The sequence below is a fragment of the Rattus norvegicus genome, chromosome 2 (assembly GCF_021556685.1).
Source record: "Rattus norvegicus strain SHRSP/BbbUtx chromosome 2, alternate assembly SHRSP_T2T, whole genome shotgun sequence".
NCBI lineage: Eukaryota > Metazoa > Chordata > Mammalia > Rodentia > Muridae > Rattus > Rattus norvegicus.
Genome location: NC_141535.1, coordinates 214,779,222 through 214,851,310, shown reverse-complemented (window position 1 = coordinate 214,851,310; position 72,089 = coordinate 214,779,222). Strand labels below are relative to the sequence as shown.

The window sequence follows — 72,089 nt, the reverse complement described above, 5'->3', positions numbered from 1 at the left end:
AGAGCCTTCTTTCCCATTGATGCTAGATGAGGCAATCCTCTGTTACATATGCAGCTGGAGCGGTGGATCCCACCATGTGTACTTTTTGGTTGATAATTTAGTCCCTGGGAGTTCTGGGGTGTCTTGTTGGTTGGTTTTTTTTTGTTTGTTTGTTTGTTTTTTTGTTTGTTGGTTGGGTTTTTTTTTGTTTGTTTGTTTGTTCTTCCTATGGGCTTGCAAACACCTTCAGCTCTTTCAGTCCTCCCCCTAACTCATCCATTGGGGTCCCCATACTTAGTCTAATGGCTAGCTGTGAGCATCCATATTTGTATTGGTCAGGCTATGGCAGAGCCTCTCAGGGGACAGCTATGTCAGGCTCCCATCAGCAAGCACTCCTTGGCACCAGCAATAGTGTCTGGATTTGGTGTCTGCAGATGGGATGGATCTTCAGGTGGGGCAGTCTCTGGATGGCCTTTTCTTCAGTCTTTGTCCCTCTCTTTGTTCCTTCATTTCCTTTAGAAAGGAACAATTCTGGATTAATATTTTTGAGATGGGTGGGTGGCCCATCCCTTCACTGGAGCCTGTGCCTAACCACTGGATATGTTCTCTACTGGTTCTATCTCCCCTTTGTTGGGTATTTTGGCTAGTGCCATCTCCATTGGGTCCTGGCAGCCTCTTGCTTTCCTGGCATCTGGAACTTTCTAGCTGCTACCCCCAGTCCCTCGTGCCCTACTGCTACACACCTCTGTTCAAATTCCTGACCCTCTGTACTTCTCCCCAGTCTCCTCTCACACCTTATCCTGCCCTCTCCTTTTTATCTCCCCCTCCTCTCTTTTCCAGGTTCTGTCCTCTTTCTACCTTCCATGATTATTTTGTTCCCCCTTCTAACTAGGACTGAAGCATCCACACTTTTGTACTCCTTCTCAAGAGAGCTTGATATGGTCTGTGAGTTGTATCATGGGTATTCTGAGGTTTTTTTTCCCCTAATATCCATTTATCAGCGAGTGCATACCATGTGTGTTTTTTTGTTATTGGGTTCCTTCACTCAGGATGATATTTTCTAGTTCCATCCATTTGCCTAAGAATTTCATAAAGTCATTGTTTTTTGATAGCTGGATAGTACTCCACTGTGTAGATGTACCACATTTATTAAATCCATTCCTCTGTTGAAGGACATCTGGGTTCTTTAAAGGTTCTGACTATTATAAATAAGGCTGCTATGAACACAGTGGAGCATATGTCCTTGTTATACATTGGAGCATCTTTTGGGTATATGCCCAGGACTGGTATAACTGGATCCTCAGGTAGTGCAATGTCCAATGTTCAATTTTGTGAGTATCCACAACACTGATTTTCAGAGTGGTTGTACCAGCTTGCAATCCCACCAGCAGTGGAGGAGTATTTAATGAATTTGTATGAAGCTGAAATGGAGAGGAAAAAAAATTTCATTATAAAGTAGGATTTGATATTCTTTACTTCTGCAACAATAATAAACCAGTAGAGTACAACAGGGACTTTTCCATGAACATTAACAATAAATTTATGTTATGAAGCATTTCTTAGTCAAAGATAAATGTTTACAATACAAAGAAGCTGTGAGGTAGTTGCTGGGGATAGTTGCAATGACATTTATGGACATAAAGTATTTTTATCACCTGAACAATTATAGTTGTATTATTTATATCTTCATATAGTTTTTCCATTTTATTCTATTTCATAAATACATATTCGTAAGATCTAATTGATACATAGTTCTAAGAAAACTCGTTTGCTGCTCATTATAAAGTCCTAATGAGGACAATTTGTAGTGTCAGCAACAACAACAACAACAACAACAACAACAACAACGAAAAATATATTTTCAGATGTCTTCAGGAAGCATAGGGCAAAGAAGCTGAAGTAGAATTTATATAAAATAACTACTTAGCCTTAAGCAGCATATTAAATTAAGTATATATATATATATATATATATATCAAAGAATGCTATTTCCAATGAGTTAAGCTATATTTATCCTTGTCATCACCTTTAAATCTTGCTTTAATACCCTTGGTTTCCACTGCTCATCCAGGCAGTGACGAGTACAGAGCAATCAGGAAATCTAGAGGCTACAGTTTACTTCATGTTAACACTATTCCTATAAAAATGCTATGAGTATTTTTTCTCTACTTTAACTCCTCAGATGTCATATGTTCTTAGATTTGAGAAGAGAAACCCAAGTCCTGGAACGTTAAAGTACAGCATTAGAAAAAAAATGCTTTATCAAAGTCCTTTGTTTTATGGTGTGTCAGAGGTCACCTCTGACATGACATGTAAACTGAGGCAGGGCCTAGAGTAAGTGATTGGTCACTTAGCTGATTTTTCTCCCAGGAAACAAAACTTGATTATGTGAGGACAGTGAAACACACACACACACACACACACACACACACACACACACACGCACACACACACACACGGTAGATGGAGCAAGCATTACAAGTTCCAACAAATTAACTTTTTCCTCTTATAGTTTATATATCCCAACAAAATCATTTAAGCAGTATAGAAATCGCAGTGTATTAATATTCTATTTTTCTTCTAGCGAATAATTATAAAATACCCAGTATATTTCACAATACCTTTACATGAATAAGCATTTTATGTAGTATAGATGAAAAAACAATTTATTCCCAAGAACTACATACATTCATTACTCAGCAACTTGTTATAGATTAACCAAATGTAAGCAAGCAAGGTAATTTTCCCAACCTGTTTCCTTTTACTGGTTGGCTGCAGTTTTAGGTTACAAAGAAAGAATAAGTTATACTATTATTTATTTTTTAAAATAGTCTTATCAAATCTAGAAAGAATCATATATCTAAACTTTTATATAAACAGTCATTTCTAGTTTAAATCCTTAGGGTGGACATTTACTCATTAGCAATTGCTTTAGTAAATCATGTCAGTAAGCTGAGGGTAAAAATGGGTACAAGAACTTAATCACCACCTTGATTACCAGTTCAGCTTTAGCAAGAGGGGCACATCAGCTAGCGTTAGCTAGGCTGCAGCTGTTCCTGTTCCCTAACCTTAAAAAACATCTCTTGTTCAATAATCAAAAGTGTGCCTTTCTGAATTGTTCCCCAAGGTTTCCTACACCATAGCCACTAACCAAAACATCTTAACCTAACATTACTAACAGTCTACATTTACAAATTCTAATGTTGTTGGTTATTGACAATCTACATCTCTAAGTTCTTTCCAAGGGTGGTGGTTGAATCAGTAATCCGTTCCAGTAGCAATGCTTGAATAAGATCAAACATTATTATTATAAGTGTCAATGACATTGCCCAGTGAAGGGCTGAAAACCCCCTTAGAGTTTTCATACAGCTCATAGATTAGGAGGCAGATGATGCATGCCCTCAAGGGCAACAAACAGGGAGATGCTCTGTAACAGCACGAAGTCCTCAAGATACATAGATGGTCCTTGGGGGCTCTGCCTCGCCAAGGCTCACACACCATGTTTGTGCTAACCCGTGGGCTGCATTCCATAAGTTCTCCATCCTTTTGTGGTTCCTTCAGCATTGACCTCAACAATGATACTTGTGCATTGGCATTCAAATAAAACAAAGAATTTGAGTAACAAACTACAAATGATCCACATTTGTAGCCCAATAGATAGATTTATGACTGTCTATTATACAAATAACATGGGAATAGCGTTTTTGTTAGGTTAGCCAAGATCTTTAATTCAGATCATAAATTCTAGACCCGGACTCGAGATCACGGTATGATATTTGTGTGAAGATCATTTCCTTTGTAAAAATACATTTAACAGATATGTGATGCTACATTTAGCTATGACTCTATAATTCAGAGTTCAATCCCTGATATTTGAATTGTTTTGTTTTATTAATATGTCCTGAGTTCCATCTATGATGCAAATATGAGATCAGAACACAAATGTTACCCTGCTTCCTAGTGATGAAAATTAAACTATCTTGTAAAGTTTAACAGAAAACCTCTTAATTTAAATACAAATTGGCATGAATTTAGAAATACAGGAAAACTCTGTTTATCTGAAAATTTCCCTATTCAAAAAGCAAAAGACAATTTTGTATCACTTTAATGTTGTAAGTTGTTTTGTTCATATACTACATGTTAGGGTCCAAAAATCACTAAAGAAAGACCGCAGACTCAAATAATATACAAAGGAAAAGAACGTTTATTCTGCAAAAATTACTGTCATAAAGGGAGTAAGCCACTCATCAAAATGGTAACAACCTGAGCAGCTCTCAGGCCTTCTTTGTATACATAGCAAGGGGAATTTTCTAGAAGGGTTAGGCCACCTCTAGCATGATTGTTAGGGCAAAGCAGTGGCGTTATTATACTTTTGGTCAGTTACTGTTAGTTTCATTATATTTGGTGAGACCTTGCAGAACTTCAGAGACTGGCTCAGCTTTCTGGCCCTGATATCTCCTCAGGCCAGGAGTTCCCGGGATTGTCTCAGCTCTGGGGCTATCCTTGTTAGTTCAGGGACACCATTGAGTAAACACTCATTGTCAGTCACTCGCTTTTAGGATCCCAGCTTGCTTCCCAGGGCATTGAAAAAAAATATTTCTTAATGGACTTCTCATTGTAGAAACATCTTTTTCCTCTTCCTGTTCCTCCTCTCCCTCTTCCTCTCCCTCCTCCTTCTCCTCCACAAAGAAAAATAAAGTAGATAAATTCAAAGCATAAATTGTTTGGAATTAGCAATGATGCTGATGTTTGCTTTCAATGGTTTATACATGGCCTTCCATTTCTTTTTCATCCAATCACAGACAAAGGCTGGGCTGCCTTGCACCAGTGTGAACATTTTATTTGTCTAGTACATGTCTATCAGGGTGAAGGACATATTATCCCCAAAAGGAAAAACTGCACAGCATCCAATTTCATGCAGAGCATGGCTGTGACAGCTGCCATACCCACCCTCAATTGTCTTTCCTATAAAAGTGTGGCTGTCACCAGAAGATGAAAATAAAAATGTACAATGGAAAGATAATTCTCACTGACTTATCTTCCCTCAAGAAAATATTAGTCATAAGCACATTGTAAAATAGAGCAGGCAAAATACAAGTGCAATAGTCACAAAAATAGTGATGGTATCTTCTGAAAATTTTCTTTGTGTGTATTATAATTTTACAGTGCTTTGAATATTATACATTTTCAGTGAATTGTTTACTCCCTGTATTGGTATAGTTTTATCAGCTGATATATTCAAGCTGTGTAGTGTTGCTTTGTTTGCAACATTTGCCTAGACCTATACACACCCACATATACATGCAAGGTTCTATTCTTGCCATTCTTTGTAGTACCACACACAGACACACACCATGCATACATACATACAGCTCAGCAGACAGACAGACAAATACACACACACATACATACATACATACATACATACATACATACATACATACATACAGCCCAACACAGACAGGTAAATAAGCACACACACACACACACACACACACTCACGGGGGGGGGGGTTTACAAAGCTCCTTATTAGAAAAGTACTTGTTGAACATACAAGAGGCCTAAGTTTGATCTATTTTATAACACACAAACAGAAATGATGTTGTTTACTACAAATCCATAAACTATCACCATATCTACATAAATGGAAGTATGTTGTATGGGTAATCAATCATACCTTTGTTTGTTTTGAGGTATTCTGATTTCTTCTTTCCCTTTAAGACTCTTGTCCTTAAGAATTAAGTTTATGAGCTTTAAAATTCACTTTGAATATATTTTCCCACATTTACAATGAAATAATAACATTTAGAATTAAAGATTACATTGAGAAAGTGAATTAAGAAATTTATCAAGGTTATATTATTTAATATAATTATTAAGACATATAGGAATATATACTGCTTAAATACAGAAATCACTGTAGTTTAATGGGATACAATGTGACATAATTTTCCTGCATTCCGTCCAATGGAGAATGGAAAACCGTGTGATAGATTACATGTAAACTTGGAATTCCTTCCTCACATAACAGTATTTATCCAACAGTAACAGCGTGTTTTTATAAAGTTGTTCTCCTTGTTTTATTTGAAATTGACAGTGTATTTCTTAAAATTTAAAAAATAAGTTCTAGAAAACAGTAAACTGTTCTTCTAGAAAACAAAAACACCATCTCTTATCCTAAAAGATAAAGCTATTAAAAGAAGAGGGTGAAAATATATGTGCTATTGATTTGTCATTTTAAGAACTCCAACATTGGCCCTTTAAATCTCATCTTTGTAAATCATGGTCCCATATGTAGTTGAAATGGTAGAGGTCATGAAATGGCATAGGGTGAGAGGTTTGGGGACACATAATGACTGATAATCAGTTTGTTGCATTTCTAACGCTGGTCTCACCACATGTGTGTTGCTGTGTGATTTCACTGCAACACTGAAAAGTCTTGGCTCAGATTCAGGATGGCAGTGTGGTATAAAACTGAAATAATCTTACTATAAATAGAGTTTCTACTCTTATAGGAACATAATGATTACTAAAACAAGGATCTTTATTTTGTTCCTACCAGCATTCTGCAGTATATAAGCACCAAATTAGTGTAGAACTAGTTTGTAATGTGTTAGCATGTTTAATTTTTTCTTTAAGAGTTTCCCTCCTACTCTACAGGTCTCAGAGTTTTCAAATATTATTCTCGAATCATATCCATAGTCTTTTTCAGTGTCCATAGTCTCTCTAAAAATACTAATAGCCTAAGATAGCCATAGTTTCTCTAAAATACCAAAATCTCTCTAATACATCCAAGCTATCTTTAAAACCTTCAAGTTTCTCTAAACAAGACACATGCCATAAACATACAAATAAAATAAAAGATGCTATCAGCTCAAAAGTAAGGTGGGAGGGGGAGTGAGAATGAATGGAAGACGAAAAGTGAAGAGGGTAGCCAATATAACTATATTTTAATTAACATGTAAAAATAAATCTAATAAAATAGGACACAAACATTTAATACTTCAAATTCAAATTTTCTGTCTTTACCTTCTTATATTGTTATTTCCCTTTTATTGTTTAAATAAAATTGACTTATACATTAATCCACATGTAAAAGTTTTAACACAGATATATATGTATATATAATTTTAAGTTTTACTGCCCTTTGAGTTATTGGTCAGGGAGGCTCTGAGGTGTCAATAACAAGCCAGTTTGTTGTTGTTACTCTTAATTACCTGCAGCCAGGTAGTTAAAGTTGTTTCTGAAGACACCATACAACTCATCATATGACATAGAGAAACAAATATTCTGCTTCCCCTTCCAAGGGAGATCCATGGATTCCACCTTATACAATACTTGTTACTTGGCCTCTCTGGGTCTGTAGATTGTAGAGTGATTGAAATGGATTTTCTGGTTTCTTTGAAAACTCAGTTATGTCATATGATGTTTTGCTGGAGCGGACAGGTGAAAGGATGTTTTGTTGAAGTAGAAACATGAGAGAACATGTAATGTTTAGAAAGAATATAAACATGACCCTATAGTCAGTGTGGGGAGACTCTTGTATTGGTTTGCCTTGTTCTAACTCACTAGTATTTACTGGTGATAAGCTTGTATTGGTTCACCTTACATTGCTTTGCTGATCTTTGCTTGTCATGACTTCATAGAGAGTAACTTGTCAAAAAACTTCTCACCATATTCTGGTGGCTTCTTATCTCTTCTGTGGACTCAGGCAAATTGCTGGAGCCTCGCCTCATGGTTTCTTCTGGACTGCTGCTGCTGATTCATGTTGGTGTTTTGCTGCTGGACTTCACTGCTGAAAACAAAGATTAGAATAGCTCCAAAGGTCGACATTCCCCTTGTCCTGTTAACCATTTTCCTCCCCTAACTTTGATCAGCGGGCTATAAGGGAAGTTGAAGTGTTTAAGAACCCTTATTAAAGTAGGGTTTGAAAAATATAAGCTTACACATGATTATCTTTTACTTAACAGCCAATATTCACTTATAAGTGAGTATTTACCATGTTTGTCTTTCTGACACTTGTTTACCTAATAAGGATGATTTTTTTTCTAGTTCCATACTTGAAGATACATAACGCAGAGATCAATAATAGAATGAATGGCAACTGGCAAAAGTTTAAAAATATGAATGAAATAATTTCTAATGATATTCTACTAGACTCATAAATTGGTACCTAGTCTGTCATCAGAGAAGTCCCATCTAGTAACTGATGGCAGCAGAGGTATAACTTGAGGGACCCCACAGAAGAGGAGGAAGAGCCAGAGGGTTCTGGGACACAATTAGAATATGGAATCAACTAAGCAGGGCACTTAGGGCACTCACAGAAACTGAAAAGACAATCACATAGCCTGCATGGGTCTGCACTAGGTCCTCTGTATGCATTTTATGGCTGCATAGCTCAGTGTTCTTATGGAACCCCTAACCATGGGAGTAGGGAATCATCCCATCAGCCAGCATTCCTCACTGTATATGTTGCCCTTTATTTAGTTACTTGTGAACTAGTGTGTTACCAACGGCTGTCTGTGATCATTGTTGCTCAGGCTCAAGAGACTGTTGTGTGTAATTTTACAAAGAACACACTTGCTCCTTTTCCTGGGGCCACACTCTCACCGGCCCTCACTCCACCTGGTTATCTCTTCATCCTGCTTAGCTTTGTCAAGCCAGAGCTCCAAATTGCTCTGTGGCCAGCCTGCAGTGCCTTTTCTCTTCCAGCCCACTTTAATGCTGTGAATGGAAGACACTAAACAGTTTTAATATTTTAAAACTAACAGATAACTCAGTGGCTAGGTAAAGAATTTCCTGCCCTAATCTTATCAGTTAGTCTACTCCTGCCATCATCTTCAGGCCCCAAGATCTTACATAGGTGTTGCGTTCTCCCATTCTAAAGCCTGCTCCGAATTCTTTTCTCTTAGTTGTCTTCTCCTCCTCCTGGAACCCGGAAATCCCACCATTTTCTTGTCACCCAGCGATTAGTTTCTGCCTCCTTTATTGACAAAATCAGGAACCAATTAGGAAATCAATACCTTCCCTACAAGGAACCCTTGCTTAATAACAGTGACAACAATACAATGACAATGCTGTTGACAACTCAGAAATGTTAGGCTTCTAAGTAGAAAGCTTAGTCAGTGATGTGTTCTCAAAAGAAGCTACACGGATGTGCTAAGACGCATTGCAGTTCACGGTCTTTCCATCATCCCTGTGGTTGCTGTATTAGTTGCATGATTTGTTGTTGGGATAAAATAACTGGCCTCAGAAGTCCAGAGAGAGTCCTCAGCATCCTGTGGGGTTCCAGAAGTCCAGTCTAACTGGGATCTCTGAGGTATTGACATTCAGACAAAGCAACACCTAGGACAAATTTTGGAGAAAGGGGCTTGAGGCTTCGACCCTAGCAAGCTTTTCTGGCTTCCGAACAGCTTATCTCTTCCACCCATCACCTCAGCCAGGACCTTCTCATAGTTCTTCTCCCTGTGGCTGCTCTTATCCCAGGAAGAACTTGGGTATTTCTGCATAAGTAAAACCTCAAATCTCCCAAGAAAGAATCCTAACAGAGTCCATGGGTCAGAAGCCACACACAGCCCTTCTCTGAGAATGGAGATTCCTGAAGTTTTCTGGTGTTTCTGATACATGAGAGCAGATCCCAATCTGAAGTCTATGATGATTTATTGTTTGATTTGTTAAACTTGTAGTTATTTATTAATTAGTCTCTCTCTCTCTCTCTCTCTCTCTCTCTCTGTGTGTGTGTGTGTGTGTGTGTGTGTGTGTGTGTGTGTGTGTGTATGCATGAGGTTCCATGTATGGAGGTCAGAGGACAACTTGCTGGAGTTGGTTCTCTTCTTCACTACACGTGGATTTAGGGGAACTGATGTCATCAGGTTTGACAGAAAGTGCTTTTTTCCCTCTGAACCATCTTCTGAATGCAGGGCTCAGGACTTTGAAAGTGCTTAAGAGATTGACAAAAGGAGCCAAATCTCAGCTGGGCACATTGGTTCACACTTCTAGTCCCAGGGCTTTGGATATGGAGGCAAGTGGATTTAGATTTCAGGAACACCTGCATTACAAAACAAGAGCCTGTCTCAAAACAAACATCATAAATGCCCAACACAGTGGGTGTCTCAGTACTTATAAAGCACAGACAGGAGGATGAATTTTAGAAAAAATAAATAAACAAACTGAGGTATCCCATGAGTCCTTGTGATAAAAACAATTCCCTTCCCAAAAGGAGCAAGATTATTCCTTTTACTACTTCCTAAACCTAATTGATGTCTGCCCGTTTGCTTTGGTTGGGTAAAACAAATTCTTAAGAGAGGCCCATGCCAGATAGGCGAGACTATCCCTCTGTTTGCCACAAGCTGTCTGTTGTTTCCTGAAGTCACCTCTGTCCTTAATCCTGTCATAAATTCTAAGAAGCCTTTTGAAAGGTGTTCACCCTCATCCTGACCAGGAACCATGAGCTTCTCCAACAAACATGTATTAGTTGCTAAGATGAACCCAGGGAGGCATAGTCCCTGTGTTTAACCACTCTTTTATTGTCAACAGGATCAGAGTCTTGCTCCAAAAGGATCTTAGTGGTCCCAGGAGAATATCTCAGTGGGTAGGCTCTCCTATCCCAGCAGGGGACTTCTCTGTCCAAGGAAGAAAGCATGGCCCTGTTGCTATCGGTGTCCTTTTCTAGGCTTGTAGTGTTCCAAAGGCACCAAAGGCTGTCCCTGGTGGGTACAAGAAATAACTGTCAGAAACTTGGAGGAAAGGGAGGAAGAAAGAAGGGTGACTGGAGGGCTTATAAGGCCATTTGGAGACTGCTTCTGTTCCTTGCCAACCTGGAATTGGTGAGCCAAAAGAGAGCCCTGAGGTGTTACCTTCTTTTAATTCTCCAATTGTGGATGGACTGAGAGAGTATTCCTAAATACAATGTTTACATATGACAATTCACAGTGATTTGTTTTAAGAATAGGAAATACAAAGCACTCAAATTCCAAATTAATAAAAGCTGATAAACATTGCAACATTCTAGCAAAATAATTTAACAATTGTAAATGGCTTTTTAAAGAAACTCATATTGTTTTTCCACATTATTGTATAAATGTTCTTTGATCTTTTCCCTAAGACACAATTGACCACTTTTGTACAGGACAATAATGCCCGTTTAACATCATATCTAAAGGGAAAATATTCTCTCATCTCAGTGCATATTTAATAGAATTTCGTCTATGCTACCCAGAGTCATGTAAAATTATATGATTCTAATCAAATTTATAAAAGTACTTTTCCATGAAGTACTTTTCCTACATGGTCTATAAGAGTTTGACTGTTTTAATTGCTTATAGCTGAATTAACAGTAGAAATCCCTGTCTGGAGGGCACTTATTTTGATTGATGATTTATTCAGGAGGGCCCAGATAACTATAGTGGTGCTAATCCTAGCCAGTCCTAAGATTTATAAAAACGTAGGTTGAATAAGCGACCAGGAACACAATAGTAAGAAGAGTAAATTGCCCTCCAGACTTGCCTATAGGCCAGACTTATGGAGGCATTTTCCCAGTTAAATTTACTTCTTTCCAGACATTTCTAAGTTTGTGTCAAGTTGACAAACAGCACAACTGACCTCACATCAATTTGACACACATTCATCTTTTATTAAATTGTAAACTATAACCTTTCTTTTTCATTCCCAAATTTCATATTAACATCTTAATAGCACAATATAAAGAGTATAACGTTGAGTCCAACAGTCCTTAAAATGTCAGTACTTTAAGGTTTGTGTGTCTGTTCCTCAGGTTCCTCTTTAGTAACATGAAAAGGTAGTACTGATTAGCAATTCATGTAGATTCTAACTCCCAAATTCTTGGGAGAGAAATTATATCAGAGCACATTTTACTCCTTTAAATAAGGCACCCTGTTTAAAATACTCTTGAATTCTTATTCTTTAATACACTTATATAAAAGCTAGAGCTGTGAGAAATTAACATAAATAATGTCTATCTCAGAAAAAAACTTACAAAGTAAATTCAACCCACCCAATACAAAAATTAGTGGTGTTTACATTGCCGTTTAAATATAACTTAATTTAAATATCGTTGCTCTTTTATTTCAGTCTCAAATTTAGAAGACAAAGAATCAAAAGAATTTAAAGAGTTGGCAATCATACTACCTTTATAAATATATATTCTCATTTGTCTACTAATAATTTTGCTTCAAACAAAGCATATATTACAGAATTGTGAGTATAAAACAATTAGGCAGTAGACAAAAGAGTCCTCACTAACTAAACATTAACCCTTAATATATAAGACATGCAAAAATTTTCAATCTTGAACACTTACATTTTATTAAATGCATGATATTCATTATCCTACCAAATACTGCACTCATTAGCAAGACCATACCGGATACTTTAACTTACTCAAGTTAATGAACTACTTAGACCAGCCTGAGCCCCTCAAAGGTTGAATTAGCATACACTCTGGGAGCCAGCAGCTTTTTCCATGCGGATCCTGGGCACTCCAGGGCTGATCAGCACCCTTGCATTGTTCATTACCCATTGCTGGCAAGCTACTAAAATTCCTCTTAGAACTTACTACACTCTACAAGGCACATTTGGTGTACTAGCCAAAGGCAGAAAGACATTATAATTATTTACTTAGTTTTTAAATTTCAATTATGTTTTATTCATTATAGTATTCAGTTACAGCCAGCTCTTCCTGAGACTGTGATTTAAAACTCACATAATAAAGTGTATATGTTAATGCAGGCATAACTCGATCATAGCATATTACACATAAATCCCAAAAGTTGTCTACAGTAAGGTGTGGACTAATGGATTAATTTATTCACAAACAAAATCCCTGAATTGTAGCAAATATATCAAACATAAAACAAAAGTAAATGTTAGTGGATTCCCATTAAATAACAGCTCCTGTGTGTGTGTGTGTGTGTGTGTGTGTGTGTGTGTGTGAGAGAGAGAGAGAAAGAGAGAGAGAGAGAGAGAGAGAGAGAGAGAGAAAGACAGAGAGAGAGAGAGATCATTATGAACCCATATTTTAAAGCTTTTTTTCATTTTTTTATTGGATTTTTCTATCCCATACCCCCACCCCTGCCTCCATGAGGGTGCTCCCCCACCCACTTCATCTAGCCTTCCCACCCTGGCATTCCCTTCTCTACACTGGGCCATTCAGCCCTTACAAAACCAAGGCCTCTCTTCCCATTGATGCCCTAAAAGGTCCATCCTCTGCTACATATGCGGCTGGAGCCATGGGTGGCTCCATATGTACTCTTTGGTTGGTGGTTTAGTCCCTGGGAGCTGTGGGGTGTCTGGTTGGTTGTTATTATTGTTCCTCCTATGGGTTTGCAATCTCCCTCAGTTAACTCAATCCTTTCTCTAACTCCTCTATTGGGGACCCCCTTCTTAGTGCAATGGTTGGCTGCGAGCATCCATCTCTGTATTTGTCAGGCTCTGGCAGAGCTTCTCAGGAGACAGCTGTATCAGGCTCCTGTCAGCCTGCACCTCTTGGCATCCCCAATAGTGACTGAGTTTGGTGACTGCATGTGGGATGGATCCCCATGTGTGGCAGTCTCCAGATGGCCTTTCCTTCAGTCTCTTCTCTGCTCAGGACAACGCACCATGACAGGGACTGCCAGGTCAGGATGGAGACATCTCAGTAGCCCACAGCAGCTCTTTGTAAAAAGCTGTTGTTCCCATTTCTCCTAACCTTAGCCCTGGACAAAGGCTGTATAGATTTCATTTGTGTGTGACTGCTTTTCAGTTGGCCTTGGTGTGCGTAATTATTCTATTATATCTGACTTTCCTACTTCTTTCTCCTTCTGCTCTGGTGAATTCTGTGAAACTAGATGTTCCTTGATGTAATGATTCTTAAACAATTGGAAATTGAGGTGTAGGGACACAGCACAGCACACCCCTAATGGCCTAGGTGCATGCTGTGTGTTCTCATCTTGGAAACAACTGCACAATAGTAGTTCCACATTAATGCTTGACTTGCAAAGAAAGTTTGAATAAATTATTAGAAAATTAATTAGAGCCAACATTGGGACCCTAAGAAAGGAAAAAGTTATTGAAGTTAGAATTAAAGTTTTATATAACATTTGAGAGTGGTTCCTGGGTAAGGAAGTATAGAACGCATACAATTATATACTAGTAAAACTAAGTCAAAATACTCTTACAAGAGTCATTGTATGTAATGTAAAGAACAGAAAGCTAGCAGAACCACTGAGTTAAGGGTTAACTTGATTCTTTCTGGCTACTGCCTGGCAGCTTTGCCTATGTCATTTATCATTAGAGCTTCACAGGCAAATGCAAGTAGCTGACCTCGAGGCTCTGAGCTCTGAAGTATAATAGTCAAAGGTTAAAGTTTAAATAATGATAAGTTTACGATTATTATTATTTTGGCCACAGGCCTGGGAATAGGGGAAGTTTGAAACTTTGGGGAACAATTGTAATTCTTAACTCTTTGTGGGATGTGGTTATTCTTTTGAATTTGATTTGGCAATGATAATACAGTGTCTTTTTATTTTCATTGCTTTTAGAGTATCAATAAAAGACTGGGGCAAGAAAAAGGCTAGAGAGAGCATAAGAAGAGCATGTGAAGAGTGAGTGAAGAGAGAATGTGAGGTGTATATGAAGAATGTGTGTGTGTGTAAGTGAGAGGAGAGTACATGTGGTGTGTGTGCGATATGTGTGAGGTGTATGAAGAGTGTGTGTGAGAGTAAAAGGGGAACATACAGAGGTGTGCATGAATGTGGGAGTTTAAGAAAAGCACAAAGGAGAAAAGCAGAGTGCCCAGGAGAATGCACTGTGTGGAGCCTCAAACTGTGGGTGAGCCAGAAAGAGGGGGGGAGGGGGAGAGAGGGGAGGGGGAGGGGAGAGGAAGAAACTTTAATAAGCCTTGAAAAGTTGCCGGTTTGTACCCAAAAAGTAGTCCGTGTGTATTTTATTATGTGCCTTCCAGATATCCCTGCTCGCTCCACACTTCTCTCTGTATTTCCTCCTGTGAGTAATTTGTTCCCCCTTCTAAGAAGTACTTTTCAAGCTTAATGGGCAACGTTTATATGAGGAGTACTCATTTCAAATGAACCTTTGGTTTGACAACTAAAAGAATACACATATATCTCCGAAATCCATTAAATCAGGATGGTACCAGTATAAGGACCTCCATGTAGAAAGGAAATTTAAACCTCACTCAGTCTTCTACCGTTGTCAACACTGGATTTAGAACGGGGAATAGAAATGACTTTCCCCTTCCATGGTGGTAATTTGAGACTTTGATAATAGTGTTTCTCTTTTATGCATTAACTTAATATTTCTCTTCGTTTGAATTTTAATTGGTTTAAAGACTGAACGCCTACAATAATGGATTAATATGTAAGTAGCAACCCACTCAGCAACAAGTACCTACCAAGTCCACAAAAAGAAAATACTCAGCTCTTGCTATGGAACTATATAGTGGCCCATGCTATTTTCAAAACACTTCCACAAAAATACCACCGACCCCTTGCTTCATTATTTCTCATATTCTTTAGTTTTATACAATAGGAAAAGTCACTTTCTGCAGTACATGTGATGTGGTACTGAGATGTTTGCTAACAGGGTTTCAGATGTGAAGTTAGAGTGCAAAGAGAAAATTATAACCTAAAAGCACGGAAATTTGATTGACTGGATATCACAGCGGAAAAGAAACACGTGTGTCTTCCAACAGATAATGCATTCAGGTAACCCATATGCTGGTAATCCCTGCAGAATGTCTCAGGGACATTTTCAATAGCTGTCACTACAAAGCTCCTGTCTACATTTGTATGTGACAAGCTTACATGAAATGGCCTATGTATTCTTCATCAGGCAAGTGACATTTTTCCAGTTCCACTAAGGAATAGACCTTCCTTTGCTGTGGCTGATGCTTGAATTCTGAATAATGAAGAAAACCAGCAAGGGACAGAAACCACACAAGCCAACAGGTGACAAAGACCCAAAGGTAAAATGCAAACTTTTGAGCTCGTCTACTTCAAAAGACGCATATGTTTATCCTTAAAGGTGTGGATATGAATCAACATAAGTAGCCTAACTCACTGCAATATTCAGAGTCTCACGGCGGTGATGGGGTCACCAGTGTTCATCACAGGCTGATGAGAAGCTGCCTGCTCCTGGGGCACCTGAAGTCCCCAAGCAGCAGAGCCAAGATTACTGGAACAGGTTAGGGCTCTCACCTGAAGCCCTGTCTTTAGGGAGCACTCAGGTCTGGGCATCAAAACTCATGGCCCAGCCCAAATATCTACTAAGCCTGAGCATTCAGAGTTGGGTTGGCATTATTTTCTGTTCTCCTCTCCTCTTCCACTCCCCCCTTATTTCCTGGCTTCTCTTTGCTCTCCTATTCCCTACACTCTCTGTTATACAAAACTTGCTTTCTGCTGTGAGTTGTTCCAGCTCAACTCCAAAGCCTTCTCCTGTCAGCAAAGTCTACAGCACAGAAAGGACCCAAGCAGCAAGATGCCTTTTCAGGAAGGCAGGGGCAGGAGTGGGAGGAGGTAGAGAGAGGAGGGAGGTCGCTCTCCCTCCTCCAGAACCAACAGTGCTGCAGTCAGCTTCTACTGTACTTGGTCATTCAACACCTGACGGTGCCAAGTAGAAACTTTCCCTCACCTCTGTCCCCAGTTGACAGGACCCCTCCTCTTCCTTCTAATTTCCGTTCATCATTCCCCACCCATCCCCACCTCACCCTCATTTGCTTGGAGACCTTTAATTTCTCTCCAAGATACTTGCATGTCCAACCTGCAAGAAAGTGCTGTTTGTGAGGGGCAAGAAGAGTGTGCGGGAGTCATAGAGAGAGGAGGGGCTAAACATCAGGGGGAAGCACATCCGCCCCCCTCTGTGCAATCCTCAACTGCACGGTCTGTGAAAATGTGTTCTGCCCAGAAGCTGAGATGCTGGGAAGCATGTCAAAATGCCTCAGGCAGAGTGCAGTGGTCAATCTTGCAGCTTCGTCCCTCTGGTGTCTCTATATCCGCCTAAGGAAAAACAGCCGGGTTCTCACCTCCTCACCCTCGCAGACAAAGGAGTTTGTCACAGTTCATTTTACCCCCTTTCTCTTTATTTTCTCCCACGTTCATTCTTCAAACGAAAACCCCATTAGAACCCAAAACAAACACAAACAAACAACACACACACACACACACACACACACACACACACACACACAACACAATGATTTGTTCAAACGGCAGAGTACTTTGAGTAAAGACTGTTCTAGAAACAAAGACCTCTGTAGGATTGCTTTCCTGCTCAAGGTTAATACATTTTGTTTTATAAAGAGAATGGAAAGTGACTTATTCTCAGCCCTGCCTTCCTGACAGATTTTTGAATCCTGCCATCTATCTTCTCTCCTATTACTGTCCTGCCTGCGTCCATCTTACTGTCCCTCTAATTTCCGCTCCCAACCTGGTAGCAACTATATTCTGGATTTGATTTAAAAGAAGTAAGGAGAACAAGAGGGGTGGGGGTGGGGAGCTCCAAAGAGAACTCCGGTGGCCACTTCCCACCTTCCCAATTTTCCCACCTTCCCAATTTTTTTTTTTTTTTTTTTTGGGAGCTGGGGACTGAACCCAGGGCCTTGCGCTTCCTAGGCAAGAGCTCTACCACTGAGCTAAATCCCCAACCCCACCACCTTCCCAATTTTTTTCCTTACGTCCTCGGACCTCTCCTACTTGGAAGAGGAAAGCGAGGGAAGGATTGCTTCCCCAGACCCACGTTTGTTTCTTTTACCATGTGGAGGAAAGCTCCATCTCCCAGCCCATCCCTCACAATCGTGAACCCACAAAATTGCCTCTGCAGACCAACTTAGTCCCTTCCAAGGTGCCCCCTTTGTTTGCTATCAGTCATCCAGAAGGGTGAAGTCATAAAAATGTCAAAGGTCTTTTTATCTTTTCAATTCGGTGGTTTACTTCCTACTTGTCTATTGCCCCCGATCCTTTCCCTCTGGTGAGGCGCCAGAGATTGGACTTGCGATCTGGCCTCTGCCTAGCCAAGCCTTCAGACTGAGGCAGACAAGGGATTATAAGAAAAAAGCTGAAAGCACGGAACACCGGGACACCCGGCCGGGCAAAAAACAATCTGAAAGCCCTTCCTCCACCCACTCCCTTCCTCTCTCCGCCTTTGAAACTGAGGAGCCCACTGACCTTCATACCCAATCACATGCCTCCCCGCAGCCAGGAGCCCGTCCACTCTCCTCTAACCAGGGGGCCCAGACATCTGTAGGCTCAACCCAGGACCGGCCCACCTTTGTGCCCCCTCCTTCATCCATCTTCTCCCTTTCCTTCCCTCTGCAGATGGGAGGGTATTAGGGGAGACAAGTGCTTGGCTCCTGCAAATTGGGAAAGAAAGGTGTTGTGAGAGAGCACCTGAGCGTTCCAATAGCTTTTGTAGCCAATAAAAATAAGCGACTTCTCTACTTGCAGGGATCTGAGAGCCTCTGGGAGAGAAGGGGGAAGATGCTAGAGGGCCGGCGTTTCTGTGATTGCTCCCTGGGAAAAAATAAAGAAAAAAATTAAAAAAAAATAAAAAATAAAAATAAAGAAACAAGCAAACCTTCTTCCTAAGGCTGGCCTGGAACCCCTGAGCTCTACAATGCCTGCCCCCCTCCCCCATGTAATTTTACTCTCTTTAACCTGAGACTAAGAATCAAGGTGACATGGCGGAACCCTGAAGATCAAAATCCTTGTAATTCTAGTTGACAAATGCTGCTGAGGGCTCACTGAAAGCCTTGCCTCTTCAAGAACAGAGTTATACATGGAGGAAAGGGAGCGGGAGAAAGCGAGGCAGCTGAAACTAAGAGATCACTCATTAACTGATCATCAGACTCTGCCCTGATACTGGATTAAAAAAGGGCAAAGCAGGGACTAGAAAAAGGGAAGCTACAGGCAGAATTCTCCAACTGGCAGAGCCCGCGTGTCTCTATTGGGACAGTCTGACCTTGGGCCTTAGGGCTGAAAATGTGATCACTCCACGGGGTAAGCCAAAGATAAGAGACATGTTTCTAAAATTCTTTGCCCTCCTCAGTGCAGTCTTCTTAAAACGAAATATTATATTCCCTGGTCAGTTTTTCCCACCTTTGAATTATTCCATCCTCTTAACTGGTCTTTTCTAGTTTTAATATTCTTTGGATACATTTCTTTCCAATAGTGAGCTATACGTCCAATAGTGGACCGAAGTAGGAACAGTGCCCAGCAGGGTACTAGCGTACATTAGTCACTCGATAGAGATGTGTTTTGAATGAATGCCTTTTTCCCTGTTGACACGGAGAATAAAAGCCCGAACATACTATGTATAATTAAGTCATGCTTAAGGGTCTTCGATTAAGCTTGTCAAGGATGCCTGTTCGTTCTTTATTTACCTTTAATATTTAAACCACAATTTGCTTGTTTATTTTTAATGAGCCTTTAAAATATGTCTATGACCCATCGGACTATATAACTTGTCCTTATACAGTTTAAAAGTCTCGACAAACTCACTGGAATTAAAAAAGAAATCAGAAGGTGAATATATTAAAGGCAACTAGGAATACTTCATATAAATGTCATTCTACGCACCAAAGAACCATTTCCCATCCTTGAAGTTTCTTTGAGATTAAAGTTTTAAAAAGAAAAAGAGCTGCTTATTTCTTCTATTTATCAGAAACATAGGACCATCTAGTTCCTCAAATCATAACCTCAATTTGCAAACATTATCTTACTAAAACAATCTACCAACCCATTGTCTTTGAACCTGGAATGTCTAAATACCAAGGAAGATCTTGCATTAGAAACATAAATAATTCAGCCCCTCTGTTAAACCTCTTCCTCTCAGATGGAAATTTTGTGTTCGTGGTTTCTGCACTTTTAAACTTGCCTTTCCTGCCCAATTTTCTTTATATGTAAAACTCATTTCTATGTCTTCATTTAAATGAGGGGAAATTTAAAAACAGTGAAATGAATAAATATCGGTTTCGGATACTTGCCTGTGAGCATGCCAGCAGCTTAATCCTGGGTGCTCTTCCCTCACTCTGGTGTATTGAGAGTCCCAAGGCCTGGTAGTGTTCTAGGTGAGAAGGGTTCAGGCCCTGCCTTCTGCTTACATCTCAGCCCTCATTGCTTGTGAAAAGGCTCCTTTAGGCAAAGTGTGTTGAGTTAAAAGTTCTAGCTGTCTTAATGTATCTGTACTTTGTGGTCTGAATTCCACTGTCGAACCAGGCACAATCTAGGTCTGAATTAATACCTCTGGAAGGAAGGCCTGGAAGCACAGTGACGTATTATGTCTAAGCTCTCTAGCCTGGAGCTGACCACCAGATGCTGAGTCTGCCTAAAACCTGCCCATGGACTTTCAAGTGAACTTAATGCAAAAAGGGATAAAAGCAGCACACAAGGAGAAACCAAAGAAAGGGCTCCATCCAAGCCGCCTTCAGTTTCACACTAAGAACGTCCAGTAGAGTTATTTCCTGGGTGACCTTTCAGCTGGACACTGCTAATTGTTTATACAAACATCCAAAATGACATAAAATGTGACAGTTTCATTGATGCAGGGTCTTAGATTTGAGGCATGATTAGTATACACTTCCATGTGGTCATATGAAAAGCTGTTGAAGGCACATTGTCACCTTTGTACACTAAATTCTGATTTGTGCATCCCCTAAAAACAATATAAATCTAGATAAAGAAACATCATTGTCTCTGTTACAGCATTTTAAACCATGTTTTCCGTATGCCTTACAAGAGAACTAAGAACTGACAACTTTGCTATGGATTTTGTCTTAGGGTTTTACTGCTGTGAACAGACACCATGACCAAGGCAAGTCTTATAAATGACAGCATTTAATTGGGGCTGGTTTACAGGTTCAGAGGTTCAGTCCATCAATACCGAGGTGGGAGCACGGCAGCATCCAGGCAGGCATGGTGCAGGAGGAGCTGAGAGTTCTACATTTTCATCTGAAGGCTGCTAGAAGAAGACTAACTTCCAGGCAGCTAGGATGAGGGTCTTAAAGCCCACGCCCACAGTGACACATCTATTCCAGCAAGGCCACACCTCCTAATAGTGCCACTCCCTGGGCCAAGCATATTAAAACTCAATAGATTGGAACATTAGATAAAGAAAATCTAGACAATCTTCAGAGTCCATGGAACTTTATTAAATATTTGGGAAAACCCACAGCTCCTCTATCTCTCACATATCTCTAGGAAGCATGGCGTGTTTCACAGCCACTGTTTCTTGTGCTGACACTTCAGCAATAACAAAGACGCTAAAGACACATTATCTAAGCTTACGGTTCGTAATGTCTCTCAGTGTTAACAGGATCAGAAGTAGAGATACGCGTTAAATAATCCTTACATTACTATAGATAAAATGAAGAGAAAGAAAGAAGTATCATGTCCTGTTTTTTGTTTGTTAGTTGTTGTTTCTTTGTTTGATTTTGGTGTTTTATTGGTGGGGGGGCTGTTAAATATAATATTTCTCAACCTGTCTCCAGTCATATCAAACTTCCTGTCAAACTCAGTAAATAATTATCAAAATGAATAAATTCCTAGCTACTACCAAATGTCAGAATCCAATATAAATTCTGTAAATTTAAAAAATATGTAAAACTAAAAAAGTCTGTTTAATAAAAGAGTATATATGGAGAGAAGTGGGATTGCAGACACTGACACTCTTATTATCCATTTTTGGTCAAGAGCCAAAACTTATCGATGTAGTTTGGACAATTAAATCATCATTTTGATAACCGCCACTTTTAATGAGTGAATGTTGTCATGATGCCTGGATACACTAATCAATACAATAACCCGTAGCAGCAGTGAAGACAGTCCTGGGAAGAACATGCTTCTGGATCACACATGAGCCAAGGCATGGGACTAAGGGAAGAGGTTAGTCTCCCCCCTTCAGTACTGAGGAAGATGACTGTGTGCGGCCCCTTACACCATGCTCAGGAAGGTGGTTGGTAAAGTTATACCATTTTCTCCCCTGGTAATCTGGGGTTGAGGGTCTGTAGGGAAGTTTTCATTTTACTTGGAGATATCATTTATGCTACCTCTATATTTTTAACATTTGACAAAATTTAATGACACCTTATCTCCCTTCACTTTGATTCCCCTAACATTCTGTATTCCCCTTTCCTACACTCTTCGAAATTGATGGCCTCTCCTTTCTCTAAGTGTTAGTGCGTGCATATAGCATAAATGCATATACACACTTATATTCCTAACTGTTATCTGTTCCATTGGTATAATGGTATGGATTGAATGCTTTCTGGACTGTTTGGTACAGCACAACAGATTGGTTTTCTCTTCCTTGGAGCTGACTACTTGTCCCCCTCCCATCTCTCCTCAGTTGCCTGTATTTATTTGCCTAGAATCCAGGCCTCAGGAGTTTTTCTCCATTTAGTCTGTCCTGTTCATGGGTGTCATCCTTTTTCAGTTTAAATTTAGGCAGTCACGTCAGTGAGGCTTTATGGTCAAGTTCAGGGAATATTGCAGACGTGTCTGGCCTTGGTGGCGGGGGTTGTGATGCACTTGGTCCTGCGGAGATTTGATGCCTCAGAGAAAGGGGATGCTAGATGGGTGAGGTGGGAGTGTGTGCATGGATGGGGGAGATGGGGTGGGGGTCATGGAAGGGGATCGGGAATTGAAATGTATATTTAAAAAAGCAAGAAGAAGGGGTGTATGAGTATGAGTATGAGTATGAGGATAGACCATGGAATCAGGGACCAGACATTTTTATTTCTGGAGAAAGTTTCCATTTAGTTGTTAGTTCAGGTACCGTAATTTAGAAATAACTTTTATTTATCATACTACATTTATTGCAATGCTTAGTAATTATTTTGGGGAAGAGGCATGTATGCCACTGTTCAGTTTAGTCAGAGGACAATAAGCAAGAATGATTTCTGTCCTTTCACCATACAGTCACTAGGTATAAAACTAAGTCTTCAGTCTTGGTTGCTAGTTTCCTTAGTTCTTAAACCATCTTGCTGGCCCAAGGTTTGTGCTAAGCACAATGATGCTGTTAACTCATGGAGACTCTATTGTAACCTAGTAAAATATTCTTCAGATTTTCAATCGGTGTGTATGTTAACAGAAAGGAACCTTATAGTGGTGGGAATGCCACATGCTTAATTGAATCAGGAGTCACATTACGGTTCTCTGGTTGGATGTGATTTGGCTCTCATAGGCTAATTTGCTGTAAATTTTGCCTCAGATGTGGCAGCATTGATGGGTAGTGTCAAGAGAGAAGGCCTATAACAAAGCCATTGGAAGTGCTGAAGTGCTGCCCTCCGAAGGAACTGATGCTGATTTGGTTGGTTGGTTGGTTGGTTTGGTTGGTTTTGCCTTTTTCTTTTTTTTTTTCCTGGTACCCTTTTTAGCCCTTGCTCCAGGGCTACTGTCAGAGAGTAAGCCCCCCCCTTCACTCTGGCTTCCTCTCATCCCAAGTACCCTCTCATAAATGGGCTTTCTTTGACCACCTTCTATGATGTGACATTATCAAATAGTCATAACCAGAGGACAGACTGATAAAACAAGAGTACTTGTCCTTTCAAAACAGTGAGCAACAGAAAATAACACTATCTGGTTATGGTAGTACACTAGAATGTGGGAAAGCATGTTTCTATTGATCTGAGTCACTATATACACATGTTTATACATATATTTATGTATATATCTATGTGTATAGAGTTGCAAAAACATGTTATTTTCTAAGATACTTTTGGTTCAATGATTGCTTAAAAATAAGTTTTCAACGCCAAAAGTTGGAAGGAAATAAAACACGTATCACTTAGTCAGTTGTGGCATGAGCCTCAGTGTCAGTCAGTTATGGCGTGAGCCTCATGGTCTTGACATGACAGTCTCCTAGACTACAACAGAATCTTCAGATTTCAGCAGTTGGCCTACCAACTGCCAGATCCACCTTTGGTCTTTAGAGCCACAGAAGGACATCCAGTGTGAGGTTCTCCATTTCAGTCTCCCTTGTAAAGGTATTTTAAAATATCTAGTTCAAATTCTCACGATAAATTAGAGATATCAAGAAGGTTGCTCTCTTGATTCTTCCAGATCAAGTGAATTATTTGTTAACCGGCTTCATGAAAAGCTGCTCATATTAGCAATACTCAGTGCCAGCACTGTAAAGAGATGGGATAGCAATGTCAGGGCAGCGTGCCTATCAATCTACAAATACGTATGTGTGTGTTTCCAAATAATGAGAGATTCTCTGCTGCATGTAATTGTTTTAGCCACTGTGACCATAACTGTTTGTTGTGAACTGGTCAAACTTCAGTCCAAAATCTAAGAACTCTCTGATATTCACCAAATTGTTATTGTTACTAATATAATCGTGTTATTTTTTGTGTTGCTGACAACCTAATTCTTAATATTTCAGCACCTATTGAGATTAGACAGAATGAGTTATTGAACATCCTCATTGCTACTGTTTTTCATGGATCATTGTCTCACATGCATGAGGACAGCACTGGCTGTTGTCACTGTCACGCGCTTGATGAGCGAAAGCTAGGGTGTCGCTGTCCATAATCCTTGAAAAAATTTATTGAAGGAAATATATACTTTAAATATACAAACTGTATAAGCAGGACATAGTGAAGAAACCTCCAGAATAGTCATTTCACAATTATGAGGAAGGTCTTTATTGTGGGAGGGAAAATATGCAGACGAATCTGGAAGAGTTCATAGCATAGAGAAAAAGAAGTAGACTGAACAAGACTGTGAATTTATGTGAAAGGAGGCAGAATAGTTGGAGAGAGTAATGACGATTGCTGGGGAATTCTGGCATTCATAAAGAGAGCAAAGAGGATTCTGCAACCTTTTGGGAGTTAGCATAATGGGGGAGGAAAAGCTGGTAGTTGGGAAGAGACAGGAAACTAAGGGGGAGCTTTGAAATATATAACAAGTACTCTTGAGTAGAAACTCGGGGACTCTAGAGGCCCCAATGGGTGCTGTTATCATGACAGGCAGCATAGGTATATGTTAACTGTAAGCCATTTGTCCGTTTGCCAGAGGTAAGGGAAATGACTTCTCCTGCTCTTTTCCTTCTAACCACCAGAAATCCTTCAGACTGGCAATTCCGGATCTATGCAATCACTGAGATCCTCCAAAACTAGTATGAATCATTAGGACAACCTGACTTTCATTTCCTTTACAACTATTTAAGTCAGACTTCAAAGTAATGGGCTTAATTGTGGCATTTCAATATATAGGTTTCATTCTGTTTTGTTCATATTTATCACACCCATTTTAAATTCGAATTATGTAGCAGCAAATCTTTGTAGAGATCTTAGCACTTTGATGGAGGTTGGATGTCTTAATTAGTATATGTACTTACACCAGTGAATACTCAGCTTGCAGACTACACGATCCATTACTATCACCAAAATTCAGTCATTTTAAAGATATAGGTATGCTGATTTCACATGATCTTTTTGTGTACTTCATGTTTTATTATGGGGTGTAGCAGGGTATCTTTCAGGGTGTTTCAGGCACAGTCTTTTGTGCCTCTAGGCTTCATGTTTAGGTGTGTACCTCTCCTCTCTCGTCTTCAACAGTATCTGACGTCCTGGGCCTGAAGCATTTTGACTGCCTCAGTACAGCACACCCATGTTTAAGGTCTCCTCTGATTCTTACACTGTTAGACTCTAAGGTTCACAGTGTTAATGATGTCTGCATGTGGACGTTGAATAGGTTAAGGGATCAGGACTTGGGGATCTTTGGGATGTATCTGCATTTCACAATCTGATGCAGCAGTTTGTGCTTTCATTGCATGCAAGTTACTGCAGTTAGGCTTACCAGTGGCATCCACGTTGCTATGGCAATAGCCAGTTTTCAGTAGTTGAGTAGTTAGTTCTTCACTTAATAATCGACCTGGATTTCTTCTTTCTTGTAAGAGACTCTGGTTTGTAAAGAGTTCTATACTTCAGTGGGTGCCTTGCAATGTGCTTGCTGCTTTGGGTTTTAAATCCTGAATAATTTTGGTAAATTCCACTCCTCTTTTTTTTAAATTGACTATTCGTGATTATCCAAAATTTTAAATTATTTTAACTGAAGTAGAATTACATCACTCACCACTTTCCTCCCTCTCGTCCTTCCCAGCTACCCTTTTTCAAATTCTTCCTTTCCTGTTCAAGTTGATAACCTCTGAAATAGAACTCACTCTATTACTGTCTGGGAGCGTTATATGGTGTGTCCCTGTATCTGTCTGCTCTCACTACTAGCTCCACCCCCTCTCCCCAACACCCTCTCCCTCCCCCTCATCAGTGTGTATTGTATTGTGCTAGTTTCAATACTTAAGATATAGGTAACACAACATCATGGTTTTAAATCAAGAATCACAGTAAGTAAAATTTACAGAAATGATAACTCAAATTAAAGTATATTCTCACTACTGCCATTTCTGCAGGGTGCTAAAATACTTCAACAAAATATTCCATTTAGATGGTAGTTTTAAATGGTTCCTCAGCATTGTGCATAGTAATTCTGCTGTGAAGCCTGTTTTCAGCATCTGGGCCATTTTCCATGTTAGATACCAGGACCCTCTTCTTTCCACAGAACGGACATCTCTAATTTGCAGACTAATATAGTTTTTATACCTAGCCACCCTGAAGACATCATTGGTTTTTGTCCATTGTTCTCAGTTCTGCTGAAGTTACAGCATCTTTCAAGTGTTGCTACTGCACTCAAGCCGTCATTGTCACAGTTGGTGTGGCTTCCTGGTACTAGGTCGTGTGTGCATGTCAGTCAAAGCTCAATGCTGCACACAGGTTGGATGAGGAGAATAAGTGCTCATGGAATAACATTTTCCCTGGTTAATGTTGGGAGGTGAGAGAGATTCTTATCCTGTGGTCATTCGGTCCCACTGTGGATCACAGCATCTGGGCTCCATCAGAAAGGAAAGGCAAATATCCCAGGGTTTCCTCCTGCCATCAGCTCAGTGATTCTAACCCATGGCCAGAAGACAAGGCACTAATACTGATGCTAACTATGTCCCTGCTAGAGAGAGGGGATTGGTAAATGCAGGTGCCCTTTAAGAGTCCACCATGGATGATAACGGATGGTTACTTCTCTCTGCCTCACCAAGTGTTCATGATCACCAGCCGTGCTTCTGTCCTGGCCAGGAGGAATCCACAGGGAAATCTAAGGAGGAGATGACCGAGTTCAGTGTTCTAACCCTGAATCCTCACTAGTTTTTATTTTTTAGTCTTAAGCTTAAAAATGATATATATGTTCATTTATTTATTTCATATATATAACATATATATATGTTATTCCTTCACAATCTAATGCATTCTGGGAAGACAAACACATGCATATATATATTTCATATATATATATATATATATATATATATATATATATATATATATATATATATATATAAAACATCTTTGGTCTAGTGAGAAAATAATGGGACCATTCCCATGCTTTCTCATTGAGACGTATAAAATTTCCTGAAAAGGGCAAACAAAACAAAAGCCCAGATACTGTTTTCTTTAGATAGAAATTGAAAAGTTTTTATTTGTTGAATATTAAGGACAACCCTACATTCTAAAGGGATCTATTGATGATTAACATCACTTGTTTCTCTCGTCAACAGCCTGAGTTTGGTTCCCAGCACCCACACGTAGCTCCCAGCCATCCTAAATTCTGCTTCCAGGGATTCTGATTTTCTCTCCTGACTTGCTCAGGCACCAGACAGGATATAAAAACAAGTTAAAAACCTTCAGACTAATACTGTTTCCTATATACTATGTAGCTTCTGGTTTGGAATAAAAATCTGAAGTATAGTCATTTCTCTGACAACATGTGAAAATACTCAGTTCACATCTGTCTGTGACAAGTATTTTCCCGCAGTGGATGTGAGATTTTTTGTGTTCAGATTTCTGGAACCTTCCTGACTGAAGGACCTGCTATTCTTTATGTTGATTTTTTTTCTGGAACTTTTACAAGATTGTTGACAAATGGGGTGATAACAACAGATGATTTATCAGAAGAATCTGCATAAGAAAAACAGAATACCAAGAACACGCAGCAAGGATGGCCTTTTGAAAGCCCCTGAAAAGGTGCAATTCTAAAACATTTAGAGCCCCAGACAAGTGAGTCATGACACCTAGTGGAAATCAGAGCATGCCATATTGTTGTTGTTCAAACCCTCTCATATCTCAAAAAGAGTCGGTGGGCACTCCTTTGGTTATTAAAGATAAAGTGAAACTACACCACTATATTTTTCTACAATATATATCTTCAGAGTTTTAGTATATTGTTTTCTACATAGGTCATAGGAAAAGACAATATCCCCTAACATATTTAATAATTTTACTTTTTTGTGACATAGGGTACTGCTATTGAGTGAGGCAACTAGGATACTTTGGATCCTTCCTTCACAATCTAATGCATTCTGGGAAGACAAACACATGCATACACATACACATACACACACACACACATATGCACACACACACACACACACACACACACACACACACACACACACACACACAAAACAAAACAAAAACAAAAACAAAAAAAACCAAAGAGACAAATCCTGTTCTTTTTTATTTTTGTGGGGTTGATAAGACTACAATCCTCCATCAGTGATAAGATAAATATGGGAGGGTGCTAGCTACATTCTAAAATAGATTTATTTAATGAAATGTAATCAACTTGATAGAATTTTAATTCTAAAATTTAGAACAGCATTGTACAGCACGGATGCTCAGAAATCCTAAGAATGTAATACTTTTGATTTCATGTTTGTCAATTTGAATCTATATTTCAACCCACTGGCCATGTCTTCCCACCTAGATTTTTTCATATTGATTACTTGGAAGCTTTTGGATTCCTTTGACTTGTTTCTGTAACTGTAATTTGGATTTTACCACTGTCATTTTATCTGTGTGTGAAGGAAAGGCCAAGTAAGAGTTGAATTCCATCGGGTAAGGGCAAGTTTTCATACTTCCTGGAAAAGCATATCCCTGTCATAGCACAGAGTCTTTAAGAATACTTTAGAGGAGAAATAACTTAGATTGTGGGAGAGCAAATCAAATATCTGGATATTAATTCCAATTTTGTAGCTGTCGTATATCATATAGTCACTGCTGTTCATCCAGGAGTCCTCTATATTTCCAGTACCCTGCAGCATCAATCCCTGGCCATGGTCAGGGGGGCATCAATGGAACGAAGGGGAACCCAATCCAATCCACTGATCCTGACAACCTTGTTCTCGTACTGTAATGGACTTTCTTTTTATAAATGTGACCTACATTGTGAAGAGAAAAATCCTGAAGGAAGCAGCGTGTAACATGCCCAACAGAATTATTCAATTGAGAACCAATTCCCAAAAACATAAACATCTTTCCTTTTTACTGTAAATCTTAGTTATGGAGTGGGAAGGTATATAGACAAGCCAAATAAGATTCTCATGATGTAAAAATCTTGTTGATAGCAGGACAAAAAATAGCAGACCATAAAACTACAAGTACACAATGCATTGATAGGCCTTTGTTCTTCAAACAAAATAATGGGCTGAAATTTCTTCTCAGTTTTAGGACTCCTCAGATTAAACATCTTTGTTTAATCCCTACTGAGGTTCTTGATGCTCTAAGGTGTATAGTCTTCCCTGTACCAAAGCAGGAGGGAAAATGCCACCCAACAGCGTGTGTTCAAGCACATTAGCAGGTTCGATCATACACATTTCCACCAGTTTCAATGGATATTCATGTTTTCTCCTCACAGGGCCTGACAGTCCATATCATATGGTCATGAGCAACCTTCAAGGTACTTCTGGACCACAGGGATCAGGAAACTGCTCAGATGTTCCCAACTTGCCAGGGCAGTGTGTGGAACATCTAAGCCCAGATGCACAAGAGCAATTCATCCCGAAGCCCAGAGACCAATCAGGAAGCCAGCAGCAGAGAGGTGAGGCACTGACCATTGTTCAAGCACACTTTCTCATCCTCATTCCTACGCCTGCATTAAGCACCAACACGCTGTCTTCTCTTGCCTGGGGGAGGGACACTGTAGAAAACCAAAACAAAACAATGTGCTCCAGCTCAGGCTTAAGAGAAAGGTTCTGATGGCAGTACTCAGCTTGTCCCTAGGGAGACCATTTCATTGTTTCAGGCAGGTAGTCACTATTACCTAGTGTGCCAAGGCACTGTTTACACATAGCTGTGTGTGTCCCATTACAGTATGGGTTCTAAGACCCGAATCCTCATGTGTTCCCCATTGTGTTTTTTCATGATTAGAACAGAAAGTGACTTAATGGCTGCACTGAGACAAGCCCGTAAAGAAACCTACATAGAACAAGTTGTATGTATGGCGTTGCAGGTAATCTGTTCTGGGCTTTAGTAGGATTGGCCTTAGGATTCTGGACCGGTGTCTAATTTCATTCAAACCAAATAACAATCGTACTTTGTGTCTTTAGACTAGCGTCTGGAGTCTGAACCACAAAGAGGCCTAATGTTTATGACCTGGAGCCTTGCCTTTGTTTCATTTAAATATTTTATTATAATTATACTTTCATTATTTCCCCATTTTTATTCTTCCAAAAGATTTTCATATATATATATGTGTGTATATATATATATATATATATATGCGTGTGCACGCACGCGCGTGCGCGCACGCACACACACACACACACACACACACACACACACACCCCCCTTACTCTAACAGGTCAACCAGGCCAACCACTATGTTCTAATAAGAGAAAGACTGTTTAGTTATAAGTTGTTTATAATTTCAATGTGCTGTATTCTATAAGCCATCTTAGAAAAGCAGAAGAAACTTTGATCTCAGCCTCAAACTAAAACCATACTGGCGAGGGTCCAGAGACTGGCTGACAGATGAGTCATATATGCTGGTGATACAGACACATGCTGGTGACAAAAGAAGTTTGACAAAGGTTCTAAAAGCTTAGCAATGGAAGGAAATGCACTATGACATCTGGGGATAACACAACACTGCTTGGTCCTAACAGAGAGCAGCAGTGAAATAAATTTACCACTTCTTAGGAAGTTGTTCAAGAAGTTCTCAAATACTACATGGTGCAATGGGGTTTAGACAGCCCTGGTTTGTGAGCAAGCTCACGGGAGAACACTCAGAGCAGGTCTCAAAGATTAACAGCAGAGTTGAGTCTAGAAAAGCACCCACACACTATAGCATGAATTACCAATTTTAGAACATGGAGAGTTTTATATTACAAATGATGCCCTATCTTTCTGTGAATTACAATAGACCTTATACAATTGGAAATCTATGATAAAGGTTGTATAAAGAACACTAGTCCATGCGATGCTTTCAAATTCTTTTTAGATTCAGAGAAGAAAAAAGTGAAAAAAAGGTGGTCTTTCATAACTCGAATATTCCACAGGGCCTCGGTGCCCCAGCACGACCAAGTTTGCACATCCCTGCCAGTCACTAAGCGAGGAAAACTCTTTGGAAATGATCTTGCCGTTATTTGTGAGGATGGAAATCTTCCTAAAGCAATTCTGGTATCACATGTTTCTTCCCTGGCTATCTTGAAGACAAAATCCTGCTTCTTAAATATCGCTGTTCATTTCTATCAGCATGAGGGGGAGGCAGTTATGTATCAAATCCTTGACTTAAAAATAGGAAGAGAAGACAGTGCTATTCACCATAACCAGTCTATGGCAAAAGTTAACTTTAAAGCTATCTCTTTACTTGAGTGGAAAATCTGATACAAATGAATATCCCTGAAGTTTCAGGGTTAACATTAGAGCAATGAGTAGAACAAAAGACAATCAGAGGCACCAAAATGAGTTCAACGTCCTCTTCACACATCTCGGGTCTTGCCCATGAGTACTGCTGATGTAATTCTCAACTCTGTGCTATGGGCGTAGTGACAAGAGTTCCCCTTTCTTCACTTAGGATATGTTCTCACTTATCAATGAAAAAGGACCAAGCACTGACGGTATCTTCAGGCTATCAACCAATATGTCAGCATGCCACTCCCTAAAAGACAAGCTGGATTCTGGGACAAAGGTGAACATGAACAAGGAAGATGTCCACGTAGTGGCATCTGTCTTAAAGGTAGGCAGAGCCCTTGCATCCTCCCCATGAGGAGTCCACTGACTCTGGGCAGTACTTCTTCATCATTCTTTCCCTGACAGCAGAGATAAAGGATCAAAATCTGATAGGCTGAAAGTTTCCAAACATTCCCAAAGCAAACGGATTCTCCTTTTATGGTAGAAACCCCATATGTTATACACATTTTCCTTTGCGATAATGCATCACCATTTTATGTTTATTGTTAACCATTCCAGACCAAAAGAGTAACATTAGTGATAGTGATAAGAAAATATAACTTGAAACATTAACCACTCATAACGGAGTCTAATGTAGCAAAGAAACTTTTTTTTTTTGATTCCTCAGTGAGACACTCATTCCAAAATAATATTAGTGTGTGGAGGGACAGTTCGGACATGCACATTCATGTCATCTACTGAGCATGCCCAGGTGGGTGTGCTTTGCCCCCAGTGTTTTTGATTCTTTATCATTCTCTACTTTATTTCTGGGGACCAGGTATTTCTTCCTCAATAGACCAAGTGCCTCCTCCAAAAATTCCTTGTTAATACATAGACAGCAAGATCCAGTAATCTTCCTCCCCACTACCTCTCCCTCTCATTTTCCCTCTCCCTCTCTCAATGTTGGCATCAAATCCAAGTCCTCATAACTGTGAAATGCAGTCTCTCGCATGGAGCCAACCCTGTAACCCCACCAAGTGATTGGTTTTATTCACTCCTTCTCTTTGCTGTAATTCTCTTACGCTTCCCCTCGTCTTCCCACTCCCTCTCAAATACATGGCCTCCCTTTTAAAAATTTAATTTACTTATTAAATTATTGATTTACATTCAAATGTCCTTCTCTTTCTCTGCCCCCCTCCCAGAGTTCTCCATCCCTTCCCTCACTCCCCTTGGCCTCTGAGAGGGTGCTCCCCCACTCACCAACCCCCCTCAGTCACACACACACCTCATCCCACCCTCAGCAACCCCTTCCCTTTGGCATCAAGTCTCTACAGGATAAGTCCATCCTCACCCACTGGGATAGCTCCTTTTTGAAAAGTTATTATCATTACATTCATACATATGAATCCATAATCCATTTTAAACAATCTGATGAGTCCATTTATGGTTGGCAGTATATGTACTTTATCAGAGTACTGGATTTTGTACTGGATTATCAATTAGGGAGTTCATCTTTCAGAAAGACTAATTTTTCCACTATCATTTGTATTTATGCATCTGTAGTTCTTCATCTAGAAATTCAGCTTCATGAGATTTTCCCATCCCAACTGTCATTAGAGGGATGATGGCTTTGTTCAGGTGTTTAAGCAACTGTACTTGTGGGATTACGGTGAGTGTTACCTGCCCATCCTTTCCAGGTGGTAGAATATAAAGCAGGTCCCGTGATCTTCTTGTTCACAATCTTTCTAGATCTTTTAAGCAATTTTCCCACATCCTAAGATTCAGGAGGGTGTACACACACACACACACACACACACACACACACACACACACACACACACACACACACATTGGAGATGATTTTTGTTCACTATAATTTTGAACAGTTATGATTTCCATATTGGTTTCCATATATTGCAAAATGAACCTTCTTTAATGGATGGGTAAAAGCTACACTCTGGAATAGAATAAAATTTAGAATATAGTTAGAAATTATGCTTATCTAGTGACATGGCTGGAGGTCATTCTCCTTTAAGAGCCATGGCAACCTCATTATCCCTGGATGAGTGTAAAGTTTCCTGTACTTTGGGCAGGCTCTAGGTCTGATTAATAGCTGTGTTTTATTGCCTGGAAAATGTGTCACTATTGCCCACTTAGGAAGAATTTGTCATGCTTGTCATTGTTGTGGTTCATAGGTGAAGCTTTGTAGAACTGTTCTTTGCTGTCCTCTGTCCTCTTTGTAGCTTGCATAGCACCTTTGAATACTATTAAAGCTTGACCTCAGGGAGGAGGTTTACATGTCAAACCCAGCTCAGATGCTCCAAGTCCTGTGTCTGAAGTGCATTGCATGTCTGCAACTCTAGCAACAGAGGTAATCGAGGGTAGCAACAATCATATGTATACCTTTAAGATACTCCGCTGAACAACTTGCAATGTGGGTTTTTTTCATGCCTGGTTCTGTGATATTTTTTAGATAGTCTAGGTCTATTTTGGAAAGTATTGTCAGCCCAAAATTTAGATTCCTCTTTCATACTTAAAACATCACACTTACATGTAATACATAATATGAAGTTGTACCTTCTATATAACTTTAGGTGAGTAAAAACAGTGATAAGAATAATAATAAAAACAAAGAATAATTTTGACTACATGAGAAATGCCAACAGTTCAGAAATCATTTATAGCAGACCAAGTAACACATATCGTAATTGTAGAAAATAGTCAGGAATTCCATCTATAAGATACACATCTGGAAGTGATTCGCTTATACCAAAACATAAGCCTAAATTTTCTAAATCTCCCTTCACAATACCATATCACATTCCAAAATATTAGCCTAACCTACTAATAGCTACGGTGTCGGCACCAAAATGAACTTACCGTTGAGCTGTGTTGAGTTCTGTGACTGCAGGTGCACTCTCTTATGACTCCTTATGCATCACAAAACGTAGCATGCCCAGCTTAGTGATATTTCCTTCACAGTCACTACACAAAGACGAGTATTTAATTTCTTCCACCACTTACATGATTTTACTAGAAGCATTTTCCCCCTTCAGAGAACATAGCACAAGAAAGAAACCCCAGGTTCATTCAACTTCTGCTTATGAGCAAAAGTTTGTGTGTTTAGATCATTTGTTTCTTTGCTACCAATGAGATTACTACAGGATGTATGTTTTCTGAAAGTAGGGTTGGAGAGGAGGTGTTGGTCTCTTCGATGTATGCTAATTTAATTTGTTCAGATGTCCAATGGAGTCCTTTGGAACAGAGGGGAGATTTGCCTGCATTCCCAGCACTACCCAGAGTCTGCTCTGAGGTTTTGAACTTTGGAGAAAATTCAAGACCCGTTAGTGGGTCTCCATGTCAGACAAGGTTCTGCCTAGGGGGAAGGATGAACACTGTGAAGGAAGTTGGGACTAAACTGAATTTTACAGTAGGAAATATTTTCAGTAATTTCTGTGATTTATATTTTCCACAAAAAATATATTTTCTTTGTAAGGAGTTTCTTCGTAGTATCCAAGGAAGTGTGTTGACATCTAGACTGTATGACGTATGGCTTGGTGTCCTTGACCAAAGGAATGAAGAGGAGAAACTAGCTGCAGTGCAGAGGTAATGATTCCCTAATTGCTTAGATAGCAACAAAAAATAGGAATAATGTTTGCTTGGAAACATTAGATTATAAACCCCAGAATGATTTACAAAAGAATTTCCACTGACAACAAATAGTTCCAAATGCCCAAAAGATGGAAGACATTTTGAAAAAAGTGTGACTTCTTTCTTTCGGCAGCACAGTGTCTCGTGTTCGTAATCACAGCATTTGAGAAGCAAAGGTGTAATCACCAACAGCCTGGGGTCAGCCTGGGCCCTCTAAACTGTCAAGAGCACCTAGGTTTTAATGAAAAGGAAAAAGAAACAGATCTCATGACAATAACTTTTTCCCTTTAAATTCTCAATATGAAAATTTCAACATTGCACACACTGTGAATTTGTATTGCTCCATAGGTTATAGTGGACTTCCAATTTGTCAGTTCAGCTTTCTATAATATTTAACAATGAAAACTATGTCTAATTAAGAAGAAATCTTCAATGAAATGTGTCTGTACATGAAATTCTTTAATGACCTCTTGCATAACAAGTAAACTTTAGCCTCTAATGACCTGATACCATTGCATAATTGATACCTCCGAAATACAGGGCTATTTTAAATTTTAACAATTTACTTTGCAGTGTTCCCTTAGTTGAACACATTACAGAAAGCCGTAAGTGTTTTAGGTATGTTTATTTTTTTTTCTTTTATTTTTATTTATTTTTTTTTATTAACTTGAGTATTTCTTATATACATTTCGAGTGTTATTCCCTTTCCCGGTTTCCGGGCAAACATCCCCCTCCCCCCTCCCCTTCCTTATGGGTGTTCCCCTCCCAACCCTCCCCCCATTGCCGCCCTCCCCCCATAGACTAGTTCACTGGGGGTTCAGTCTTAGCAGGACCCAGGGCTTCCCCTTCCACTGGTGCTCTTACTAGGATATTCATTGCTACCTATGGGGTCAGAGTCCAGGGTCAGTCCATGTATAGTCTTTAGGTAGTGGCTTAGTCCCTGGAAGCTCTGGTTGCTTGGCATTGTTGTACTTTTGGGGTCTCGAGCCCCTTCAAGCTCTTCCAGTTCTTTCTCTGATTCCTTCAATAGGGGACCTATTCTCAGTTCAGTGGTTTGCTGCTGGCATTCGCCTCTATATTTGCTGTATTCTGGCTGTGTCTCTCAGGAGCGATCTACATCCGGCTCCTGTCGGTCTGCACTTCTTTGCTTCATCCATCTTGTCTAATTGGGTGGCTGTATATGTATGGGCCACATGTGGGGCAGGCTCTGAATGGGTGTTCCTTCAGTCTCTGTTTTAATCTTTGCCTCTCCCTTCCCTGCCAAGGGTATTCTTTTTCCTCATTTAAAGAAGGAGTGAAGCATTCACATTTTGATCATCCATCTTGAGTTTCGTTTGTTCTAGGGTTCTAGGGTAATTCAAGCATTTGGGCTAATAGCCACTTATCAATGAGTGCATACCATGTATGTCTTTCTGTGATTGGGTTAGCTCACTCAGGATGATATTTTCCAGTTCCAACCATTTGCCTACGAATTTCATAAACTCGTTTTTGATAGCTGAGTAATATTCCATTGTGTAGATGTACCACATTTTCTGTATCCATTCCTCTGTTGAAGGGCATCTGGGTTCTTTCCATTTTCTGGCTATTATAAATAAGGCTGCGATGAACATAGTGGAGCACGTGTCTCTTTTATATGTTGAGGCATCTTTTGGGTATATGCCCAAGAGAGGTATAGCTGGATCCTCAGGCAGTTCAATGTCCAATTTTCTGAGGAACCTCCAGACTGATTTCCAGAATGGTTTTACCAGTCTGCAATCCCACCAACAATGGAGGAGTGTTCCTCTTTCTCCACATCCTCGCCAGCATCTGCTGTCACCTGAGTTTTTGATCTTAGCCAATCGCACTGGTGTGAGGTGAAATCTCAGGGTTGTTTTGATTTGCATTTCCCTTATGACTAAAGATGTTGAACATTTCTTTAGGTGTTTCTCAGCCATTCGGCATTCCTCAGCTGTGAATTCTTTGTTTAGCTCTGAACCCCATTTTTTAATAGGGTTATTTGTTTCCCTGCGGTCTAACTTCTTGAGTTCTTTGTATATTTTGGATATAAGGCCTCTATCTGTTGTAGGATTGGTAAAGATCTTTTCCCAATCTGTTGGTTGCCGTTTTGTCCTAACCACAGTGTCCTTTGCCTTACAGAAGCTTTGCAGTTTTATGAGATCCCATTTGTCGATTCTTGATCTTAGAGCATAAGCCATTGGTGTTTTGTTCAGGAAATTTTTTCCAGTGCCCATGTGTTCCAGATGCTTCCCTAGTTTTTCTTCTATTAGTTTGAGTGTGTCTGGTTTGATGTGGAGGTCCTTGATCCACTTGGACTTAAGCTTTGTACAGGGTGATAAGCATGGATCGATCTGCATTCTTCTACATGTTGCCCTCCAGTTAAACCAGCACCATTTGCTGAAAATGCTATCTTTTTTCCATTGGATGGTTTTGGCTCCTTTGTCAAAAATCAAGTGACCATAGGTGTGTGGGTTCATTTCTGGGTCTTCAATTCTATTCCATTGGTCTATCTGTCTGTCTCTGTACCAATACCATGCAGTTTTTATCACTATTGCTTTGTAATACTGCTTGAGTACAGGGATAGTGATTCCCCCTGAAGTCCTTTTATTGTTGAGGATAGCTTTAGCTATCCTGGGTTTTTTGTTATTCCAGATGAATTTGCAAATTGTTCTGTCTAACTCTTTGAAGAATTGGATTGGTATTTTGATGGGGATTGCATTGAATCTGTAGATTGCTTTTGGTAAAATGGCCATTTTTACTATATTAATCCTGCCAATCCATGAGCATGGGAGATCTTTCCATCTTCTGAGGTCTTCTTCAATTTCTTTCCTCAGTGTCTTGAAGTTCTTATTGTACAGATCTTTTACTTGCTTGGTTAAAGTCACACCGAGGTACTTTATATTATTTGGGTCTATTATGAAGGGTGTCGTTTCCCTAATTTCTTTCTCGGCTTGTTTCTCTTTTGTATAGAGGAAGGCAACTGATTTATTTGAGTTAATTTTATACCCAGCCACTTTGCTGAAGTTGTTTATCAGCTTTAGTAGTTCTCTGGTGGAACTTTTGGGATCACTTAAATATACTATCATGTCATCTGCAAATAGTGATATTTTGACCTCTTCTTTTCCGATCTGTATCCCCTTGATCTCCTTTTGTTGTCTGATTGCTCTGGCTAGAACTTCAAGAACTATATTGAATAAGTAGGGAGAGAGTGGGCAGCCTTGTCTAGTCCCTGATTTTAGTGGGATTGCTTCAAGTTTCTCTCCATTTAGTTTAATGTTAGCAACTGGTTTGCTGTATATGGCTTTTACTATGTTTAGTTATGGGCCTTGAATTCCTATTCTTTCCAGGACTTTTATCATGAAGGGGTGTTGAATTTTGTCAAATGCTTTCTCAGCATCTAATGAAATGATCATGTGGTTCTGTTCTTTCAGTTTGTTTATATAATGGATCACATTGGTGGTTTTCCGTATATTAAACCATCCCTGCATGCCTGGGATGAAGCCTACTTGATCATGGTGGATGATTGTTTTGATGTGCTCTTGAATTCGGTTTGCCAGAATTTTATTGAGTATTTTTGCATCGATATTCATAAGGGAAATTGGTCTGAAGTTCTCTTTCTTTGTTGTGTCTTTGTGTGGTTTAGGTATAAGAGTAATTGTGGCTTCGTAGAAGGAATTCGGTAGGGCTCCATCTGTTTCAATTTTGTGGAATAGTTTGGATAATATTGGTATGAGGTCTTCTATGAAGGTTTGATAGAATTCTGCACTAAACCCGTCTGGACCTGGGCTCTTTTTGGTTGGGAGACCTTTAATGACTGCTTCTATTTCCTTAGGAGTTATGGGGTTGTTTAACTGGTTTATCTGTTCCTGATTTAACTTCGATACCTGGTATCTGTCTAGGAAATTGTCCATTTCCTGAAGATTTTCAAATTTTGTTGAATATAGGTTTTTATAGTAAGATCTGATGATTTTTTGAATTTCCTCTGAATCTGTAGTTATGTCTCCCTTTTCATTTCTGATTTTGTTAATTTGGACACGCTCTCTGTGTCCTCTCGTTAGTCTGGCTAAGGGTTTATCTATCTTGTTGATTTTCTCAAAGAACCAACTTTTGGTTCTGTTGATTCTTTCTATGGTCCTTTTTGTTTCTACTTGGTTGATTTCAGCTCTGAGTTTGATTATTTCCTGCCTTCTACTCCTCCTGGGTGTATTTGCTTCTTTTTGTTCTAGAGCTTTTAGGTGTGCTGTCAAGCTGCTGACATATGCTCTTTCCTGTTTCTTTCTGCAGGCACTCAGCGCTATGAGTTTTCCTCTTAGCACAGCTTTCATTGTGTCCCATAAGTTTGAGTATGTTGTATCTTCATTTTCATTAAATTCTAAAAAGTTTTTAATTTCTTTCTTTATTTCTTCCTTGACCAGGTTATCATTGAGTAGAGCATTGTTCAATTTCCACGTATATGTGGGCATTCTTCCCTTATTGTTATTGAAGACCAGTTTTAGGCCGTGGTGGTCTGATAGCACGCATGGGATTATTTCTATCTTTCTGTACCTGTTGAGGCCCGTTTTTTGACCAATTATATGGTCAATTTTGGAGAAAGTACCATGAGGAGCTGAGAAGAAGGTATATCCTTTTGCTTTAGGATAGAATGTTCTTTAAATATCCGTTAAGTCCATTTGGCTCATGACTTCTCTTAGTCTGTCGACATCACTGTTTAATTTCTGTTTCCATGATCTGTCCATTGATGAGAGTGGGGTGTTGAAATCTCCCACTATTATTGTGTGAGGTGCAATGTGTGTTTTGAGCTTTAGTAAGGTTTCTTTTACGTATGTAGGTGCCCTTGTATTTGGGGCATAGATATTTAGGATTGAGAGTTCATCTTGGTGGATTTTTCCTTTGATGAATATGAAGTGTCCTTCCTTATCTTTTTTGATGACTTTTAGTTGGAAATTGATTTTATTTGATATTAGAATGGCTACTCCAGCTTGCTTCTTCTGACCATTTGCTTGGAAAGTTGTTTTCCAGCCTTTCACTCTGAGGTAGTGTCTGTCTTTGTCTCTGAGGTGTGTTTCCTGTAGGCAGCAGAATGCAGGGTCCTCGTTGCGTATCCAGTTTGTTAATCTATGTCTTTTTATTGGGGAGTTGAGGCCATTGATATTGAGAGATATTAAGGAATAGTGATTATTGCTTCCCGTTATATTCATATTTGGATGTGAGGTTATGTTTGTGTGCTTTCATTCTCTTTGTTTTGTTGCCAAGACGATTAGTGTCTTGCTTCTTCTAGGGTATAGCTTGCCTCCTTATGTTGGGCTTTACCATTTATTATCCTTTGTAGTGCTGGATTTGTAGAAAGATATTGTGTAAATTTGGTTTTGTCATGGAATATCTTGGTTTCTCCATCAATGTTAATTGAGAGTTTTGCTGGATACAGTAACCTGCTGGCATTTGTGTTCTCTTAGGGTCTGTATAACATCAGTCCAGGATCTTCTGGCCTTCATAGTTTCTGGCGAGAAGTCTGGTGTGATTCTGATAGGTCTGCTCTTATATGTTACTTGACCTTTTTCCCTTACTGCTTTTAATATTCTTTCTTTATTTTGTGCGTTTGGTGTTTTGACAATTATGTGACGGGAGGTGTTTCTTTTCTGGTCCAATCTATTTGGAGTTCTGTAGGCTTCTTGTATGTCTATGGGTATCTCTTTTTTTAGGTTAGGGAAGTTTTCTTCTATGATTTTGTTGAAGATATTTACTGGTCCTTTGAGCTGGGAGTCTTCACTCTCTTCTATACCTATTATCCTTAGGTTTGATCTTCTCATTGAGTCCTGGATTTCCTGTATGTTTTGGACCAGTAGCTTTTTACGCTTTACATTATCTTTGACAGTTGAGTCAATGATTTCTATGGAATCTTCTGCTCCTGAGATTCTCTCTTCCATCTCTTGTATTCTGTTGGTGAAGCTTGTATCTACAGCTCCTTGTCTCTTCTTTTGGTTTTCTATATCCAGGGTTGTTTCCATGTGTTCTTTCTTGATTGCTTCTATTTCCATTTTTAATTCCTAATTCCTTCAACTGTTTGATTGTGTTTTCCTGGAATTCTTTCAGGGATTTTTGCGATTCCTCTCTGTAGGCTTTTACTTGTTTATTAATGTTTTCCTGTGTTTCCCTAAGTGTGTTCATGTCTTTCTTGAAGTCCTCCAGCATCATGATTAAATATGATTTTGAAACTAGATCTTGCTTTTCTGGTGTGTTTGGATATTCCATGTTTGTTTTGGTGGGAGAATTGGGCTCCGATGATGGCATGTAGTCTTGGTTTCTGTTGCTTGGGTTCCTGCGCTTGCCTCTCGCCATCAGATTATCTCTAGTGTTACTTTGTTCTGCTATTTCTGACAGTGGCTAGACTGTCCTATAAGCCTGTGTGTCAGGAGTGCTGTAGACCTGTTTTCCTCTCTTTCAGTCAGTTATGGGGACAGAGTGTTCTGCTTTCGGGCGTGTAGTTTTTCCTCTCTACAGGTCTTCAGCCGTTCCTGTGGGCCTGTGTCTTGAGTTCACCAGGCAGCTTTCTTGCAGCAGAAAATTTGGTCTTACCTGTGGTCCCGAGGCTCAGGTTTGCTCGTGGGGTGCTGCCCAGGGGCTCTCTGCAGCGGCAGCAACCAGGAAGACCTGTGCCGCCCCTTCCGGGAGCTTCAGTGCACCAGGGTTCCAGATGGTCTTTGGCTTTTTCCTCTGGCGTCCGAGATGTGTGTGCAGGGAGCAGTCTCTTCTGGTTTCCCAGGCTTGTCTGCCTCTCTGAAGGTTTAGCTCTCCCTCCCACGGGATTTGGGTGCAGAGAACTGTTTATCCGGTCTGTTTCCTTCAGGGTCCGGCGGTGTCTCTGGCAGGGGTCCTGCCGCTCCTGGGCCCTCCCCCACGGGAACCCAGAGGCCTTATACAGTTTCCTCTTGGGCCAGGGATGTGGGCAGGGGTGAGCAGTGTTGGTGGTCTCCTCCGCTCTGCAGCCTCAGGAGTGCCCACCTGACCAGGCGGTTGGGTCTCTCTCTCACCGGGTCTGGGAGCAGAGAGCTGCTGCGGGCCGGGATCCGCGGGTGGTATGTTTATTTTAAGTAATATCCAGTTAAACTTTTCCTTTTTTAAAAATTGATTTTGGGGAGGTATTTCATGCAATATTTTCAGGGAACATTTCTCCTTTTATTGACTTTTTTTTCTGAGGGCAATGAATAAGATGTAGTAATTTATTCCATTGCCTTTCTTCAAATTTACTACATCCTGAGTAAAAAATTTTTGTTTTAAAATAACATGTCTCTGTTTAGTCTTTTAGAGCAGCTGCCCCACCCAAATGTCATTCTCTTGAGACAACTTTTCAGAATGTTACACAACATAGACAGAAATTCTGCAGTTAATCAGATGACCGCTTACAGTTTATCTGTTTGCATGGCCCCAAGTATCCTATGTCTGCCTAGTTCCTGCAGCTCTGGATTAGCAAATGACATCTCAAATGAGGTAATGAGACACAGATTTTATGCCTAAGGTGGCCATGTCTTAACCATGAGACAGAAATATAGAATGATTTTTTCAGAGTCACCGTTTTTTGTTTTTTTGTTCTTAAATAAATACACCTTTGAATTATATTCTTCAGGAAAAACAATGATTTATGGGATTTGAGTGAGTGAATTGTCAGTGAATTGTCAGCTATGCATATGACATATGGAACCAAAGTTAGTCAATTGGCAATAAACAGTAGTCATCGCAATGGAAACACTGCAAAGCATCCTCTTAGAGTGTACTGTGCTTGTTGATGGCAGTTTTTACATCCCATCTCAAGATAGTTTTTCAAATTTCTAATGGAAAACTCTCTCCTGTATTTTATGACAGCTGACTTTTTCTTAGAATTTTGAGCTATACAGTTCTAACCTCCAAGCCTCATATATCAATGGGGGATTTACAAGCACACAAAGTGATACTCTGTTTTTCCCATTTTGTCACAGGTTTCCCTTATAAAATTTCTCATTGGAAACAGTCTAAAAATATTTGGAGAAGACATGGCTTTATGCTCTCAGGCCACCTCACTGTCTTGCCCTGATGTAGAGAAAGCATCATGTTCCCTAAACAATATAACTTACTTTGGTGAGACAGCGGACAAGGAATATCAAGATAACCGCTGTCGAAGTGGGAGGTCATGCCCTACAGGCAAGGATTCAGTGACCATAAGTCCAGCTGTTCCTCTTCACAATGAGGGGACTATAGGTAAGTAAAGATATCCTATAGACATAATTTAAAAGTTAGAATCACAAAGAACCCAAATCATCATTTACCACAATCACAGATCTGGCATTTACTAAAGCCATTGTAAAGTATCCCCTCACCTAGTCATCACAGGTGTTCTATTGTTAGAAACTTCCTGTAAATTTTTATTCCCTCTTCCCAGTGGTCCTGAGTGCATGTAGAAGGTAAATCCCAGTAGTGCCAAATAAAGTTAAGTATATGTGTATTTTGATTCCTGTGTTGATTTTTATAATAAAATGACAAGTCAATTTTGAAGAAAAAAAAAACAAAAAAAACCCCACATTTTTTGATCTTCTGAGATGTGGTTTCTTTTTATGTAACACTGCATATATAATATATGCTCACTGTCTTGGAACTTGCTTTGTATATGAGCCTGGCCTTGGACTTCCAGAGATCTGCCTGCCTCTGCCTCTCTAGTGATGGGATAAAAGGCATGTACCACCATGACTGTCTCTTTTGAAAGTCTAACTATACCATAATCCAACCGTAACAAAGAGGTAGACATGACAATATGTGGCACTCTCACGAAGAAGCTGAAGGCTATCAGACAAGAGGAGTGGTCAGTTCAGATAGAGCCGTTAGATTATGGTTGCCCATGGCCATTCAGTCAGAAATCACACAGGGAATTAGGGACTATATAACGCTATATAACTGTTTCATTCTAAGACCTTTATACGTAGCTTTGAACACAAACACAAGAATTTATTGATTAGACCTAGAAATATGGGCCATGCATAACTATCTGTCAGGTGCCACACAACGAAGTGCAGTGTAGTTTAGACAGCACTGTCTAGGAATGGCACTAGAAGAACTGAATGTGAATTAGATCTGGCGTCCTGCTTTACCTATGTTCAGGATTTCAGGGAGAATAATCAGTAGGAAAAAGGTCATTAACCAATCCCTCAATATCATAAATGCTATAATATCAAGTAGATAAAATGGGATGATTGAGTTCAACTACTACATACGAGGATTTTCCTTCTTTCTTAGAATCTGAGAAACCTGTCAAAAGACAAATGATTACAAAACCAATGATTACCTGTGGCTCTGGTACCAGCCATGACAATGTGTGTATGACCCCATCCCCATCAGCACCAAACAAGGGACACCTCTTTGGAAAGTCTCTCAAGAGTATCTGTAAGGATGGTAATCTGCCTGCTCCAATTTTGGTGAGTGCCGTTTTGGTTTTCTATAGCTTTCATGTCTCATATAACTTCTGGGATCCTGTGTTCTCACTCATTTCCGTTATCAAGTTAATAAATGTTTAGACGCCATACCAATAAGGGTGAGATCCTTTTAAAATAGTGCCTTAGAAAAATAATATCCCACTGGTTTGGTTCATGTATTACAAACATGTTGAAAATGAAACAAAGCAAAACGTATTGTCATATTGTTCAGTGACTTCAGCATCAACCCAAAACCACCAGTTTGAGGAGAAAATGGATCGATGCATATCATACTGTGTCTCTTACCCTAACTTTCTCGAGCTTCTATCATGACCTCATTTTATTCTGAGGTCTCCCCTAATGTCATTGCCTCTGAGATTATTAAATCTAATAATTCAAAATACATTGTGTTTTGTTTTAAATTATCAGCAATCAGTCATAAGCACTGTTTTCTTCTAGACAGTAGTACATGCATTTAAATAGAACATGTTTAAAAGCCACTTAATATGGTTTGAGTTTTTTAACTAAACTACTAAGTTGCCATTGAAAATACATAGTTACTGTTCAGCAAACTCTTCACTCAGTTGAAAATTTTTCTGCATATGAACATGTTTATCCTATCAGATACCTGGTAACTACTGCCCACACCTTGAAAACTTTCTGGCAATCATAATTGTATCATGCCAACTTTGCAAATAGAAAAAAATCCTCATTAACGTTGTGAGTGAGAGTGATAGTAATTTTTAAATAGTGACACAATGAAGAAGGAATTGGAATTCTTCTCTTAGGTTCTTAGTATCTTTTGATACTGGAAATTGAAAATAAGAATTCAGAGGACAGGATATTAAAGAAGCTTTAAAAAATGAAATGAAAGTAGGAGGGAAGTTTAATGAGAAAAAAGCTTCTAGAGAACACAAATTAAAACAAAACAACCAAGCAAAAATCCCTCCAGTGCTTAAGATTGGATTAGAAGAGAAAAATATATTTAGAAGACTTAGAAAAAATCAATCTCCTGCCTTCCTTCCAGTTGTACCTCTGTACTCATGTTTGCCAATGCTCTGGGTGGATATGCCATGATTGCCTCTTGTCTTCCTCCCATACAGGATATGCTCTCTCTCATCGATGAAAAAGGACCAAGCACAGAAAGAATCTTCAGAACGTTAGCTAATAAATCATACCTCACCTTAAAACAAAAGCTTGACTCTGGAGAGGAAATTAACTTGAGACAGGAATCTGTTTATGTTGTAGCATCTGTCATAAAGGTAGAGAAAGATTTAACATCACCTACACTTGGCATCCCTCTAATTGAGAGTTGAGCAATAAGTAATTTACTTCCTTGAGATAAACTGATAATGGTGGTAGATAAAAGTCTGACAGTGTATGTGAATCATAACGGCATATTTGAAGACCCTCTATGAGAAGTTAACGCCTCCATATGTCTCATGCACTCTGGTTTGTCATTATACAAACTACTCCACTGATTTCACCTTTGACCACACTGTATGATTTGATAATAAATCAAGTGATAGACACCGCTATATGGCAAAAGTTGATTTATAAAACTTATTTCATAAATCATACCAAAGCAAAATATTCTTCGTAAATAACAACAGTTGAAAATGGGTAGTCTATCATGTAATAGGTTCACAGAGAGTTAAATGTTGCCATTTATCTAGTACATAAATCTTTTCTTTTTCTACCAAAAAAAATTCACATATTCCAGATGTTTCTTTGTAATCCAATGTTTATATCCAATAGTTAGTCTGATCTGCTGCTGAAGAGTGTACCACATTGAAAATTAGTAGAGCTGTCTATAAACACTGGATAAAATGGAAATAGCTTTTTTTTATTCTGCATTTTCTGAGAGCAACACTCAGTAGATTCTGGAGGAGTGGCCCCAGATATCAAGGGGAAAGATGGTGGTCTGAAAGTAGGCAAGTATAAGAACATTTGATAACGGTAGCACTCGATTCCTCCTCGACTTGCCAACTGTTGCTCGCTCTTCTGGCCAAAGCCCAGTGCCACATTAGAGCTCCATGCTCACGTAGCACTTGAAAATTATAAGACCACTCAGGATTCTCCAACATTTCTCAGTTCTCGACTCCTGCTATTTCAAACTATGCCTGACCCTTTACAACTCAGAAAACACTGTAATGAATCAACATTTAATAAAATATAAACTTAAAAAGTGACTAGGATGTTTTCAGAACTAGTTAATACTGAACTATTTGCCTATTTGCCGTTATTTATTAAGATAAGAGAATATATGCATTTTATATATAGGGTATATATATATATATATAGCTATATAGGGTAATTTGTTGTCTTGTGGTTTTTCTTGTCAAAAATTGAGATTTCCCCATTTTCTTATTTATCTATCTTCTATGTATCTATCATCTATCTATCTATCTATCTATCTATCTATCTATCTATCTATCTATCTATCTATCTTTAGACTCATCCATGTTTAAAACCCATTCTAGCTTCTAACCTAAAGCCAAATTGCATCATTCTGACTTCTGAGAGTCAAGGTGTGTACTACCGTGCCTACCTATGCCTCACACATATTAATGTGCCCACTCTTGAAATCTCTGAGCATATGTGATAAAACATGACTGGAAAGAGCCAAATACAAGGATTTGGCTGTTCATCAAACAATGTGCTGTGTACAATGTAAAGAGCTCACATCTTATACAGTTAAGGGAATGTGAAACCCTGAGAGCTTTTCACGTGGAACCTAGGAAGCTCCAGCATTCCTCATTCATATCTGTGAGCAAGGTGCACATGCATACTAGAACTTTACTTAACTAGGAATTCAAACCTAGTCAAGAAACGGTCCAATCAGAACGATGTATTCTCTGGGCCTGCTTACTTTTAGTAGCTGCTTGTGTCCAGGTAAAGCCCTTTGAATTGAGAGTAAGTTTATTTTATTGCCACCATGCCCAGAACTCTGTTTCTTTGACTCCAGTTGTTGGTGAGAATGTCTACAGGTTTTATGATCTTGGTATGTCAACTTTGAGGTGAGATTCTGGAAGATGGCAGGCAGGGAATATCTTAAGAAATTACATTTAAGCTGATATTCTTCAATAAAGATGATTACCAGTAATTTCTTCAAAGTATATTGACAATTACATTTTTATATATGTAAGGAATTTATTAGGAATATCCAAGGAAGCTTACTTTGTTCTAATCTGTATGGAAAGTGGCTTGATGTCCCTCATCTAGAATCCCATGATCAAAAGATTTCTGCTATACAAAGGTAATGGTACATTAATCAGTTGGAGACCAACACAAACATATCAGTGATATGTTCTGGGGTGAGTATTAGCTTGTATTTACAAGATTATAAGCTGAAGTGCTTACCAGTGACAAGAGGCTTCTATTGCTCACACTTGTAAAGATACTTTATAAACAGATGTCTTTGTCAGGCATGTGTCTTGCCTCATGCCAGTAGTCCCACCACGAGGGAGGCTTCAACATTATAATAACAATGGTTTGACAGACAGGCTCAGCTATATAGTGGGGTCCAGCCCAGCCTGGAATACAATCTAAATTCCTCTGTGGGACAAGTCAAATTAATTGTTTTCAACCATAAAAAACTGAAGAAATCTAGGTCTTGTTCAGCTTTGATCTCTATGAAACATTGTCCTCCACATTACTCCATAGAATGATTTCTTAAGTAAAAGAGGAACTTGGAACTCCAATTAGTAGCCAGGACACCAGCATATTTGCCTTATTTGGAAAAGAAGCTTTTATAAGTGCATGACCTAGTTTCATCACTGTGCTTTTCCAGCCCAGCAATTCTAGAATGCCACTGGATCGTTACATGTGTCTATATTTAATAATTATATAATATTAAATATAATTTATATTATATAACTATAATGTTATAGTTGTTAAACGTACATGTAATATATATAATAATATATATTAAATGTGTATCCATGGTAACTAGAGAGATGGTTCAGGGCTTAACATCTTTTCCTGATGACTGTGGATCTGTTTTCACTATCCATATGATCTTGCAAACATCAGACATCAAAATTCTTACTGCACGGTATCTGACATACTCCCCTGGGCTCTGGTCACCAGGAACATATAGCATACATGCATAGATACATAATTTTCAAAAAATGTCTCAATATACCATACATTAAATTGATTTGTGTAAAATATTTTAGGCAATATTGTGGTGATATCCTTTATTTCTTGTGAACTTTGATTCTAGGAGTTGGTCCACAAAAATGTTACCCATTGCTCTTTTTCAATATTCAGATCTAATAGAATCATTATCTGTAAAGCAGACAAACATAAAACCCTCACTTTTCTGTTTAGTCTTTTAAAACAGATGCCAGAACCCAACGTCCTCCTTGTGAGACACCTCCTCAGTGTGCTACATAAGATTAAAAGTCGCGCTTCTGTTAACCACATGACGGCTTATGCCCTATCAGTTCTCATAGCTCCAAATATGCTTTGGAATTCTACCCCCTTGAAATCAGAGTTTGGGAATGACATCTCACAAAAGGCAAGTGGAACTCCTTTTTTTTCTGCCATTGGGAAAAGAGACTTGATTGTGACACAGAAGCCGAGGACCATATTGACAATACCATTACTGTTAAAGGACGCCACCCTTGTGGTACTGACCTATTTCAAGGAGGTTTGGAAGGGAGTTTGGTAATATGAATTGGATATTAGTGATTTATTCCTTTCTCAATTGGGTTTGAGATTCCGTCTTGCATGAATCTTAGACATAGAGGAGAGATGATAAAGAGATGAGTGCTAGAATTCAACAAAGTGATATCTGGTATTGTATCAAAACATGGAATGATATATACACTTGGACAAATATCTCAAGGTGAATTTTTATATCGTGGAAGTTGCTATTATTCCCAGCTATTCTTCTCTTCAGTCACACTTGCTGTGTTTGTGGACAATATGGGCACCAAGGCTCCATATACAATATATTCTGTTTACAGTTTATGGCTCAATCAGAAAAAAACCTTGTCTACCAGCTTGAATTGCCAGCTAGGCTTCCGACTCTTAACAACACACCTGCAAGAATCCACTTCTAAATAATGAAACATGTTATTACATCATAATCTGCTTGTATGAAAGTTTGTATATTCTAACCTTACCTAGTGTCCATAGATGATAGATGCCAAGAGAAAGCTTTAGATTTATATTTAGGGGTGTGTGTGTGTGTGTGTGTGTGTGTGTGTGTGTGTGTGTGTCCACCTATATATATATGTATATATATATACACGCATATATACATACATATACATCTTCACCATTATATTCATAATTCTAGCACCCAAATGCTTATTTTAATGTGTGTAAAGAGTGAATAAAATCTTTATTTTCTTACTTTAAAATTAGTTTATATTGTCTACATTTAAATTTCTGCAACATTTGCATTCTTGTGCTCAAGGACACTAGAACATAGAGTTGGATATTATGAAATTGAAGTTAGATTGTGAGACTGTGATCCACAATATGGGTGCTGGGAACTAAGGTGGATCCTCTGCAGTAGCTTCCAATGACCCTAAGAGTTGAGCTAGCAATAAAAACATATCAATGTGCTGTATTGATATTTCTAATTTATTATTAATATGGCTTCTTAATTTAGAGCTGGAGAAATATTTTACAAAGTAGCTGAAATTTTCTGCAAGAACAAACATACTCATCTTTTATGGAGAAGGCAAAATTAGAGGGAGGGCAAAGGCATCATCTGATGCTCCCTCCGTGGTCACAGCGGCATCCTCATTTACCTCATAGTAAGGTTTGCTTCTGAAAGCTTAGCTCTCAGTAGAACAGTTTGAAAGATTAAGTAACTCAGATAAAAACCTCCTGAGAAAAGCAATAATTAACAAAGTGGTCATAATAGGTTTCAAAGAAAAAGGGTAAAATGTTATGTAGAAAATGGGCCTAGTTACAGGAAGAGTTCTGGGTACTTAATATGACCAAAGTATGTTGGACTAAGTTTGCAAAAAAGCTAATTAAAAAGTTTAATAACAAAGAACAATAATATTAACCGACCAGACAGAGCTCCCAGGGACTAAACCACCAACCAGCTAATGAGTACACATGGAAGGACCCACGACTCCAGCTGCACATGTAGCAGAGGGTGGACTTGTTCAGCATCCATAGGAGGAGAACCCTGGGTCCAGTGAGGGCTTATTTCACCAATATAGGGGAATGCCAGGGCGTTGAGGTGGGAGTGGGTGTTGGGATGGGAGCATCCTTCTAGAAGCAGGCGGAGGGGTTATGCGAGAGGGTGAAAGGGGATGACATTTGAAATGTAAGTTCATAAAATATCCAAGAAAAATAAAATTTTGAAAAAGTTTAATAACTTAATTTTCAATATTTTGTCAGGCATTTTGACACGAAGTTCCTTTAAAAATGTTTTAAGGAAGCAAAGGTATATTTTAGCTAGTAAGTTCCAAAGATAACGTTCAGAGGAAGGGAAATCATGGTAATGTCACACCCAATGGGGCAGTTAGCACAGGGATGCCGTAGTCACTTGGGAATCTACTTGGCTTGGACCTATACACACACTCCTCTTTTAAATAATCACATATCAAGATACTGGCAATCTAAAATTCCTACATGAATCAAGCTACATATTTAGTCCAATCTGAACAATCAATTCTGTTTTATCACTGTCCATGTTTTAATAATTCATTTGTTATGGCAGTTTTATTCAAATACAAACATATTGTTTATATGTTCAGGAAGGAAAGTCAAGTATGAAAAATACACTGAAATATTTGCATGTAAAATAAGGCAATAACTGAGTGTGCTTTTCTGGAGAATCATTTATTCCCTACTTTGTAAATATATGAAAATATAAAAGTCAGTTGCATTCTGGGTAGAAATATAGTGGGTTAAGGTTATTTAACCCCACCATCTTATTTTTAGAAGCACTGTTCAACTTAGCACATTTTTTTAGTTTGTTACTATTGCTGTGGAAATGCACCAATGAAGAGCGACTTTTGGAGAAAAAAATGTATTTCATGTTATGCACGCAGTTATGTACAATTACTGAGGGCCCAACCAGAAGCAAGGCAGGAATCTGGGGGCAAGAACTAAAGCAGTAGCCAAGTGACATTGCTGCTTATTGTGTTGCGCCTTATATTAGCTTGATGTGTGTGTGTGTGTGTGTGTGTGTGTGTGTGTGTGTGTGTGTGTGTGTATGTGTGTGTGTGTGTATCTCCAAACCAAGAGCTCAAGGATGGCCCCATCTTAGTGATCTGGGCAGTACAAATTAATTCGATCAAGACAATATCCCACAGACTTCCCTAACTTTCAGGCCAAATTTATAGAGGCATTTTCTCAATTAAGATTTCTTCTCAGATATTTCTGTGATTTGATACTTCTGGCACAAACATGTCTTATCTTCATTACTTTTCTATCACTTTGTATAATAGTATGACCAAGGCAACTTAGAGAGGCAAGTGTTTATCTGGGGGTTAAAGATCCAGATCAAATAGTGCCCTTTACAACCACATGTTCACAGCCTCAGGCACATGGCTGTAGCAGGCAGGGTAACTGATCCAGGAAGCTAAAAGCTGAGACCTCTCATCATGGACACCAAACATGAAGCAGAGAGCGCACCCTGGAAATAAATCATCCATGGATTTTAAAAACCTAAATTCCAACCAAAGACTTACCACTTCCTCAAGGAAGGCCAAACCGCTCGATCCACCCGAATGATGTCATGGACAGAGTATGAAACATTGTGATGCCAACAATAAGAGAAGTAGTCTATTCAAGCCTCTGTGACTTGATCCCCTCTTACCTCCATGAATTGAAACCCCAAAGAATAGAGAAGATATTCGTAATGTCACTAATTCAATTCATTCACAGTTCCTCTTGGCAATGTAGCAGCTCAGAAATGTCAGGGTGCTTCCTAATAGTTCCTTTATTTATGCAACTTTAACAAACTATTGCTAGTGAGAGGTAAAGAATCTAGAATGTCTACTCCAGACATAGACAGTAACAGCAGTGTCTTTGTACTCATGAAGCAAAGGGAGACGAAAGCCTGTTAGCTGTGCCCAGTATTACTGACTCCTTGTATTCAATCTGGGGCATGTAAAAGTAGAAGTGTGGGCATATTAACATATCACATATCACTTAAGCCTCTGTAGAAACATCCACACAGACAGACCTGGAGGGGTGCACATGTGTGTGTGTGTGTGTGTGTGTGTGTGTGTGTGTGTGTATAAGGGAAAATAAAATTTAGGTTAACAATAAAACTTTGTCAAGGATGATGAACATGTCTCGTCTCCTCTCCTTTTGCAGGAGAACTAAGTTGGTCCCTTATCATCCAATTCTATCAGTCTACAAACGACTGAGAACTCATTCCAGGCATCTGACTACTGTTTCTAGTTCCAACAGTCATAAACACTCACATAAGCATATGCCTACACACACACACACACACACACACACACACACACACACACACAAATTTACCTTTAAAAGTTAAACATGAACTATGAATCATTAGTGAGAATATTGAATTTTCAGTTTTATTGTAATATATTGCACTGAAAACATGTTTAAATACCTCCCTAACATATACTTAGTCACTTCAAGGGTTCGTATCTTGTTATAGTAACTGCTGTTTTCTCATTGCTCTTGATGTCAAATGTTTCATCATTTCAAAAGTCTAATGTCAAATGTGATTGTAAACTATATGAAATGACAAAGTTTTCTGCTTTTGCCTTGTGGTGTTTCAGATTGCTATTGTAGAAATTCTTATTGAGAACTTTCTGGAGATATTTGGAGAAGATGCCACTGTGTTTTATGGAGAGATCCCAAAGAGTTGCAGGGAAACAGAGAACGCTTTAGGTTTCCTGAATACTGTTGCTGACTCTAATAAAATGAGGAATGCCAGAGGTGACAATAAGGGCATCTGTCATAGTGAAAAGATGCATCCTCACGAATATGAAGGAGAGAGTTTATCTGCTTCTTAGGAAGAAGACCTCACAGGTAATGGAGGTTTCTAAATAGTCATTAAATGGATGGAAGGATGAACCATTCCCCCGTTTAAGAAAGGCATAACATCACGGCAACATTGGGGCACATGATATGAAAATGTAGGGGGAGTTTTAAAGAATACTCTGAGCTGCATATAAATTCATATATATACCTATATAGATACACAGACAATCACACATGTGCATATAAAATTTAAGAATATACCTATGTGTGTATGGCAGACATACTCCTATTCTAGACCTTGTAAGGATGCCAGAATATTATCTATTTCTTACCTTTCTTCCCTCTGGTTCAATAACCACCTAAGATATCTCAGGAATAAAATTATTGTATTTTAAAGAATTATTTAGAAACAGTGATTTAAAATTCTGGAGGATAAAGCCCTATGCCACTATCTATGAAGCATACTATCCTCTTGCAACAATATTGTTGGTTTGATTTCATATGAAAGATGAATTTTATCAAATGCTTAGCATCTGTACAAGTATTAAATGATGCAGGATCCACTGCAATGAACACATTAAGAATGATAAAGAGGCCAAAACATCCATGAGTCAAAAATTAACACCATTTTAGGAGCAGGTATAGAGTTAGAATAAAACTTCACTGTGCAGAGTGTGGATGTAATTCATAGTTGACTTTTCTTGGTTTGAAATGTAGGAAAATACATTTTATCTAAATTGAGAGGAATGTATAACCTGAGGATATTTATATCAAAATAGTTTGTCTCTTTCTCAATGAAAACAGAACGGCCTCCTCATCTATTGCCTCATCTATTGCCTTTTCTACAGAAACGACTGCAGGAGGAGGGTGGCAAGCAGCATCTGGATGGCCAAATAACTTCTGGATGAAATTTTTTTCTCAGCAACTGAATACTTGAATCCCCAGGACTACATTGAATTTCTCTTCTTCCTTCACTTTATTGATTATTCTACTAAACTCCTTTTTTTATAACCTGTTTTACCAATGTTTGAAGGAATTTGTTTGGATTTCTGCTTCTGCCCAGAAATGAGAATCCTGTCCCCAAACAACATGCCACTATCAACCAATAGAGGCACCGAAGGAGATTCTTCTAGAATGTGCGACTTGAGCCTTAAGTAAGCACTTCTCAAGTCCCATTCCTTCTGAATGTGTCGTGTCCCCTCCCACTTACCAATACCTAAGAAAAGCTTAATAATAAACAGTATTTCTCTTTCTCCATTTTATCATATTGTGTTAATTACAAATAATAATCTTCACTTATATCTACTTTTTAAAGACTTGTGTCTACTTATTACCACAAAGATGACTAGATTTCCATCACCACACATGTTTTATTCCTCTTGAATGAAATCTTTCTAATGGTTAGAATATTTCTATGTCTCTTGCTCAAATGTAGATGCAGGCCTTGGTTTCCTCTCAGCGTTGATGGTAGGTCCCCTTTGCTGAAGAAATAAAACATCACAGAATTCAAATAATTCTACCTATATCTGACATGGAAATCTCTATATGAAAATTGAGTTTCTATGGTACCATAAAATGATACTCAAGCTGCCATGTTAGGGAAGCAACTAAAAGCCCTACCTACCTGAACGATCTGTGAATCATGACAATAACCAGCATGGTAAGATATCAGTGTAGGCAGCATATGCAGTGAGTGGCACTCACAGTAACCCACAGCTATCTAAATACTTAAATGCATTTTCTTAAAGCATAAAATTTACCATAGTACTCAATGTCTAGGCCACGTTAGGCAGACTGCTCAGTCTTTTCACCCAAGCAGAAAGCATCCCCATCCTTTATTTTATGCCTTGTTCAATGCTTTAGTAGTCTCCTACACATGTTCTTTTTCTTATCTAGGTCAGAAATTCCACCCCCCTCTGATGAGAAAAATTCAATTTCCTAACCCAGAAGCTTTTAGTTTTCCATTTTCCATGTTTTGAAGTAGTGTAATCAGCTATCACCCGTAATAATAAATGAAAATTTCTCAAACATAATGCATGCCTTTTAAATTGCATATCCTGAGTCAAGTGATGAAATTTTCACCAGTGTTTGCCTTACCTCTTCAATTATACTAATCATTCCATACTGCAAAACATCTTGCGACAGAACTATTGGGTTACCAAGACTCTCTGTGTTAATCTTTGCTGAAATCAAGGTATCCTTATTCAATAACAGTAACAACAGGAGTTGTTCAACGCTAAAGAAAGGCAGGAAGTGCTGCCTTTACGTGTAGCACAGAGGGCAGTGTTATGTTGCCAAAGAAATATATGAGGTTGAGCTAAGATGTATTTCACAGAGATAACTGCCCTATTATTACCATGGTTGCTGTATTTGTTGTTTGGATAAAATAATGCCCTGAGTGTGTAAGGAAGTTAAGGTTCACTTAGCTAAAGGTTACAGCCCATTCTGGTAGAAAGTTCTGGCAGTGAGATCTTGAAGTTCTTTGCTAACCCAGTAACAGACAGGGGGCAGTAAGATTTGTTTATTTAGTTTGCTTTGTACTTTACAGTCGGAAATAAGCCAATAGATGTAATCTGTTGCATTTAGTGCAGAAATTCTTACTTCATTCTCTGTAGTCTAAAATATCATTCACAGTCCCTTAAAGCAGGCATGCATAAGGAAATATTTAGTTACAGAGCACACCACTTGGTTTAGCCACTGTACACACCGCCTTAATAAACAGCAAGTCACAGCCTGGCTCTTTGCCAGAGTGAGCTGCAGACACAAAAAACAGGCAACCACCAACCTATTAACAGCCAGGAGGTCCCACCAGCATGGAGCTTCACAAACTTGTGTTAGCGGACAAACTTTCTCCTCCTCTCAACGCCCATCACAGTTAACTTCTATTCATTTTCACTAGCTATGTGCTGATATAAAAATAGGTCGGCCAATCCATGCTGCATCACATGGAGATGTATCTGAAGCTATATGACTTGCCCATTCTCCCTTCAACTTGAATACCTAGTTAAGTAACTCTTACCACATTGTTAGCAAAAAGTAATACACTGGCATTCATAACAAGACGATGGTTATGTTTGGTACTTGAATGAATTTTGTAAGAATTTCCATTCTACGACTCAGAGCCTCTAAGTGATCATTTATTTGGTTTGTTAGTATCTTCAGCCTCCATACAACTTCATCTTGTAACATCTGTGTAATTTAATAGTTTTTGAAAAAAATCATTTCATTATTTCATAGTTGACCCTGATATACTCATAGATACTTTTTATCCCATTTTAAAGTTACCATGTTGAAATCACACAAATATGAAGTTAAGTGGACCTGATGCAGCTGGTGAATCTGGAAATTACAATGCAGACAGCTAAAAGGTTGTGCGAGGTGTGCATGGCTGTACAGATATAAACACACCTCATTCCTAATGTTCTGTTGCTAGGAAAGGCAAACGCCTGACCCTTCAGACAGTCTTACTTTCACCAACAGCAGGGAGTGTAGAGCCGCCATCTCTAACAACTCAGAGGCAAGGGCCTCTGTCTCCAGCAGGGAGGGTAGAGCCACTCTGTCCAACAGCAGGCAATGCTATAAAGTAAATATGGCTTTGAAAACTCCAGAGATTCAGAGACATTCTCATAAACGAGCTCCAATTATTAAAATCAGCACGCCCATTATCATCATCTTGATTGTCAAAATCATCTGCACTCAAGCCTGTGACCACAGGCAACATCTAGTTCTTTCAATGCACACACAGACACTGGCAAAATTACCCTCCGTTCGTAGTTCAGAGCCAAAGCTTGCAGATGTAGATCATTTTGATGGCTGCCACTTTTTATGAGAGAGATTGCCATAAAGCCTGGATACACAAATCTATACAAATAACCCCGAGAAGCTTTGAAGACAGTCCTGGGCAGAACACAGTTCTGTATTGGCAATGAACCAACTAAGAGAAGCTGTCAGTCTTCTGGGGTTCAGTACTGAGGAAGATGACACCATACTGCACTTTACACCATGCTCAGTGTGGCTGGTGTGTATAGGTCATGTCCTTTGCTCACCTGGCAATTGTGGGTATTTGGAGCTTTGAACAGAGAAAAATTCTTCACTTTTTATTGTGTGTGCAGTGGCCATAGTTGAAAGAACTGAGTACCAGTGTAAACTTTTAAAGAGATGCCCCCAAATTGATTGACAACCCTCAGAGGTGCTTTGCCTTCCGAAGTTCCCAGAACATCTGGAGAATGCATCGTTAGTAACAGACAAGGGTTTAATCAATGGCTAGGGGAGCCACATGGTGAGCCCATACTATTGTTCTCCATCCAATGACCATTGAATAAATCAAAATACAGTCAAAGACCTCACAGCACCACAAAAGACTTAGCAGTACCAATCTTATTCAAAACCCTATAGCCAAAGTTTCCCTTGAGAACTGTGGCAGATTTGTATCTATGAAGAGCTATGAAAACAAAGGAAATCAACTCCTTTATTTCTTTTGTAAAAGAGTAGTTTCTGTTCTGATTATTATCTTCATAATCTTTTTATTGATTATATCATGCACCCTGAGCACACTCACTTCCCAATCCTCCCAGGGCTATTCCCCTCATCCTTAGGATCTCCTCCCCACACCCAAAATATACAAATAAAAATAAAGATAAATCAAACGAAGCATGGTCAAATGCCCAATGGTTATCCCATTAAAGAAAACTATGTCCTTCCCCTACCAACAACCCCACCAGATGCCATCAATGGTGGAATTGTAGAGAGCTACATTTCAGGGTCCTTTTCCAATTTTTAAGAGTTCTCTTCAATGGTTTTTGTCTGTGCTGTTATTTTGGAGAGTGTGTGGGCAGTAGTTGTCATAGGAACCAATATCAGTCTTTCTGTGAGTCTTTAATCTCCAACACTAATAGCAAAAGTAGCTTCCCGGCCCTTTACAGTCAGCAAGAACACAGATCATGGGCTTACACATGCTTTCTGCAGCAGCATAGACCACACACATCCACATGGTCTCTGGCTTCAGCGTGTGCCATTGACCCTAGCATGCTCTCCAGTGCAGAACACAGACACCAACACAACTCCTAGCTACTCTAGGACCATGACAACCACACGGAGCTCTGACTTCAACATACCCTAGGTCATCAGAACAAGAATACAAAATGCCTCCTGGGATGGCACAATCCATAGAGGAAGTCTATTCCAAAACATGAACCATTTTTGAACACCTTGCCATTGCTCAGAACCAGGATGACCATGAGGCGGGGCAGCATGGTGGGGACTGAGTCAGAGTGCAAGCTCGGGGCTGCTGCCCTACTCAGAAACTGCTGCAGCTTCTCCTCAGTGCCTTCCCCTCAGTTGCTGTCTTCATTTCCGCCTCTCTGTCACTCACTCATTGTTCCACTTCTACATCTTTCTCACTTCCGCATCTCATATTCATTCATCTTAATGGCTCAAGAAGCTGTAGTGTGCCCCACAAAAATATTTTTTTGTCCAGCTTTATATGCGAATATTCATTGCAATGAGCTGTCAGTTTCAACCAAGGCTTCTGGTTTCTGACAATCAATACTGGACCATTGCTGAGATTCATCTTGGATACCTTGTTGTTGCCCAGAATCAGGGTGATCTTGTAGCTAGGCAGGGAATCTCAAGGAAGGTTTCTTCACTTTTTTTTTACATTAATCGATAAATTTTATTTGAGTATAAGAAAGTTTTTTTTTTACTTTTTTCTTTAATTAATTTTTTTCATTTCTTTTATTGGATATTTTCCTTATTTACATTTCAAATGTTATCCCCTTTCCCAGCTTCCCCTCCGGAAACCCCCCATCCCATCCCCTCCCCCTGCTTCTATGAGGGTGCTCCCCCACCCACCCACCAATTCCCTCCTTCCTCCCTGCCCTGGCATTCTGCTACACTGGGGCATTGAGCCTTCCCAAGACCAAGGGCCTCTCCTCTTATTGATGCCCTACAAGACTATCCTCTGCTACATATGAGGCTGGAGCCATGGGCTTGTCCATGTGTACTCTTTGGATGGTGATTTAGTTCCTGGGAGCTCTTGGGGGGCGGGGTCTGGTTGGTTGATATTATTATTCTTCCTATGGAGTTGCAAACCCTTTCAGCTCCTTAATGCGCTCAGCCAACCATTGGACTGAGAATGGGCTCCCCAAAGGAGTAGTTAGAGAAAGGACTGAAGAAGCTCAAGGAAGATTCCTTGAATGCTCCAACCCCAAGGCAAACTTCTATTCCAACTGTCCTGAGGCTGGCAGGGCTCAACCTTTTGTGCTTATAGGCTCCAAGCCTAAGACTGTCCTGTGATCCCTTTTTCCCAGCAGGACAAGCTGCTCAGGCTACAGACACAATAACTCCATTCTGGGGACACCCTAATGGGCTAAGGACCAGCCCTATTCAGTAATGACCTCTGCTTCTGTAGGACCAGCTCCTCCATTCACTCCAGCAGCTAGTAGATGGAGTACATCTTGGTGAACTGACTCAGAACGTTGGATCTGGGCCTGGAAGACAGTTGAGTTGGGCAGTGTGCACACCAGGTGTTATGGGAAGGCCTTTCCAAGCTCTGTACTTAAGGGAAAAATCAAATGAGTATAGCAATGGTAGAGTCTGTCCAGACTTCAGTTGACTTCAAAGCTCCCTCTTAATTAATCCACAATAAAATGACTAGTTTATGTTAAATGGTGCTAATCTCTTTATTGCCATACTTTCTTTTACCCTAATATCACATATGTGGCTTGTAGGCATGTTGCAAGGTTTTAAGATCTTTCTACTTTGTTTTTTCTCTTTGTTCTCAGTAAGAATATAAAGGAAAGATGTTAGCACTAGTCATGCCAAAACCAGAACACGATACTGAAATGAAATTTCCCTATAAGTGGCTGGAGAAATCAGCGATTTAGGGCGCATAATGATCTTTCACAGGAATTGGAGTTTGGTTCCCAGCACCATCTTGGCTTACAGGCTCCTGTTCCAGGGAATCCAACTTCTTTTTTATTTTGGCACCTGAAGGTACATGAACTACTATGCAAGTAGACACATATACATAAATGGAAAGAAATTTCAGTATAATTAATAACCCAATTTTGTGTACGTGTGTTCAGCCATTTTTTAAATCTCAGAACTAAAGCAAAATTAAAGCAAAAGCTAGATAAATTATTTACTTTAGTATTTCTCAATTGGCCTCTACTGTCATTCAATAAGAATGCATTTCTCCATCCAAAACTTCATGGCTCTGTGTCCATGGTGCACATTCCTGGAGGTCGTCTGATTTCTTTATATATTCAGTAGAATTATCCATTAGGCTTTAATCATAGCATTGTCTGTTTTCTGTAATACAGAGCTCTAAAAATTTCCAAACTTCCCTGAACAATCCCTGAAGTTAAAAATCTTATGGTCAAACTACATAGCTTGAAGAAACGGTGCTTTTTTCTTAGGGATTCAGGGGGCTCAGTCCACAATTGCTTGTCGCTGTTCACTTTCGTACAACATCATGGTAATTGGAGATTGTGGAAAGGAGGAACTTGCATAGGAATTAATTTTGATCTAATTAGTGAACCATGCTCACAATCATTCACAATTAGTGGCAAAGGTACTCTGGAACAATGTGAATCCAAATGCTTAATAGCTCAGAGAATATTTATGAGTCACATCAGATTCAGAATATAATGGAAAGTTTCACAATAATTAACTGGAATAATGGAAATATAACCTCAGAATCACTAGGAAAAACTGAGGATAGTGTTTTACATACATAGACAGCTTTCATACACAGCATACACACACACACACACACACACATGACATTCACACATACACAAACACACAAACACCTCACACACATACACACATACACACACACACACACAAACACACAACATTCACACATACACCAACACACAAACACCTCACACACATACACACATACTCACACACATGAGCACACATGGACTACAAGCTTTCGTAGGAGGTACAGATATTAGATAAAATATGTGCAAGATGAAGCTTATGAAAAGAGAGCAATTAATAGGTGCTCAACTTGGGGTTGGGGATTTAGCTCAGTGGTAGAGCGCTTGCCTAGGAAGCGCAAGGCCCTGGGTTCGGTCCCCAGCTCCGAAAAAAAGAACCAAAAAAAAAAAGGTGCTCAACTTGACCTGAAAGCGTTAATGTACATATTAAGAGATTTTCACAGCTATATAGAAAAACAGCAGTAATAGAGCCACACCCAGCCATACCAAGTACAATTGTTTCCAGGAAGATAAAGAATAATAGGTAAAAAAAAGAAAGGTAAACAACTCCTTAAGTGGAAATTACTAACACCGCTTATACTTCTAGATGACTGTTCAGGACCGTAACAGAAAGTGGAGGTGCAACATAAAAAAGTGACCAAGGAACTCCAGGCCTCCCATTATGACTCAGTCTGGCCTTGAACTCCATCCTGCTGCCTCAGTCTGTTGAATACTGGTGTTATAAGGATTACCAACAAGTTCATGTTTCAAAAGAATAAAGTTTCAAAAGCTAGAGTGTAAGTAAAACAGAATAGACTTGGATTTCAAAAGCATGTCAAAACGTGTTCATATATATATGTATATATATGTAAATATATATATATATATTTACTTCATTAGCTTGTATGTGAAGAAGGTGGCCATTTATAAAGAAAACCAATATACTTGACTATAAATGCAAACTTGTCTCTTGACACTTTCAGTTCCTAATGCTTGTTTGTAGGGAAAGAAAATTGTGAGAAATAACATGATGGTGATAAGGGATAGCCCAGAAGAGATCCTAACAGAAAGACCGAGATGTTTAATCACCCGGAGCTGCTTTTGCAGCTTCTGCCAAAACTTGCAGCCCTGTCAGCAGGATTGAGATGTCTGTCAGGACCCCAGTGAGCCAAGTAGAGTCATCACAGCCCAGCTACTGTCAGCAGATGATCTGCACACACGATTTGCTTTAGTTCTGTACAGTGTGGTCTTTTGTTATCTATAGAATACACAGAGTCTGTGGACCACTCCCAGATGACTTCTGGAGGGAAGATGATTGCTGCCAAGTTAGAAACGTGAAAGAAAATGTTTCTTCATTCTTATTTTGGACAGGGTCAGAATCTTGTTACTGATTGAGGCTGATTGCTTGATAATGATATCAGAAAACGCTAAGCTTTAGATAAAGCTAGGATAATTTGGATATAGAATAGAAAGGTAATGTAAATAAATTTTCTCATAGCATATAAGTATTCTAATTTTTTGCTGTGGATACAATAAAAAATCACATTACTTCTTGAATACTTAGGTGATAAGATATTAGTCATAAAATGAATTTTATCTCATCTGTTAACGTTCTATTGCTTTTGTAAGAATTATTAATTTGGTGTCTTGATTTATTCTTACAGTTTTGTGAGCTGTAGGTTCGTCACAGGTCTCCCTGTTTGTCATTAAGATGTCAACTGAGCTCTCGTTTTTCCTAGACACTGTGGGAAAGGAATTATTGGTGCAGTCTTCACAGTTACTTGCTTCTTATGATCACTGTTTCCCCTTATTACAAAGATGTGCATCTGAGAGTCACCTTTGTTACTTCTACCCCCTCCATGTCCCCAAATACGATGCCAACACTAAAACCTGGTCACATAAATTAGCTATAAGGGGATGATTATATGGTAGATTTTCCTTAAGAAAAAAGATTTACTCATTTTGGGGAAGCCAAAGAGGACTTCCTAGTTTGGTCACTGTTTCCCTTCCTGATCTAAGGGGATTTTTGTTTGCTGTTTTTTAATCATTTTATTTGTTTACTGTTTTTTAATCATTTTATTTGTTTACATTTCATATAATATCTCCCTTCTCAGTTATCCCTCCAACAACCTCCCATCACATCCTCCTTCTCCCAACCTCCACTTTGCCTCCATGAGGGTGCTCCTCCAACCATTCACCCACTTCTGCCTCACCCTTCTAGCATTCCCCCTGTGCTGGGGCATCAAAGAGCCTTCCTTTTCTGTTGATGTCAGATAAGGCCATCCTCTGCTACATATGTATCAGGAGTCCTGGCTCCCTCCAAGTATATTCTTTGGTTGGTGGTTTAGTACCTGGGACTCTGGGTGGTGGAGTTAATTGATATTGTTCTTCTTAAGGTTGCAATGCCCTTCAGCTCCTTCAGTCCTTCCCCTAGCTCTTTCACTGGGGTCCCTGGGTTCAGTCTGATCGCTGGCTGCAGAATCTCCCAGGGAACAGCCATATCAGGCTCCTGTCAGCAAGTGCTTCTTAGCATCAACAATAGTGTGAGGGATTGCTGTCTGCAGATGAGATGAGTCTCTAGGTGGGGCAGACTCTGAATGACCATCCCTTCAGTCTTTGCTCCACTTTTTGTCCCTGTCTTTCCTTTGAACAGGGACATTTCTTGGTTTAAGATTTTGAGATGGGTGGGTGACCCTATCCCTCAACTGGGGGCTGTGACTATGTACTGGAGATGCTCCGTATAGGTTGTCCCTCCCCTTTGTTAGGTATTTCAACTAAAGTCATCACTGTTGGGGTCCTGGGAGCCTCTTGCTTCCCTGAAGTCTGGGACATTCTAGAGGCTACTCCGAGTTCCCCATCCATCAGTGCTACATGTTTCTATTCAATTTCCTGACCCTCTGTACTTCAACCCTGTTGCTTCCAATACCTGATCCTGATCCCTCTTTTTCTCTCCCCCTGTTCTTTCCCTCATTTGTGCCTCCCTCCCTCTAGCTTCTGTGATTGTTTTGTTTCTCATTCTATGCAGGATAGAAGCATCTACACTTTGGTCCTCCTTCTTAAGCAGCATATTGCCTGCATAAAAGATTTTCTTATTGCATGCATGATTTTCTGTTCTTTTTTCTTTGGCTCTCAAAGAGTTAGTGAAATTTTGAGACTCTTGTTGTTCAGTGAGGAGCTCTTCCATAAAAGAGTAAAGATCCCAAGTCAGCTAGCTTCTGTACTTTATCCACCACTGTTGAACAGCAGGTGTTAATTGGCAAAAGCCAGCAGTTTCTGGCCCCAGAATAGGGAGGAGTTAGAACAGAAAAAAAAATACACAAAAGCAAGCTATTTTTGCTCTAGCAGTCACAACTTTCACCACAGTAATTGCGAACTGCTGACTTCCTCAAGAAACACTGATGATGGGAATGTCCCCAGCCGCGTCTCTTATGACTCTAGTTCAAAACTCTTTGTTCTCAGAACTAAAAAAAGCATCTCAAAGTACCAAGTTACAGTGAAGGACTATATTGCTTCAAACCTAAGGTGATATTTAAAATTAGGGAGGGACCATTGGCTAACTCTTTCTCACACAGATGTGTGCACACGTACACATTTATTACATGCTCCCATTGGTTACTTTTCTACTACTGTGACAAAATCGACTGAAAACTTTAAAATTATTTGTTAATACTCTTAGATACACTTTCAAAAATTAGATGTCATCTAGGAAATGTCTTCAGATATCATTTACATTTCATTTTGTGAGTTGTGTTTTATGGAATGTGTGCAAGCAAAAGCCTCCCCCCCACACACACATTATTCCTATATATGGAAAGATCATTAAAACATAAAGACGAATCCTATGTAAGTATAGCTCAAAGTCCAGAGCAATGGTTATTTATAAAGGAAGCTGAATAGTGACATCATCAAAGACAGACTCCACCCTCTACGTGTTCTTCTGTAGTGACAGTGTGATGCTTTCGTGCTGGACCGAGGAGATGATGCTGTCTCCTGGCCTGGCAGGATTTCTGTTCATCTTATAATCTCATCCCCTATGAGTTAGCACAGAATCAGAACAGACTTAATTACAATGGGTATATGAATTGTGAGTAACTTGTTGTAGAAGCTGCATAGGTTTTCAAAAAACACATAGACATTAAAATAAAGCCAATATTTACAAGACATAGATATCAACATTGAAATGAAAACACTTTTATTCAGGTATGTCAAATATGTCACACTCCTCGATCATCTCAGCCCATTCCTCTTGACTGCTCCCTCCACTACTTGTGAAAACGGTGAAGCTTTTTGTATATTCTTGACTCAATCTATAGAAGAGAACATGAGATAGTTTTCTTTCTGTCTCGGCTGTACTTCTCTTAATTTTCATTCATTTTTCTGCATATTTAATAGTTTCATTCCTTCTTCAATAAATAAAATTTCCTGCTGTACAAATGTGTTACATTTTCCTTTATTCATTCTCCCTGATTTATACTTAGGTTGATTCTATTACTTGGCTTCTGTAGGCAGTGCTGAAATAAATATGACATGTCTGGTGTGCAGGTGTGTTCTTCCTGCATACAATTAGCATGTACATGTCTAAAACATATCAATTATGTTTTACCTTATTCTTGAAGAATCTCAAGATTTTCATAGTAGCTTCATTAATTTTCATTTCAACTAGAAGTATATGAATGGTCCCCTTTCTGTATATTATTCTTTAAAAAGTTTATTGTTTGGTGAAAGTTTCAAGCAAATGTTTTGATTAAATTTATCCATTCCCCCTGTTCATCCTATGTTCACCCCTATCATTCTATCCAAAGCTAACATGTGTATCAACTCTATTTTTTTAATGCCAAAGACCAAGTTATGCTGCCCAATATATCCTGGCTGTGTCATCTTCCATTGGAGTGTGTAAACTCACTGTACTTTTCCATAATTCTGACCGTCCTCCTCCCAGCAGCTAAAGACTGCCAATAGCTCTATAGCTAGGGATGAGGTGCTTGTCAGACTCCCCTTTCTGTGTTGGGTTTTTGTGGCTAGTCTTGCTTTGGACAGGTGTTATGCAAGCTGGCAGAACTACTGTTGTGTAGGTACCCTGATGTGTCCAGAAGATGTTTTCTTGTAGTCACGCATCAACTTTGTCTCTTACAATCGTTCTGTCCCTTCTTCTTCAGTGATTCCTGAGCCTGGGTATAGTGAGTGGGAGTGGGGTATAAATGAGACTGAACATTTCACAGTCTCTTATTCTCTGCTTGTTGGCTAATTGTGACTCTGTGTATTAGTCATCATTTAATGTAAGTAAATGCTTCCTTCAGATCAATGCATAAGGAAGACATTTCAGGCACTTGGCTTTTAATTGGTGAGCTTTGGGTATCTAAGAGACATTATTGCTTTGTTATAGGGCACCTTCTTTTAACTCATCATAATTATATCTATATTATCTCCATCTTTATCTTTAGCTCTATATTTATCTATCATTTATCATATAAATATCTATACCCGTGCCTTTTTATATCCATCTTTATCTATAGATATATAGACATAATTATATACAGATACATCTATAGACAGACTCAGGTATACATAAGCTTGTGCCTAGACTCAAACCTCACATCTCTCTTCTATGGATATAACAGAAAACTCCATTCTCCTGAGGTTTTACTGCTGTCCTGGCATATACAGTACAGGCTTTCCATGAGTCTCTAAGAGCTTGTGCTCCTCCCCACTCTCAAGAACTTGAACTCTGAGTCAGGAAAATTTTCTTTTCATACTTTATATTTAGAGAAATCAAAATGCCCAATAAGTTTTTAAGCTTCAAGAGAAAAAAATACCAGAAATAAAAGACACCAGTGAATAATTTGACTTTCAATAAGGGAAAAATATTTCCATACACAAAGACAAATAAAGCTTTCTAGCATAATAATGATTTATACTTAGATGTGGGTACATAATCACACCATAATAGACTGTTTGGATGGGGAGGATAAACATAATTAATGATCCATATTTCACATTGTTTAATATCTTAAACACAGAGAATGGTCTTTGATTAAAATTAAATTACAAATGGGTGGGGAGGTAGGGGCTGAACTGGGGACTGGCAGCCAGCTACCATGCCTGTCAAGTAAGGGTTATACCATGAACAGCGTGACACATTTTCAGAGAAATTTGCTTATGACATTGTAGGTAACACTATTGTGGCTTATGATGATTATTTCAGATTCTAATCAGGATCACATTTAATATAGGGACAATTAAAAGAATAGGAATTCTGAGACTAGTGAAGATGAGCGCTAAAGAACTAAAGAATTGATTACTGTAATGTTCCTTTGAGAACAATTGTTCTGCATCTGTGGAAATTTAGTTTTAATTAATTGCTATTGAGTTGACTACTATGCATAGAACATTAACTAAAGTGGAAAAAGGATGTAAAGAAATGACTGCAGTACTGAGAGGATAAGTCAGAATGCACGAGACTCTGACCAGGACGGAAAACATGACAAATTATAGATCAACAATTTTATTGTATAAAATGATACTTAAACATTATAATGCTTACATCTGTAGGAAGTCTGAACTTCATTTGACTTAAAATAAATATCTGATGAACCAGTTAAGTAAAACATCTTCAATAATAATTATCCTCTAAAGCCAGTGGCACCATACAAGCATGTTTCTTGGCCAGGTGCTGAACGTGTCCCATGACTTCATCCTGGAGTACAAGGACCGTTTGAGAGATGTCAACTACCAGAAACTTTAGTACATACTGATTCTAGAATCACTAGATATTAAGAGAGAATAGTGGTCTTTACTGTAACTCCAAATATGCAGAGATATTGATAGATATGTTATTAAAATAAAATTAAATTCTAGAGAAATGTTGGCACGTTTAAGAGATTTTCCATTCTTTGTACAGGGTGATAAGCATGGATCGATCTGCATTCTTCTACATGTTGACCTCCAGTTGAACCAGCACCATTTGCTGAAAATGCTATCTTTTTTCCATTGGATGGTTTTGGCTCCTTTGTCAAAAATCAAGTGACCATATGTGTGTGGGTTCATTTCTGGGTCTTCAATTCTCTTCCATTGGTCTATCTGTCTGTCTCTGTACCAATACCATGCAGTTTTTATCACTATTGCTCTGTAATACTGCTTGAGTTCAGGGATAGTGATTCCCCCTGAAGTCCTTTTATTGTTGAGGATAGTTTTAGCTATCCTGGATTTTTTTGTTATTCCAGATGAATTTGCAAATTGTTCTGTCTAACTCTTTGAAGAATTGGATTGGTATTTTGATGGGGATTGCATTGAATCTGTAGATCGCTTTTGGTAAAATGGCCATTTTTACTATATTAATCCTGCCAATCCATGAGCATGGGAGATCTTTCCATCTTCTGAGGACTTCTTCAATTTCTTTCTTCAGAGTCTTGAAGTTCTTATTGTACTGCTAAGACTGAACCCCCAGTGAACTAGATTGTTGGGGGGGAGGGCGGCAAGGGGGGGGGAGGATGGGGAGGGGAACACCCATAAAGAAGGGGAGGGGGGAGGGGGATGTTTGCCCGGAAATCGGGAAAGGGAATAACACTCGAAATGTATATAAGAAATACTCAAGTTAATAAAAAAATTTTTGAACCACGTAAAAGTGATACAGACAATTCAAAGGGATTCTTCAATGTGGTTCAAATCAACAGAAGAAGTTAAGTACAGCAAGCTGCCAGAGGTGGGGTCAGGAGGGGCTTATACTTGACATTTAAAAGAACAACAAGTAAGTAAAATCACATGGTTATACTTAATTTTTGTTATATTTTTATATTGATTACACAATAAAAGTGTTAATGGAATTGAAAAAAAAAGAGATTTTCCATTCATACAAATCTGCAGTTAAACACTACCATTGAACTATCAGTCACACCACCTGTTCTGCAACAAATGTTTTATAGTGTTGATTAGTTGTTTCATATTGTAAAATCTTAATTTGTTAAGTTAAAATTTAAAAATTAGAAAAATGAGCAGGTTTGTATGGTCTAAAAATGAGTTTGACATGACTTGCATAACTTTTAATATAAGTTTTACATACCAGAGACAATCAAGCGGCGTGCTCTGATAATACTGACTTAGTGTTCAGCAGAAACCTCTTCTCACACAGTGGTGAGCAAGGGCAGAGGTCACTACTGTCTCTTTGTCGTTATTCAGTTGGATCAGGTATTGTTAAATAGTAGCTATTGAGCTTATTTATTGATACCAAAGTCCCTGATTGCAAATACACTGGAATTTAATCATCACTTACCAAAGTGATATTAATATTCTAAAATACCTGTTCAGTCTGCTTATACAGTGAAGAAATTTTGTTATGCATCTGTTTGTGTATGTGTGTGCGATGATTATCAGATCACATGATTGAATTGTTTGTATTTCCTATTTCAACCATGACTTTGCTATTTAGCACACTGTTCCTTGTTTTATGTTTTGTTGCAAAAAAGCACAAACATTTTGGAAATGCTAATGTATATGACTCGATACATATCTCTATAAAAGAAGAAACATTTTATCTTATAACTCACTTGGTTGATCAGTACAAGTAAATGCAGTATTGCTTACAAATTGAGCAGGACATTAAATAGGTCAAACAGGATATAAAATTGGTCACAATGCTTTCAAAATTTCCAAATAATAATCAAATAACTCTTTTTCTCGTGGTCCTTCCTTTATATGTGACTTAGTGTTTTCCTCTTGCTCTTTTTAGTTTCTTTTCTTTGTTCTATGCATGTAACGTTTTAACTATTATAATATGCTGTGAGCTGGGTCTCCATAGTCCTCATTGCACTGCTCAGACGCAGCGGACCTGCCGCTCCTGGGCCCTCCTCTACGGGAACCCAGAGGCCGTATACAGTTTCCTCTTGGGTCAGGGATGTGGGCAGGGGTGGGCAGTGTTGGTGGTCTCTTCGGCTCTGCAGTCTCAGGAGTGCCCACCTGTCCAGGGGGTGAGGTCTCTCTCCCACGGGGTTTGGGAGCAGCGAGCTGCTGCGGGCAGGGATCCGCGGGTTTGGGACTCCCGCTAAAAACCGCGAGGGTGGACCATTAAGTCCCACTTAGTGCTCAACTCCTTCAGAGTTCAAAGTCTGACGTCTTCTATACTCTAAAAATAGCATTGGTCAGGACTGTAAGAGTTGTAACACACTTTCTGATATTAACTGCTGTCTTAGTTACTTTTCAAATGCTCTACTGCTGGCACTCCCAGTTAGCTCTCTATGCCTTGTGTTTTTATATCAGGATGGAAGCTCTCAGCTACTGCCCCAGTACCATGCCTGCTTCTATGTTTCCCTGCATGATGGTCATGAGTCTAACACTACAGAACTGTGTTCCCAACAAAGCTTCCTTCTATAGATTGTCTGGTCCTTGTGTTTGGATATCAAGAGAACAATAACGAAGGCATATTCCTATGCCAAATATTTATTACCCTCCTTTTAAACAGAGTTTTCTCTAAACTCAACCAACCAACCAAAAGAAAAAAGAGAAGATATACAGCCCCAAAACACAAAGTGGCGGGGTTGGGGATTTAGCTCAGTGGTAGAGCGCTTGCCTAGGAAGCGCAAGGCCCTGGGTTCGGTCCCCAGCTCCGAAAAAAAAGAACCAAAAAAAAAAAACACAAAGAGGCAAACGAACCACACCAACACTTTCTTTTCCTTTGAGGAGACAAAGCTGTGGCTGTGCTATGAAGCTTCTAGATTGAGAATTCTCATCAGGAGAGAATAGATTCTGAAAGAATAATTTACCAAGAAATCACAGAAGAACTCAGGCAGAAAATTAAAATCTAAGTTATATAAACATCCTGATAATAAAAAAATACTCAACATTTTGAAATCATATTTGCAGACATCACATTTTGAATTGGGAGGGTGAATGTCCACATCTCACAACTCATTGTGCTTGCTCATTTCTTTCCTCATTTCCTCTTAAAGCATGAAAACCCGGGTAGAAAGGCTGTGTAAGAATGCAGGAAATTTTTCATACTTTTCTCCTGAGTTGATTTTCTATTTCTAACACAATTTTTTATGGGTCTCTGAGATAGCTGGATGGTTGTCACAATGACTGATAGGCAGGGGAGTTAAATATGTTGGTGAGCTTGAGTTCTGTGGTTTTGAACAAAGGGTCAATGAAAACTGCAGGACAGTTACTTGTCAGTATCTGGATGGAATTGGAGGCATTCTGGCCGGGGAAGTAGATAGGTAACTGTAGCGCATTCTATCTCTATTGGCTCCTACAATTCTAAGATCCCAGTCACAACCACAGCTCTGCAGCGAAACATCTGCTACAGCCTCTGCTTCTCTCCTAGATCTATCTCTAGCTGATCCTACAGATCTTTTCTTTCTAAATTCCACCCCCACTCTGCTCTTCTCAGCCCCCAAGTCCAGGAGGCTCTCCCTGGAAAGCCAGAGGTCACTCTATCCAGGGAAGTTCGCTGGCTAACTGCACACCTTCACCTTCACTTCGTCTCCTCTAAATCAAAGCCCCAGTCTCATCCACTGGTCCTTAGCAAACCTTTTGCTATGCCTTCTCCTCAATGCCTTTCCCAGGGTACTAACTAAGGATCCTGTTGGAATATCCACCTAGCTTCTCTCTTGTGAAACTTCACCACTGCCCCCGCCATAAACCGTTCTTAAG

At 39.2% G+C, this 72,089-nt stretch overlaps 1 protein-coding gene across 3 annotated transcripts; it reads left to right on the top strand.

Annotated features, from left to right (window-relative positions):
- Positions 1–23,873: 23,873 nt before the first annotated feature.
- On the top strand, positions 23,874–55,001 carry 1700006A11Rikl (RIKEN cDNA 1700006A11 gene like). Of its 3 annotated transcripts, NM_001447408.1 has the most exon segments (14): positions 23,874–23,971; positions 29,733–29,915; positions 31,317–31,495; positions 31,893–32,054; positions 35,205–35,314; positions 35,933–35,977; positions 42,652–42,841; positions 43,327–43,585; positions 44,615–44,793; positions 45,894–46,052; positions 47,940–48,049; positions 49,126–49,315; positions 53,535–53,787; positions 54,588–55,001. In NM_001447408.1, coding segments are annotated over 12 exon segments (1,983 nt in total). In that variant the 5' UTR covers positions 23,874–23,971; positions 29,733–29,752; the 3' UTR covers positions 53,772–53,787; positions 54,588–55,001.
- Positions 55,002–72,089: the final 17,088 nt, after the last annotated feature.

Coding starts and splice junctions, on each gene's coding strand:
- 1700006A11Rikl (XM_087620562.1), top strand. CDS start 29,753: ATGGTCATGAGCAACCTTCAAGGTACTTCTGGACCACAGGGATCAGGA. Junction 29,916..31,316: donor AGGAAGCCAGCAGCAGAGAG/GTGAGGCACTGA, acceptor AATTCTTTTTAG/ATTCAGAGAAGAAAAAAGTG. Junction 32,055..35,204: donor TAGTGGCATCTGTCTTAAAG/GTAGGCAGAGCC, acceptor TTTCTTTGTAAG/GAGTTTCTTCGTAGTATCCA.